Source organism: Macaca thibetana, chromosome 14 (genome assembly GCF_024542745.1).
Source record: "Macaca thibetana thibetana isolate TM-01 chromosome 14, ASM2454274v1, whole genome shotgun sequence".
NCBI lineage: Eukaryota > Metazoa > Chordata > Mammalia > Primates > Cercopithecidae > Macaca > Macaca thibetana.
In genome coordinates this window covers 78,224,739-78,282,874 of record NC_065591.1, presented here as the reverse complement: position 1 = coordinate 78,282,874, position 58,136 = coordinate 78,224,739, and the positions used below count along the sequence as shown (strand labels likewise).

At 39.2% G+C, this 58,136-nt stretch overlaps 1 protein-coding gene across 2 annotated transcripts; it reads right to left on the bottom strand.

Moving 5' to 3' along the window:
- Positions 1-6,920: 6,920 nt before the first annotated feature.
- Positions 6,921-55,498, bottom strand: CCDC81 (coiled-coil domain containing 81). Of its 2 annotated transcripts, XM_050755842.1 has the most exons (15): positions 54,662-55,498; positions 44,088-44,149; positions 42,519-42,675; positions 37,317-37,573; positions 34,703-34,782; positions 32,404-32,525; positions 29,324-29,447; positions 22,247-22,334; positions 21,689-21,832; positions 20,611-20,715; positions 17,416-17,588; positions 14,932-15,010; positions 14,474-14,694; positions 9,705-9,830; positions 6,921-7,450 (listed from the first exon to the last, which is right to left on the bottom strand). In XM_050755842.1, exons 1-15 carry the CDS (start codon positions 54,738-54,740, stop codon positions 7,309-7,311), a joined length of 1,959 nt encoding a protein of 652 aa, XP_050611799.1. In that variant the 5' UTR covers positions 54,741-55,498; the 3' UTR covers positions 6,921-7,308. The 2 variants fall into 2 exon arrangements, with proteins under 2 accessions (XP_050611799.1, XP_050611800.1); XM_050755843.1 differs by lacking the exons at positions 42,519-42,675; positions 44,088-44,149; positions 54,662-55,498 and adding an exon at positions 38,940-38,976.
- Between the last annotated feature and the right edge of the window lie 2,638 nt (positions 55,499-58,136).

The window sequence follows — 58,136 nt, the reverse complement described above, 5'->3', positions numbered from 1 at the left end:
TTTAGACCTTATGTGTATATAATTCATATAATTCATATAACCATGCCTCTATCTCAGTCTTGATAGACTGGAGCACACAGCCTTGACATCTGTTGTCATGACCCCTTCTTCTCTTCACCTGGCTTTTTCCTGTTTATCCTTAAAATTCAGTTTGGGCTTCATCTCCTCAAAAAGCTTTCCGCTCTGTGCCATGGTAAACTTACCAGAAGGAATCTACCTTGTTCTTCTAACAACCAATGCACAATGCTATTAGGTTTTTACCTTGTTATACAGGGGTTTTCTAGTTTTTACCTTGTTATACCAGAGGTTTCACAATGGTATGAAACTAGAAATCATTAACAGGAGGAATTTTGGAAAATTCACAAATACATGGAAATTAAACATGCTCATGAACAATCAGTGTGCCAGTGAAGAAAATAAAAGGGAAATCTAAAAATATCTTGAGACAAAAAGGAAAACACAATATACCAAACTTTATGGAATGCAGCAAAAGCAGTTCTAAGAGGGAAGTTTATAGCAATAAATGCCTACACCAAGAAAGAAAATTACAAATAACTAAAAGTTACACCTCAAGGAATTTTTTTAAAAACCCTAAGCCCAGGTTAGTGGAAGGAAAGAAATAATAAAGATCAGACCAGAAATCTAATCTCTATTTTATTTCTGCTCTGGAGATTAGAAAAACAATACAAAAGAAACTAAAAGGTCATTTTTTGAAAAGATAAAATCAACCAGCCTTTAGCTAGAAAAGAAAAAGAGAAAAGATTCAAATAAAATCAGAAATAAAGAGATGTTACAGTTGACAACACAGAAGTACAATGGATCATGAGAGACTATTATGAATAATTATTTGCCAAAAACTTGTGTAACCTAGAAGAAATGGATGTATTCCTACACACACAAACTGCCAAGACTGAATCATGAAGAAATAGAAAAATCTGAGCAAACCAATAATGAGTAAGGAAATTGAATCAGTAGTAAAAAGTATCTCACCAAAGAAAAGCCCAAGAACAGATGGCTTCGCTGCTGAATTCTACCAAACATTTAAAGAAGAACTAATACCAATTCTCTACAAACTGTCTCAGGAAAAAACAAAAACAAAAACGAAAACAAACAAACAAAAAGAATGGGAGATAATACTTTCAATACTGGTCTTTTTAGGACCAGTATTACCCTAATACCAAAGCCACACAGGCACATCACAAGAAATGAAAACTACAGGCCAATATCCTTGATGAGCATAGATGCAAAAATCCTCAACAAAATAGCAAACCAAATCCGACAACACATTAATAGGATTATTCACCATGATCAAGTGGGATTTATCCCTGGGTTGCAAGAATGGTTCAATATTCTCAAATCAATAAATGTGATATATCACATGAACAGAATGAAGGACAAAAATCATATGACCATCTCATTAAATGCAGAAAAAGCATTTGACAAACTCAGCATCCTTTCATGACAAAAACACTCAACAAATTAATTGCAGAATGAATATACTTCAGCACAACAAAGGCCATATATAATAAGCCTACAGCTAACATTATACTCAACAGTAAAAACTTGGAACTCTTTCTTCTAAGATCTGGACCAAGGATGTACACTCTTGCCACTTCTGTTCAATGTTATATTGAAAGTCCTTAGAGCAATAAAGCAGAAGAAAGAAAAGACATCCAAATAGGAAATGAAGAAATAAAACTATTATTATTTGCTGACAACATAATTTTGCATACAGAAAACCTTAGGCCAAGTGTGGTGGCTCAAGCCTGTAATCCCAACCCTTTGGGAAGCCAAGGCAGGAGGATCACTTAAGGCCAGGAGTTAGAAACCAGCCTGGTCAACATAATGAGACCCCCATTTCTACAAAAAAAAGAAAAACCCTTAAGATTCTAACAAAAAGCCATTAGAATTGATCAACAAATTCAGGAAACTTGCAGGACACAAATCAACACACAAAAGTCAGTAACATTTCTTTACATTAACAAGGAACTTTCCAAAAAAGAAATCAAGAGAACTATCATTTATAGTTGCTACTAGAAATAAATTACTGAGGAATATGTTTAACCAATTAGGCAAAAGATTTATATAAAGAAAACTATAAAACATTAACAAAAGAAATTGAAGAAGACAAATAAATTGAAATAGATCCCATGTTCATGGACTGGAAGAATTGATATTGTTAAAATGTCCATACTACATGAATGATCTGCAGATTTCAGTTCGATATCTATCAAAATTCCAATGTTATTTTTCATAGATATAGAAAAAACAATCCTAAAATTCATATGGAACTACAAAACAAACAAACAAATAGCCAAGGCAATTGTGACCAAAAAGAACAAAGCTTGAGGTATCACACTACCTACTTTCAAACTATACTATAAACTGATGGTAACTGAACAGCATGGTACTGGCATTAAAATAGACATACAAACCAATGGACAGAATAAAGAACCCAGAAATGAACCCATGTATCTACAGTCAATTGATACTCACCAAAAGTGCCAAGAATATACAATGGGAAAAGGACAGGCTATTCTATATATGGTGCTGGGAAAACTGGATATCCATACACAAGAGAATGAAATTGGACCCTTATCTCACACCATATACAAAAATCAACTCAAAATGAATTAAAGACATAAACATAAAACTGGAAACTGTAAACTACTAGAAGAAGACACAGGGAAAACTACATGACATTGGTCTGGGCAATGATTTTTTAGGTTTGACCCAAAACTACAGGCAACATATGCAGTAAACAAATGGGATTACATCAAAATAAAAAATTCCTACACAACAAAGAGAGCATTTAATAGAGTGAAGAGACAGCCTACAGATTGGGAGAAAAATATTTGCAACCCATACATATGATAAGGGATTAATATCCAAAATATATAAGGAACTCAACTCTATTAAAAAAAAAAAAAAAAAAAAGAGAGACATGGGCAAGGAACCTGAATAAACATTTCTCAAAGGAAGATATATGAATGGCTAACAAATACATGAAAAAATGCTCAACATCACTAGTCATTGGAGAGATGAAAATTAAAACTGCAATAAGCTATGACTTCACACCTATTAGAAAGGCTATTATCAAAAAGAAAAGATAACAAGTGTTGGCTAAGATATGGGAAAAACCTTGTACACTGTTGGTGGGAAATATAAATTAGTATAGCCATTATGAAACACTGTATGAAGATTCCTCAAAAAACTAAAAATACAGTTACCATATGACCCCAGTTACCATATGACTCAGCACTCTCGCTTCTGGTTATTTGTCCCAAAGATTTGAAGTCAAATATGAATATGTCAAAAGAGATGTTCTTTGCAGCACTATTCACAATAGCCAGGATGTGGAATCAACCCAAGTGTCCAACAATAGATGAATGAATAAAGAAAATGTGTTATATATACATAATGGAATAATATTTAGCCATGAAAAAGAATGAAATGCCGTCATTTATGGCAACATGGATGGAACTGGAATTTAGTGAAGTAAGCCAAGAACAGAAAGTTAAACGCTGAATGTTCTCACTCATATGTGGAAGCTAAAAAATAGCTGATCTTGGCTGGGCATGGTGGCTCATGCCTGTAATCCCAGCATTTTGGGAGGCTGAGGCAGGCAGATCACGAGGTCAGGAGATCGAGACCATCCTGGCTAACACAGTGAAACCCTGTCTCTACTAAAAATACAAAAAATGAGCCGGGCGTGGTGGTGGGCGCCTGTAGTCCCAGCTACTCGGGAGGCTGAGGCAGGAAAATGGCATGAACCCAGGAGGTAGAGCTTGCAGTGAGCCAAGATTGCACCACTGCACTCCAGCCTGGACAACAGAGCGAGACTCTGTCTCAAAAAAAAAAAAAAAAAAAAAAAAAAAGTTGATCTCATAGAAATAAAAAGTAAAGGTATTGTGGATAGCATTGGAGAACATTATGCTAAGTGAAGTACACCAAACACAAACAAATGCCAGATCTTCTCATATGTGGAATCTAAAACTCATATAAGCAGAGAGTAGAATGATAGTTCCCAGAGGGTGGGGGATGGGAGGAATGGGGAGATGATTGTTGAAGTGTACAAAGCCTCAGATAGGAAAAATAAGTTTGATTGTGTGTGTGTGTGTGTGTGTGTGTGTGTGTGTGTGTGTGTGTGACAGTCTTGCTCTGTCACTCAGGTTGGAGTGTGGTGGCACGATCTCAGCTCACTGCAACCTCCGCCTCCTGGATTCAAGCGATTTTCCTGCCTCAGCTTCTTGAGTAGCTGGGACTACAGGTGTGTGCCACAATGCCCAGCTAATTTTTTGTATTTTTAGTAGAGACAGAGTTTCACCATGTTGTCTAGGCTGGTCTTGAACTCCTGACCTCAGGTGATCTGCCTGCCTTGGCCTCCCAAAGTGCCGAGTTTACAGGTGTGAGCCACCACGCCCAGCCAAGTTTGATAACGTTTTGAGATCTGTTGCACAGTGTGGTGAATATAATGAGCACTTTACGTGTCAATGTCTCTAAAAGAATAAATTTCAAATATTCTTATCACAAAAAGTTAAATATTTAAGGTGATGGACATTTTAATTCACTTGATTTAATCATTCCACATTGTATCCAAAAATCACAATATCACTTTATACCCCGTAAATATATACAACTATAATTTGTCAATATATAATTTTTAAAAACAATTTTTAAGGGTCTGACTGTAGTACTGACTGCTACCCATGACAGTAAATTATAAATTCAATTCCTCCAGTAAAAAGGTCTATGAAGTTAAATCTGCTCACCTGAACATACCAAAATTAACTTATTTTTCTTTAACAAGGAATTCTACTTTTTTTCTTTTTGAGACGGAGTCTCGCTTTGTCACCAGGCTGCAATGTGGTAGTGTGATCTCAGCTCACTGCAACCACCACCCCTGGGTTCAAGTGATTCTCCTGCCTCAGCCTCCCGAGTAGCTGGGACTACAGGCACGTGCCACCACACCCAGCTAATGTTTGTATTTTTAGTAGAGACGGGGTTTCACCATGTTGGCCAGGACGGTCTCAATCTTTTGACCTCACGATCCACCCACCTCGGCCTCCCAAAGTGCTGGGATTACAGGCGTGTGCCACTGCCCCCAGCCAGCATTCTATATTTTTAAAAAATATATTAGTATAACACTATTATAGTAATTTATTACATATTAGAGACAAATTACTTCAAGGGTGCAGCAGATGTAGATTCAGGCAGGTCAGGCAGTGTTGGGGAAAGCCTGTTGTTTTAAATATTGGTTAACGATGATTGGTATTGCGGGATCTGGCCAGCAGTCTGCAATGCAAAGGGGCTCTTTGTTCCCAGGCGGATTGGCAGGTCGAGAAATAATAGACACACGCAAGGTAGTGAAAGCTGGGTCCAGAGGGGTCACTGCCTTCTGGTCCCGCGATGCCGCCAATGCAGTGGATATGCCAGCATTTATTATTAAGTTTAGTGAGGGCGGGGGTAGGTTAGTGAGGGATTTAGGGTCATTGGATTATGAGGTGAGATGGTCACATGGGGATAAAGTAATTCTTTAACATAACATCTGTATGCAGAAGTACAGTATACAGAGATAAGAATTTACAATATAGTGTGTGCATCAGTAATTTCTAACACAGCCTTAAAACAGAAACACAGTCTTTCCATAACCTATGATTAGCAAGATATTAATCAGCAGTAACAGTTGCAGCAAAAGCTGGTTACAAACAATCCATAGAAACAGGATGTGAAGCTAGACAACTGGTTAGAACAGAAATTCTCAGAAGGGAGTATGCCTTGACCCTAAAGAGACCCAGAAGAGCCATGGCAAGATGAGGGCGTTTATAACCCTATCTTATCCATATGAACAGGTGCCCCTCATGAATCTGTTTATAGGCTCTCCACAAGGGTCGCATTCCATTCCCAGAGGTGTGAACATCTGCTTTTCTGGGATAGGAATCTTGGTGATGTGAAACCTCCCTGACTGCACGTTTGTTCGTAGGCTCTCTGCAGGGGGAAGCACTGTTGGCTTATTCTGGCAGTCCAACCTGGCATTGTCTTTACACAATCCTACATGCAACTTTGTATTTACAATAATCAGGAGCATTTCATCTTTTATTCCATAGCAATAGTTTCATGGGGTCTCCCTACAGATTGGCCCTCCATAGAATGATTTTTTGAGGAAATGAAAGGCAGAAATGGAGAAAGATTAGAGAAGAGGTTCCAAAAAATTGTGATCATCAGCAGGTATGCTTGTTTTCATAGAAAAAGATAACATTAGCAACAAAATTTGTCCAGTATCAGCTTGAGTGAATATTTTCTCCTTAACTTTTCAGGGCTCAACACATTCCTATTTTGTATTTGTAGTAGGGCAAAATGAAAGTTTAAATGTTCACAAACATCTTCCCACATAAACTTTCCCTCATTTCCCAAGGGAGAGATGTGGCAGGCAGAAAACAAATAGTCTAAGAGACTTCCTTCTTAGCTTTTGTATTTCAGAAATCTAGACTTCACTCTATCTTACCTCAATTAGTCGGACAGGGCAGGGAGAGAAGAAAGTATGCAGATAAATGAAGAAAGTTTTTAGTTGAGAACAGCCATACCTTAACTGAAAGTCAGTCTTCTGACAGGGAGATGAGTCCTCTTGAACAGCACCTACAGCTCAAGAATGAAGTGAAGTAGTGGGAGACTCACCTCACAGTGCACAGTTATTCCAAGGGCATGGAAATAGCTGGACAAGGGAATGATATCTTGGGAGGCCCCACTAAAGTCCCAGGTATGTCATCAATGAGAAAACTCAGGGAGCATTTTTCTGGCCTCCTAGGTAAATAGTCAAACCCATCTCTGTGATGTTCACACATATACCCCTCTGGAAAAGTCTAGGGTTGGGGGAGGGGAGAGGGGTAAAATGTACCATTATGAATTGTCGTGCACAGTCGGGCACTTAGAAAATATTTATTATTGCCACTATTCATTACAGACGAAAAAAGTTTTGTACACAAATTCACGAAGCAGCAGCAGGGCTGGGTCAGCAGTACCCCAGCAGCCATAATGAATCTGGGTCCCCTTCCCAGCCCCTGTGCAGGTTGTAGCCCTCAGGACCATTTAGACACCTTCACTGCCATCAGAGACGAGTATAGGAAATAAGTGGGGGTGGGAGAAAGGCAGGAGTGAATTCAATAAGGGCTTAACAAGCAATCTAATGAAAGCACCAAACCTAAACAATGATTTTTTTCTCTGAGGTAAAAATATGCAGTTTCACAATCACCCCCAGACATGTAAAAGATAAAAACTTTCCCCAGGAAACACAGATCCAAACTTTGAGTTTTACACAAGCAACCGGGAGCCTGGCAGGAACTTGTTCAGGGGCCACAGGTTGCTCTCGCCCACATTGGAGGTGCGCCTCTGGCACTGCTTGCAGCGCCGATACTTCTCACACTGGTCTAGGAGAAACAGCTTGTCTGAAGCCCTGAGGAGAGGAGAGCAAATGCAGATTAGCAGGTTTCTGGAGCCTCTAGAGGCCCAACTTGGAAGCTGGTATGGCAGGAGGTACACAAAAGTAACACCTTGTGTTCCCTGCTTGCCATGTGGCAGTTCGCCCCCTCCTGACATCCCCTGCTTCCAAACCTCTGCTGGCTTGTCATTCTCCACTTAATAAAAAGCCCCAACTTGTGCCTTCACAGCAGTCTGACTCTACCCTTCCCAGCCTCAGCCACCCAAGCCCACAGAGAACTTGCTGAAGGTCACACAGCCAGCCGACAGTGGCTCCAAAGCCTCTGTATTGACTGTTTTGCCATGTGGATTATACCTCTACCTGCTGAGCTCCCAGGAGACAGTGTTTGAGAGGAAGATCAACCATTAAGTTGCTGGTTATCAGCTAACAACAGCAGAGAGTTAAGTGGACTTAAAATGAAATATCCCAGGAGGCCAGAAGCCTCTGGAGAATTAAGGGCAGGAGAGGGAGTGGAGACAAAGAGGAAGACGAAAGCAACTAAAAGCAGAGATAAACAGGCAGTAGTAACTGATTTTCCCCTTTGATAGTTTTTCTTCATTATGAAAGAGTCCCTCATGTGCTCTTCCACCCCATCAAAATTTCTCCATAGGTGGATTTTCCTTTTCTTTTCTTTTCTTTTTTATTTTTATTTATTTATTTTTTTTGATACTGGGTCTCCCTCTGTCACCAGGCTGGAATGCAGTGGGTCGATCACAGCTCACTGCAGCCTCGACTTCCTGGGCTCCAGCGATCCACCCACCTCAGCCTCCTGAGTAGCTGGAATGCCAGGTGTGTACTACCACACCAAGCTAATTTTTGTATTTTTGGTAGAGACAGGGTTTCACCATATTTGCTCAGGCTAGTCTCAAACTTCTGAACTCTAGCAGTCCATCCGCCTCAGCCTTCCAAAGTGCTGGGATTACAGGCATGAGTCATGGCATCCAGCCAGAATTCTGTTTAAGAAGGATTATCAAGGGCAGTCTTAAAAGAAAAAAGAATAAACTACCTTGGAAGTGAGCAGGGGAAGACCTAACTGGCTGGAACAGAGTATCATGTGCTAACTGCATGCATATGGACTTTGGTTTTACTTTTGCTTTATTTTCTTTTTATACCAACCAATTCCTTCTTCCTACTGCTGCCTGCTCAAGTATCTGTCCACACTTGGCCTAGGTCCTCAGACAAGTCTGCTTCACGATATACCTGGAGTAGATTTGTTAGCCTGCCACTCAACATTATTTTCTGGGTCTCCTCAATCCTTTATCACCATGTTGGCCAAGCACTCTTCCCAAACACAACTGAAATCTTCCTAGCATTAATCTCACTGACTTTTACCTGCCTTCCCAGATCATTGAGAAAATAGCTTGAAATCCCCAACTGCCCTTTCCTCTCCTTTTTTCTAAGCCAAATGACTCCACTTCTCCTTTGGATCCTATTTTCCACATCATCACTCATACTTTCATTGTCACAAAATATGGGTTCTACTCATTAGAAAGATAGGTGAGAAATGCTTTACAAGAAAACCTAAAAGGAAAAGGAGAGTTACAGATCAAGATCCATTCTACAGATTTTATCCATGATTAAAAATTAATTGATAATTGGCAATTTAAACTATTATTTTGGTATATTTGGCTTTTAATAATTTGGTTGTATAGACTTGATCTGTTTCATCACATTTTTAACATGCTATAAAATCATACCTTACATTCGTATTTTAATTTTGTTTTCAAGGTGTAATACAACAGCAGTGATGTGAATAGTTAAGCTGAGGAGAGGTCAGGCATATAATAATTTCAGAAAGATGCTCTTGGTTGGCTCCATAATAGGCATCTTACTTTTCCAATTGCCAATCTTACGACCCCTGGCCCTGCTCTTAAATAACCATTCCCTAAGCCTTGAAAATGTTCAGATTGGAAACTCATTCCCCCTACTTCCAAATAGTTATTTCCAAAGAGAATCTTCACTCTCCACAAAAAGCAAATAAAGCCACCCTAAGCAGAGGCAAATATTAGAGCAGGGTTAGTAAATACCTAGCATACAACGCAGCATTCTTCAATCCCATGTCTATAACAGACATTTCTAATCAATCATGGCAGTATTTCCCATGGAATACAGACTTGCTTTCTTCACAGAGTTCTCTAGGCAGCCACTACTAATCAAGTGGAGTTCCACTTGAAACCCATTGCCGTCCCACAAGAAGCGGGAGAATTTTGGGGTTCCAATCAGGCATTACCGTTCAAAAGCCTTCTCCTCCAGGTCTCGCTGCTTCTTCATCACAGCACTCCTTTCCCAGTCCTCCTGTAAGCATTGGTTGATTCTATTTACTCGCTCCAGCTCAGCGGTTCTGTCTGCCACATGCCTGGAGAGAAAAGAACAGCCTGACTCCATAATACTTGGTAAGAGCATGCACCAACTTTGGGAGCCCCATTCCTTTTATGTTAAACAGAAAAACCTTCTGGTTTTGTTCACTACTCTGAAATATACTAAAAAGTGTGAACACTGTAAAAGCATACTGAAATTCCTAGCTCTCAAATAATTTATGGGTCAGAGGTCTTTCATCTTCAATCCTGGTTTGATTTAATAGGATTGAAACCTTTTTTCAATTAACAACTTCAGCCTGTAAAACTATTAATTTCCTTTGAGGCTAATGTAGCTTATCTGAAGAATCATCCCAAATGGATTTCCTATACTCTGTTTCTTTCCTTTTAGTCCAGCCTCTAAGCTGCCAGTACTCAGCCTACCAGTCACTGCAGACATTTTACAAGGGAAAATAGATAGGTATACAAATGAAAGTCTACAAAAAGAGAAAATAAACACAAGTGACTAAGCAATGGAAAAGCAAATAGAGAAAACATTAACATTGTGAAGAAGGCAAGAAAAAAAAAACAACAGGAATGTTTGGTGAAGGCCATGTCATCGAAGAAGTGACTGCAGTATAATCTCTCTCTTCATAGGGAGATATTCCCAGTGTTGTGTTTCTATCACTGGTCTCCAAACACTCCATCACTACTGTTGTGAATCACCTTAAGCCTGGTTCAGATTATGTGTCTATTTCTTGCCAAACTGAAACGTTTACTGTCAGTTCTCATTGAAATCTAGAAGGAGCTTCACAAAATGTAACTGTTGATGTAGCCTGCTCTGAAGGGCTTTGTGTTACAGGTAGCAGCAGCCACTGGGTGTCAGCATCCTCCAATAAAAATCAGTTAATGTCCTCTCTACTGTCTCACTTTTTCCTAAAACGGCACACCTTTTCATCTAACAAGCATTGATTGAGCAGCTATTGTGTGGTTATTATAAAGACCAAATGATACACAGGAAGTGCCAGTGCCTATCACATAGTTGGAGCTCAGTGACTGAAGAGTACCTATTACTTTTTTCATAAGTTATTTTTCTTTTCGTAGATTTTTTATTGTGGTTTTAAAAAAAATGCATAACAAAATTTACTATCTTAACCATTTTCAAGTGTACAGTTACTTAGTGTTAAGTACATTCATGTGATGCAACCAATCTCCAGAACGCTTCCATATTACAAAACCGAAACTATACCATTAAACAGCTCCCCATTTCTGCCTCCTCTAGTGCTTGGCAACCACCATTCTGCTTTCTGTTTCTGTGATTTTTACTTCTCTGGATAACTCATATAAGTGGAGTCATACAGTTTTTTGTCTTATTGTGACTGGTTTATTTCACTTAACGTAATGACCTTGAGGTTCATCCACAGTGTAGCATGTGTTAGAACTTTCTTCCTTTTTAAGAGTGAATAACAATTCCATTGTACAGTGTGTATATATACACACACTACATTTTGTTTATCCATTCATCTGTCAATGGACACTTGGAATGCTTCTACTTCTTGGCTGTTATAAAAAGTACTGCTATGAACATGGCTGTACAGATAACTTTTGAGATCAGCTTTCAATTTTTTTGAATACATAGCCAGAAGGGGAATTACTGGATGACGTAGTAGTTCTATTTTTAATTTTTTGAGGAACCACCATACTGTTTTCCATAGCAACTGTACCATTTTATGTTCATACCAACAGTACACAAAGGTTTCTACTTCTCACCAACGCTTGTTATTTTTTTTTCATAGTAGCTATCCTGATGGATGTGACATGGTATCTCACTGTGATTTTGGTTTGCACTTTCATAATAAATCATGTTGTTAATCATTTTTCATTTGCTTGTTGGCCATTATTATGTTATTTTTTAAACGATAGGTTAAAAGCATTTTAAATGCCTAGAAAGTAAGAAAATGAGGCAGAGATTATGTGGGGGACAACTGGCATTCTCACAACACTGCTGAGAAACAAGTTGCTATGCCTTCTTAGCAATTTAACTGTCAGTTTCTGGTAATATTTCAAATGTATCATATATTAGCCAGGAGTGGTGGCGTGTGCCTCTAGTCCCAGCTACTGTGAGACTGAGGCATGAGAATTACCCGAACCTAGGAGGCAGAGGTTTCAGTGAGCCAAGATTGCACCACTGTACTCCAGCCTGGGCAACAGATTGAGCCTCTGTCTCAAAAAAAAAAAAAAAAGGAAAATTAAATGTACCATACACTTGACCCAGCAGCCCCACTTTTGGGAATTTATCTGATAGAAACAAGAACCACTATATTAAAAATGTTTAATTCAGAATTGTTGTAATAGCAAAATATCTGGAAACAAAGTGAATGTTCATCAATAATGCAAAAGTTAAATTGTTATACATCTGTATTATAGATAATATGCTGCTATTAAAGAAGATGATTCTTATATATATGTACTGACTTGTATATGATATTGTTAGGTTAAAGAAAGATTAGTTTGCAGAGTAATAGATAAGATCTCATAGACTATTTCATTTACAAAAGTGGAAGGAAAAATATGTGTGCATATTGCTTAAACAGGAAAAATTGTTTAAATTTTTTTTGTAAAAAATAAGGTTAATATGTATCCTATTTTTTAATTTTTTTTTACAAAAAAATTTTTAAACATTTCCTATTTAAGCAATATGCACATATATATTGGCTACTTAGTAGGGGAGATTATTAGCCTTTTTTTTTTTTTTTTTTTTTTTTTTTTTTTTTTGAGGCAATCTCTCTCGCCCAGGCTGAAGTGCCGTGGCGCAATCTCAGCTCACTGCAACCTCTGCCTCCCAGGTTCAAGCATTCTTGTGCCTCAGCCACCCGAATAGCTGGGATTACAGGCACGCACCATCACGCCCAGCTAATTTTTGTATTTTTAGTAATGACGGAGTTTCACCATGTTGCCTAGGCTGTTCTCAAACTCCTGGGCTCAAGTGATCTGCCTGCCTTGGTCTCCCAAAGTGGTAGGATTACAGGCGTGAGCCATCGTGCCCAGCTAGCCTTCAGTTGATTTCTTTTAATGAGAATGAATTGTTATTTTTGAAAATAAGAGCAAAAAGAAAAAAAACAAGTATAAATAGCTTAGAGTCCTGTCTGGATCACTCTGACTAAATTATCCCCTTTGAAGGAAAGTGGCCGCCTATTTGTCACAAGAGAATCTAAGATCACATGTTGAGATGAACCAGAGAGGGACCAGGGAAGGGAGTTGGAAAAGATAAGGGAAGTGAGAGAATCTGCAATAACCAGTAAAGAATATGTAAACAGAAAACAAGATCTGACCAATACAGAAATAGGGATTTGTACAGTTTCCGCAAATGCTCTCACATACATAATCTCATCTAATTCTCCCAGTAAGGATAGGAGGGGCAGATGTGATTATTCTTCTTTCTCATATGAGGACAATAAGGCTCAGAGACCTTACATGTGATATGGCCCAAGTCATACAACTTAAAAGTGACAGAGTTTAACCCTCCTGATTCCAAGCTTAGGAAATAACTAGAGAAGCTAACAGAAGCAGGAAGTAGCAATAGTCTTAGCAACAAATACAGAGGTCCCATATCTGGCTATGGAAAGCACACTTTGCTTCCCACTATGGGACAAGTGATGGTGGTTCTGCTGTTATAAAACAGAAGCTAAAGAGGAGCTGAATGCTTACCTAAGGGATTACATTTTTTTAAAAAAATCAGTGGGAAAGACATCTTCCTTTCAGGCATGTTTAGGCTTTACAAATATATCAGATAAAGGACTTGTACACAAAATATATGAAGAACTTTCAAAACTCAACAATGAGAAAAGAGTTTATAAAATAAGCAAAAGATTTGGATTGATACTTTATACCCTTAACCAAAGAAGATACACGGATGGCAAATAGGCATATGAAATGATGTTCAACATCACTAGTCATTAAAGAAATGCAAATTAAAGCATGAGACACCACTATACACCTGTTAGAACAGCTAAAATTAAAAAGACTGATCGGGCTGGGTGCTGTGGCTCACACCTATAATCCCAACACTTTGGGAAGCTGAGGCAGGAGGATTGCTTGAACTCAGAAGTTCAAGACCAGCCTGGGCAACATAGTGAGACCCTGTCTCCCCAAAAAGGTTAAAAATTAGCTGGGCATGGTGGCACTCGCCTGTAGTTCCAGATACTCCAGAGGCTGAGGTGGGAGAACTGCTTGAGTCCAGGATGTTGAGGCTGCAGTGAGCCATGATCATGCCACTGCACTCCAGTCTGGGTGACAGAGCAAAACCCTGTCTCAATCAATAAAATAAAATAAAATAAAGACTGATTACCCCAAGTGCTGGGAATGATGGGGAGGACTGGAATTCTCATACACTATTGGTTGGGAATGTAAAGTAGTACAACCACTTTGGAAAACACTAAAGTGTCAAGAGAGGTTTTTAAAATTTTACTTAGTAACTTTTTGTTCAGATAAGGAATTAGGATAAAACAAGATGAAGCATGTAATAAGTTTAAAACAATGTCTCACACAAATAACTCCTCAATGTGTTAGCTATTATTCTTCCTATTCTTACTTCTCTACTATTGTATGAGAAAGATGAGGGGCAGGGACAGGGTGGAGAAAGAGAGAGAAAGCAGGCGGAATAAGTGAGGAAAGGTGGAGGGAGAAAGATCAGGGGTCTCCTTACTCTCTTTGTGTCCTCTGAAGCATTTGCAAATCCCGCCTCTGGTCCACTAGTTGATGCAGGATGGCTTTCCTCTTGTGGTTAGCAGCTGCCTCCAGCTGGTGTTTCATGTAATTTTGTTCTCGCTTTTGCTTTTCCACCATCAGTTCACCTTCATTCTTACCAAAGATGGGCTCAGAGGAGTCTGGCTCAAAGGGCGGCAGCCGAGAGGGTTTGTTCTTTATCTTAAACAAAGATACACATAATGCAGAGATACACATAATGCACATAAGCATTCTATCAGGGAATAAACTTTATGCACAACCCTGTAACGTGGTAAAATACCAGTGTCTTACAGGAAGGAATGTGGGGCACAAAAACTACCAAATGCACAACACATAAAAATATAACAACTTATACATATTTTAGGATGTTATTGAAGCATTGCATAATTTTAAAAACAGTAATATTTGTCCCCTTACCTGTGCATCCAAAGCTCTCTTGTAACACTGTGTTTCTTCCATCTTATCTTTTAAAAATTTCGCTCTTTGCACAGCAAGTCTGGCAGTTAAGAACAGGAGAAGATGGACCACAGTTTTGCAGTCTTTAGTAATACGGATTAACATCATCAAAACAGGTTTAATAAATATTAAATAGGAATAAGAGTCTGGTAAATAAAAATGGATGTTTTATTCTGGTAGCTTTCATTTTAAGAAAGAAAAGAGTAACTCAAATCCATAGGCGACCGGGCACAGTGGCTCATGTGTGTAATCCCAGCACTTTGGGAGGCTGCAGTGGGCAGATCACTTGAGGTCAGGAGTCCGAGACCAACCTGGCCAACATGGTGAAACCCTGTCTCTACTAAAAATACAAAAATTAGCCGGGGTTGGTGGTGGGTGCCTGTAATCCCAGCTACTCAGGAGGCTAAGGCAGGAGAATTGCATGAACCTGGGAGGTGGAGGTTGCAGTAAGCCAAAATCACACCACTGCACTCCAGCCTGGGCAACAGAGCGAGACTCCAGCAAAAACAAAACAAAACAAAACAAAACAAAACAAAAACTCCATAGGCTAGTGAACAGTGTGTTGAACACAGGACAGGACAGGTATAGACAGGTGACTGACCATATTGTCCAAATGGCTTACTACTAATACAGCAGACACATCACCACCACTCCACCTCTTCCTACACCCACCAGTTATTTTAAAAATCTAGATAAGAAAGCAGGAAGTGACTATTCATTCTATAAACTGATTCTATTTTGAAATCTCTTAAGTTACCTATCCTATTAAAAATTATGGTTCTATTATATGTAACTTCTAAAGAACCCATATACGATCTTTCAAGTGAGTATAATGGAACATATACATTTTATAGAAATACATTTTTTCATCACGGAAGCTTGCTTCTTATTTGTTTTAGGAGTTTCTGTTCACACTATAACAGCCTCCATAGTTGTTCTCCCAATCTCAGCAGCAAAAATGTGGGCCCCCTTAGGCATATATAAACTCCATGTCCCTGACCCTATCCCAGGCCTCAGATAGCCCAATCTGGACCAATCAGATGCTCTTTCCTGAAAATGTGGAATTGAGAGTACCACTCTCCAAGTTTGAGCTGGAACACAGACAATGTTAACTAAGGGGCTGTGTATGTAAGCAGAGGGAAAGCCGCTTTACGTGGCTTTTTAGTCACTGGTTCCAGTCCTTCCTATGTTCCCTGTACATTCCTGCCCTCAGGTTCCATGGGACACCCCTACATAATTATAATAAAACCTCAGCTTTGCCATGAGGTCATTTGAACATCTAATAGCTAGGAACAGCTGCTCAAGACAAGTCCCTTTCTTCATCTACTGGTATTGGCGATTGCAAAAACAATACAAGATTATGCTCTGTATTATAGTAATTACAGATTGACTATCACTACTATAATTATAACTATGACAGCTTTTTCATTTTTGTAATAAAAAATTATGGTACTGATACAGAAGGGAAGTGCTGGGAAGGGAAGAGCGTGGTCCCTTTAAATGATATGGAAGTGGGGGAAGGGCATGGTTCCTGGCTAGGACTCCACCCTAGGACATGGTCCCTGGCTAGGGTTCCACCTGTGCCCATGGACCTAGATAAGGACAGGCATTTTTGTTTTCCTGCCTAAATGTTGCATTTCTCAAGACCACCCTGGTCTGCCACACCCCCATCCTGTGCCTCTAAAAACCCCTGAGACCCTAGCAGGCAGGCACACAAGCGGCTGGACGTCAAGAGAAACACATCAGCAGAGGAACACACAAGGGGCTGGACGTTGAGAGGATGTCCAGAGCACACCAACAGGCACTGGCACGCCAGCAGGCCGTCAACCTGCAGAATAACGTGGAGTTTGGCTGAGGTGGTTGGAGGGGAACCCGGGCTGCACAGCAGCCCGACCCCAGGGGAAAACCATCTCCTTTCTGGCTCATCCATCTGTTGAAAGCTACTTCCACTCAGTAAAACCTTGCACTCATTCTCCAAGCCCACGTGTGATCCGATTCTTCTGGTATACCAAGGCAAGAACCCTTGGATACAGAAAGCCCTCTCCTTGCGATAAGGCAGGGGTCTAATTGCCCTAACATAAGCCCCCTACAGACGGCTAAACTAAAAGAGCTGTCTGTAACACATGCCCGCTGGGGCTTCAGGAGCTGTAAACATTCACCCCTAGATGCCGCTGTGTGGCCAGAGCCCCACAGCCTGCCCGTCTGTATGCTCTCCTAGAGGTTTGAGCAGCAGGGCACTGAAGAAGCAAGCCACACCCCCATTGCGTGCCCTGCGAGGGGGACAAGAGAACTTTTCCCATTTCAGTACTGGCTGCTAACTGGGTTAGTCTGCTCAGTTGGTTACAGCGTGCTAATGAAACTACCAATGCTGATTCAATCCTACATGGAAAGTAACCACATGAAAATTCCAAATCCATCTTTCAGAGCGTGTGTAGCTGGACTTACTCCTCTGTGAGTTGCACTTGTTCCAGGCGATCCATCAACTCTCTGTATTGTCTTTGCTTTATTTCGTTTTCCTGTCTGTTATCCATTTGTTTCAGGAGACTCCGGGAATATTCCTCTTGCTTAAGAGCATTAAACACAGGACTGAGTGGCCGTTTGTCAAATAGGAAGGATTTCTAGAATGAAAGAGAAGCAATTCGTTTATGCTAGAATACCAAAAAACAAAGTTAATAATTCAGAAGACTAAAGTCAAACAGAAAATATTTCTTAATTTATAATATTTGCCCAGCCCTCAACACACTGACCAGCTAGTGTTGAGGTAACCCACAGAATCATATGAGTGTGTTCAAGGATAAAGCTGAGCTGAGCTGACTATGTTACGAAAACACCAGGGGTTTGGTCTAGGTCCTTACCGCTCAGGAAGCCAATCACTGAGACAATGATTATTGCCCAGGAAGAAGGCTTTAATTGGGTGCTGTAGCCAAGGAGATGAGAGATCAGTCTCAAATCCATCTCCTTGACCAACTAAAAGTAGGGGTTTATATAGCAGGGAAGAATTGAAACTATGTATGGGAAAACCAGAATTCGGGAGGGATAAGGAAGCAATCATGGTCAGTGGAGGGGCCTGGCTCATTGTCTGAATGCAATAATCTGATGAGTTTCAATTCTTTGATACTTTTTGGAAGGCCTAGTGGTTTTTTCCTGAGGAAGAAACTCAGATAAAACAAATGTTAAGTTTCAAGCTTTAAGACCAAAAGGGTCAATTTCTATGTTTATTTAAAATAAAAACAAAAATAAACAAAAAAACCTGTCTGTGGGACAATTGGGTCAATTTCAACTGGAATCCCATTGCTGAGACAGAGGAAAAAGGACTCCATGGAGTAGGTTGTGAGTTAGCATTTACAACATCCAGATGGAAGGAAGAAGGAATTCTGAGTGCGTGCAAAATCATGCAAGGACAGAGAGGAGGTGGAAAGAGGGCAAACTGAATACCTACTGTGGGCCTGGCCATTCCAGACCCTGGTGATCCAACAGTGAGCAACAACAGAGATCCTCACACTCATCAAGCCTGCATGCTGGTGCAGGAGACAGACAAGGAACAAGAAACGGTACATCGGGTCATTTAAGATAGTGCTAAGTGCTAGGAAGCCCTTATGATAGCAAGTGGCTGGGTGGGAAAAGAGCTAAACTGGTTGGTTATTAAGGGAAGGCTTTTCCATGGAGAAGATGAATCACCCTCACTGTAAATATCAGGGAGACCTGTGTTCCATACAGAAGGAACATTAAGTGCAAAGATACTAGATGGAAACAAGCTACGCATGTTCAGTGAGCAGGAAAAAAGTCTCTGTGGCTGAGGCATAGTGACCAAGGGAAAGGAGAAGGCATAGTGACCAAGAGGAAGGCAGGAGTCAAAGTGTGTAGAATTTGACAGTTGAAGGTGAGGAGTCTAAATTTCATTTTAACTCAATGGGAGGCCAGTGGAGGTTTTCAATGGGAGAATAGTATGTTTTGGTTAACAATATTATAGTATCACTTTGGCTGCTGTGTGGAGAATAAATTATAGGAGAGCAAGAATGCAAGCAGTGAATCTAAGGGAAGTATTGCAGAAGTTGAGCATAACAGTGTGGCTTAGCAGCACTTTCAGTGTGGCAACATTAAAGACGAAGACATTTGGATAGATATTGGATACATTTTGGAGGTAAAGGCAACTGGACTTGCAAATGATCAGATGTCAGGAACAGAGAAAGGAATACTGAGATCGTGACTAGATAACACGTTTGTGCAAAATGGCTGGTGTGTGATACCACTTACATGAGAAGACAGAAAGGAACAAGTTAAGGAGGGAATCAAAAGTTCTGTTTGGGTCTTTTTAAATTTAAGATGTGTATAGATAAATCAAAGAAGAGATACACAGCAGTGATAAATATAATCTGGAGCTTATATGTAAGAAGAGAGAACGATCATGCCTAAATTTCAGAAGCCCCATGCTCTCTCTCTCCTTCCTTCCCTGCTTCCCTGCCTGGAATGCTCTTCCTCCCTTGGTTTCTCTACCTAACTCTTGTATACCAGAAAGTCTTCCCAAATCTCTGGTCTAAGTTAATGAATCTCTTCTTTTGCTCATATAGTGCCCTTTTTCAGAGATTTATCATCGCATTGGTTATACCACACAGTTGTCTCTTTAAGTGTCTGTCTCTCCCACTAGAGACCTCTTCAGAAGAGGGAACCTTGAATTCCTAGACACCAGCACAGTGGCCGGCATGGAGGAATTCAATAAATGTTTGATGATGAATAAATGAATTATATTTTATTAGATTTACGTCCAGAGTGTCGACTGCCTAGATGGTGGTATATAAAGAGAAAGATTCAGGCAGAAATAAAGGTAGGCACATGATGATTGAAAACATTAAATCAAGCAGTGAAGCAGTTGGCTCACCACCATCTGAATCTGGGTTTCCCAAACATTAATGCAAATACAAATCACCTGGGGATCTTATTACACCATAGATGCCCATTCAGGGAGTCTGGGGTGGGGCCCTAGATTCAGCATTTCCAGCAAGCTCCCAGGCGATGCTGATAGTGCTGGTTCTCTTGGGTCCTTGGGCTGGACTTTAGTAGTATATTGCTCCCTCCTCTCCACCCATCCCACATCCTGGTTGAGAATTACCATAATTAACAAGAACTGCAGTGACTAGTGGGAACAGTACAGTGAATGTGAGTGGTGTGGCTATAGACACCGGACAAGGCCTGCCCTAGAAGAAAGCTTCAAACTGCACCACCCACTTTTCAACTCCGCTGCTTAAAAAAAATGGCACAACTGGCCGGGCGCAGTGGCTCACACTTGTAATCCCAGCACTTTGGGAAGCCAAGACAGGCAGATCATGAGACCAGGGGTTCAAGACCAGCCTGGCCAACATGGTGAAACCCTGTCGCTACTAAAAATACAAAAGTTAGCAGGGCATGGTGGCAGGCACCTATAATCCCAGGTACTCGGGAGGCTGAGTCAGGAGAATGGCTTGAACCTGGGAGGCAGAGGTTGCAGTGAGCCGAGACCGCACCATTGCACTCCAGCCTGGGTGATGAAGCAAGACTCCGTCTCAAAAAAAAAAAAAAAAAAAGGCACAACCTGCAACACAGGGAGTGGATCCAAAGACTCACAATGGGCCAGGTGTTAGCAATAGAAATTTTAAAAAGACTTACATAAAATTCTGGTTTCTCATTCTTGTGGCTTCTTATAGCTTCAGCAACTCCAAGATTATAGGCAGCATTTTTCTGATTCTGTTCTCTAGTAGCCAGACTTTTCAGCTATTGTATATAAAAAAAGTTTTAAATTAAATTTTTAATTACATATTGAAGTGGAGCCTTGAAAAATTTTAATTCTATTACATTAAAATAATCCAGCCATCGTAGAAACCTGCCTTTTGGAGGCAATGGTACTTTCTGATATCTCTATAGATTTATAAAAGTAGATTGGGAAAGGTATTTTATTTCCTATTCTTGGCCTTTAGGTACCACTAGAGGGATCTAAGGAATGGAAGAACTCATCACAAATGCAGGAAAGGGCAGTCAGTAGGGTCAATTATTAGAAACCACATAAATCTGGATACAGCAAGTGTAAAAGTACCTTTCTGTCTTTGCTTGAAATAAGACATGAATATGAAGGGTAAAAGCCTTCACCAGAGTTGTATTTTATCAGAAATAAAGAAACATAAATCCAATAATTTCACCTTTAAAATTCAGATCTTAGGTTAAAGAAAATCAGTGATATGTGCAAACATTCGACTACATGGATATTCATCTGATTGTTGTTTATTATTAGTGAAAACGTCAACACAAGTTTTAGTCTAACAGTAAATACATGATTAGATATGTCACAGTACAGACATATGATGGAACATTTTTAAATTACATTATAGGCTGGGCTCAGTGGGTCATGCCTGTAATCCCAGCACTTTGGGAGGCAGAGGCAGGAGGAATGCTTGAACCCAGGAGTTGGAGACCACCCTGGGCAACATGGTGAAACTCCATCTCTACAAAAAATACATAAATTAGCCAGGTGTAGTGACATGTGCCTGTAGTCCCAGCTAATCTGGAGGCTGAGGTAGAAGGATCACCTGAGCCCAAGTAGGTCGAGGCTGCAGTGAGCGGAGGTTGTGCCACTGCATTTCAACCTGGGTGACAGAGTGAGACCCTGTGCCAATAAAAAATAATAATAAATTACATTATATAATCATGTTCTACTGCCCCATATTAAAGACTGATCGAGGTGTCGGACTACCTGGTGTCTGAAGAGAGCCTCCTGATCTTTCAACATCTGATACTGCTGTATGAGTCTCTCATCTTCTATCTCTCTCCTCCTTTCCTCACCGTAGTACAACGGGGAATTTCGTTGTGCTCGTTGCAAACATACATAGCACATTTCCTACAATCCCAAATTTCAGGACAAATAAATTTTTACATTTTACCTTTTTGCTTTCACATTCCCTTCACAAGCTCTCCAAAGGCTAGGTATATCAAGAAACCTGTTATTAATGGATATATTAATGACAGCAAAATGAGATTTGCAGAGTGGACCCCAGAAATACTCTAAAGGATCTTCTGAACTCGCACTTCATCAGAAGCAGCTGAAACTTAGAAAGGGATTTCTCAATTTTTTTTTTGTTTACCAGTGCATCTTGACTAGTAGATAGATTTATCACAGTTCAGTTTTGAGCCTGAGTACTTAAGTACTTCAGCCATACTCATATAATTAAGCAAGAGATTCCCAGAACTCTCTTTCAGAAACAAAAATCAGTATAAGATTTTGATGGGGCTTATTTGTTTGGAAACACTGTACCTGTCCTGCCTTATCATGATCCTGACAAGCTGGAGATGTTTGGGGCTTCATGTCACTGTCATGTTTCAGACAACTTGGAGATGATAAGCTGTAAAAACAATGCAACATTAATTAATGTTTAATACAGTCTGACCTCAAGAGCAATAATAATTATAGAGGCCAAGTATAAGATGAAGAAAAATATCTCAGTGGTTTAGTTCAGAACAGCTGTATGTGTAGAGGTTAAGAATATGTACCACAGAATCTGAATTTGTGTCAGATAAAGGTGGGTTTGAATCCCAGCTTTCTTGCTTACAAGATGACTGACATCAGACCAGCTGTGTAATCTTACAAAATCTCAGTTACCAATTGTGTGAAATGGTGATGAAATTTATTCATTCCACAGAAATGTATTGAGTGCTTAGCATGTACACTGTTCTAAGCACAGGAGAAGCAATGAAGAACAAAATACACACATAGAAAAGTCCCTGCCCTCATGGAATTAACATTCTGATGGAGATAGAGAGCCCAGTGACAAGATAAATAAGTGAACTCTATAGTATGTTCCATGATGATAAATGCCTTGCAATGCTGGAGGAATGAAGTGTTAAACTGTAAAGAGAATGGCCAGGGAAGTTCTTACCAAGGAAGTGACATATGAGTAAATACCTGAAGGAAGTAAGGGAACAACGGTGTAGATATCTGATGGAAAAGACATTCCAAGCAAACAAACCAGTGCAGTCCTTCAGTTGGAAGGTGCCTGTGGTCATTGTGGTGGAGGGACATGAATTAGGGGTGAGTATTAATATTAATACTAGTATTCATTAGAAAATAGGACTGATATTATCACCTAAAAAGCAGCTCGAAGAATGAAAATATTTATTTTTTAACTCTATTTATTTTATTTTAATTTTTGAGACAGAGTCTCGCTCTGTCACCCAGGCTGAAGTACAATGGCGCGATCTCAGCTCACTGCAAACTCTGCCTCCCAAGTTCAAGCGATTCTCCTGCCTCAGCCTCTGGAGTAGCTGGGATTACAGGTGCATACCACCACACTCAGCTAATTTTTGTATTTTTAGTAGACACGGGGCTTCACCATGTTTGTCAGACTGGTCTCAGACTCCTGACCTCATAGTCTGCCCACCTTGGCCTCCCAAAGTGCTGGTATTACAGGCATGAGCCACCTCGCCAGGCCAAGAATGAAACCATTTAAAAGTAGAGAAATAGAGAATAGATTCAGACGCTCAAACATGCATTGAATAGGAGTGCTGAATTTTTAGGATAAAGGAAATGGCAAAGAACAATATTCTAGAAAATAACAGATAAGAATTTTCCAGAAAGTCATGACTCCTAAGAACAGTCATGCAGAACATCAAGAAATAAGAAAAATTCTTAAAAGCTACAAGAAAGAATGACAACCAGATTGACTCAGACGTTGCATCAGGACAACTGTCAGGAGAAAATGGAGCAATATCATTAAAATGCTAAAAGAAAATAACTATGAACCAAGAATCAGCATTCAAGAGCGATAACACAATAAGAATCATTTTAAGCAATACAAAGAACAAGTGTACTGAAAAGATAGGGAACCATTACAGGATATACTTTAGCAAGAAGAAAAACGAACCCAGGAGGAAGGACAGGGATATAAGAAACAGGCAAGGCGTGGTGGCCCACGCCTGTAATCCCAGCACTTTGGGAGGCCAAGGCAGGAGGATCACTTGAGGTCAGGAGCTCGAGACCAGCCTGGCCAACATGGTGAAACCCTGTCTCTACTAAAAATACAAAAATAACGAGACATGGTAGTGTGCGCCTGTAATCCAACTACTCGGGAGGCTGAGGCAGGAGAATTGGTTGAGTGCGGGAGGCAGAGGTTGCAGTGAGCCAACATCGTGCCACTGTGCTCCAGCCTGGGAAAAAAAATAAAAAGGAAGAAAAGAAAAAGAAAAAAGAGGAAATGATGGTGACCAAAGAAATTGGTAAACGTGTTGGCAAATCCAAATTAATCATTGACCATAAAATAATACAAATTTTTTAACACTTAAAACCAATTTGGAACAAAAGTTCTAGACAACAAAAATACAGGTTTGGAAGGGGATGCAGTTTGAAGGAAATTGAAAGCATACTGAAGAAATGTGGTCAAAGGAAATTCAAAGCATACTAAAGAAATGTGATCAGTCCAACAGAAAAAGGGTAATAATGAAGTTAAATGCACAGTAAATAGAAAATACAAAATAAGACAGTAAAGATAGGTTCAAATATACCAATAATTACAACTGAAATTAAAGTCTAGATTGAGTTTTAAAACATCCAAATATAAGCTATTTAGTAGAGACACACATGAAATAATAAAAACACACACAAAAATTCTTAAAATGGCATTAAAAGGCTATTCCAGGTAAAATACTAATCAAATGTTGCATTGTTAATTATGTACTACAGAAATGAAGGGAAAAGATTTTAGTAGAGACAAAGGAAAATATTTCATAATGATAAAAGGAACTATCTACCAAAAAATCCCAGACGTGTAGAATTTAATATTGCTTAAGAAGCAAAAATTGACATAATTACTGAAAAATATACCATCATGGTTAAAGATTTTTAATATCTCTCTCAAAAAGTAAGGATTTTAAAGCTTTTAATAACTTATTTTAACAAGGTTTAGCTAATATCTAAATATCTAGAAATTTATGTCTAAGGCATAGTAGTATACAGTGTCTTCAAGTATACATGAAACAATTACCGTAAAAGTACTCAAGCTAGAAAAGAAGGTTCAGCAAATTACAAAGTACCAAATAACTGACACCAAATAACTGACACAGCATAAAATGAGAAAGTGCCCCTACTAAAAACCTCTATTCATTTGGAAAAAGTAATACAACTTGAGTCTTCTGAATAACCAATGAATTAAGTATTGTATAAGTCTATACTCCCTTACTGCAATTCCAAAATGCAAATGCTCGACTCTGACCTCACTGGTCATGTTTTCTAATTTCTTATAACTTGTTCATACTTTCCATTCTTTTAATTCATGTAAAGATTTAAAACATCTTATTCTATATTCTGTATTTTATAATGGTCAGGATCCAAAATCCTTGAGAGCTCAATTCTTCCATCTTTTGTTTCTGATGGCTCTCATTATGTGGCAGCTTATTTCCACGTGGTCTTTGTAATTTTGGATTCTGACCTCATTTTTAGCCCAACTCTATCTGTCAGAAGTCAGGAGCCTGAGATGAAAATAAGATCCTTTAGAGCAGGGGTTGGCAAACTTTTTATGAAAAGGGCCAGAGAGTGAATATTTTAGGCTTTGAGGGCCACACAGTCCCTGACGCAAGTAGCAGGTGCAGATAATATGCAAATGGAGGGGCATAGCAGTGTTTCGGTGAAACTATTTATAAAAACATGTGGTGGACTAGATTTGGCTCTCAGTAGAGGACCTTTTCAGATTATTTAGAACACCATATTGCTAGATGCAGAACCCTTTATTTATTTATTTATTTTTTTTGAGACGGAGTCTCGCTGTGTCTCCCAGGCTGGAGTGCAGTGGCGTGATCTCGGCTCACTGCAAGCTCCGCCTCCCGGGTTCACGCCATTCTCCCGCCTCAGCCTCCCAAGTAGCTGAGACTACAGGCATCCGCCACCACGCCCGGCTAGTTTTTTTTTTGTATTTTTAGTAGAGACGGGGTAGAACCCTTTATTTTTTAATAACTTCTCTTAGGCCTCAAAATCTGGGGTTGAGCGAATGCTGATTCCCTAAAAGTTTGATTTAAATAACCTGTTAGATGCAACTGACATGAGGAAGCAATAAGAAATATGTCTCAATCTGGATTCTTATGATGCAAGACAATTCACTTGTATTTTTTTTAATCCTCTAACTTGGAGTGAAAATTTTACAGAATCACTAACCACTACATGCCCTTCAGCACCAGCCAAATTTGCACTTCCTATAGTAGTCACTATTTTGAATAATGCCATCTTCTCCCAGTTACCTAAGCCAAAATCTGGGGTCATCTTTGACATCTCCTCCTTAACCTCCCTTAACTAATCCCCAACAGTCAAAGCTAAAGCTTTCCGTCTGATCTTTGTTTCATACCCTTATTACCTTTCCCTAGATGAGTTATACTCAACTGTTAAACAATGAAAGTACTATCCTTCTTAGTTTAAACAAATCTTACTCAAACCCCAATATATAAAACAGAAAAGCAGCACACATCCTCCAGTGGAAGTGAGGACATAGAGCCCAGAGTCCCACCCATATGACCTCTCTCTCAGTTTTTGATGTGCTCTTAAGGCCCTCTGAGGCCTTAGGGTCATTTGTTGGAAACAGATTGCCTAGACTACTGCCTTGATCTGCTAAATTGTGCACACTTTTCCATGTTATTACACCCCTTCCCCTCCTGCTAATCTTATCCCTCTAGATCATTCTTTACTCTTCTAAAAGAATATTTTTCTTCAAAATGAAAATGTAATTATGGACTGACATTCCCAAACATGGTGTTTGGGGACTTGGACAGGTTGGTAAATCAGAAAATATATATTTTAAACTTCTGTACACTAAATGGTGCAGAAACAAAATTAAAAAGAAAAAAAGAATTAGGAAAATGTTTAAAACATACACATCAGAAAACTATTCATACCTATGATATATGAAGTTCTCTTTATAAGAAATACCACTTGTTTTTAAGAAAAATTAAAGCTCCCAGCTGAAAAAGGACACAGGATTCAAGCAGGAAATTTGTAAAAGAACTACAAATGGCTAAGAAACAAGGTAAAAATAAATGCAGGCCAGGTGTGTTGGCTCACGCCTGTAATCCCAGCACTTTGAGAGACCTAAGTGGGAGAATTGCTTGAGGCCAGGAGTTCTAGACCAGCCTACACAACATACTAAGACCCCATCTCTTAAAAAAAAAAAATCAAAAAAATTAGCTGGTGTGGTGGTGTACACATATAGTCCCAGCTACTTGGGGGTCTGAGGCAGTAAAATCACTTGAGCCCAGCAGGTTGAGCTGCAGTGAGCCATGATCATGCCACTGTTCTTTAGCGTTGGTGACAGAGTGAGATGCTGTCTCAAAAACAAAACAAGAAAAAACCCACTAGAAGTCAAACAAACACAGGTTAAAAACAATAATGAATACCATCATTTCACTTTGCTAAAGTATTAGCAAAACTGTAGAAAAGATAGCACTCTGTCATATTACTGTTGCTGACAGGATAATTTGCTACAATCATGAAGAAGATAATTGGCAATGTGTATCAAAAGCATGAAAATGGACTCACCTTTTATCTCTGAAATTTAAAGTTTTATCCTATGGAATATCCAGATGTATGCAAGGAATTATGTTTAATTATATTTTCACAACATTATTTATAGTACTTAAAAACTGGAAGCCATCTAAATATCCAATAGCAGATTGGTTAAACAAAAGGTTTAATCTTTCATTAAGATGATGTGCAATTATTTGTTAAGGTTTTGGAATATTTAATATCATGGGGAAATCACCACTTATTAAATGTAACAAAAATTCATATAATATGATCTAATTTTATTTAAAAAGTATGTATATTCCAAGTGTAAGTACTGTATATATTGTATATGCATTGAAATAAATGACATGTACCATAAGGTTAATACAAAGTTTCCTCTATGTAGAGGGATTATGGGTGATTTTTTGTAACTCTTGCTTTTTTGGTTTCCTCAAAATTTCTATGATAAACATGTATTGTTTTAGTAATCGCACAAAAAATATTTTTTGGTTAACTTTTTTTTTTTTTTTTTTTTGAGACAGAGTCTTGCTCTGTCGCCCAGGCTGGAGTGCAGTGGCGCAGTCTCGGCTCACTGCAAGCTCTGCCTCCCAGGTTCACGCCATTCTCCTGCCTCAGCCTCCCAAGTAGCTGGGAATACAGGTGCCTGCCACCACACCCGACTAATTTTTTGTATTTTTAGTAGAGATGGGGTTTCACCGTATTAGCCAGGATGGTCTCAATCTCCTGACCTCGTGATCCGCCCTCCTCGGCCTCCCATAGTGCTGGGATTACAGGCATGAGCCACTGCACCTGGCCTATTTTTTGGTTAACTTCTACAGGAAACAACATTTTTGGGTCAACTTCTATAGGAAACCTTTACCAACAACTTCCAACAATTACTCTCTCCTTTTGCAGCCTCTATACTTTTGTTATCTTCATCGCATGCACTGTTTTTTTAATTTCAGTCTTCCTACAAGACTGTAAGTTTTATAAAAGCAGGTTAATATGTCTGTAACTCTGAATCTTCAGTGCCTAGAACAGTACCTGGCACATGGTAATACTCAATGTTTGTTGTATTGAATTAAAGGACTATACATCTAATTCTCAATTATCTTTCATAACAGTGATATTACCCAAAACAAGCATTTCTAGAGTTTTAAACATGACTTTAGTAATCCACAAAGTACATAAATTGCACATATGATAGCTGATAAATTTTGACACATTAATAAATTAAAGGTTGGTGGCACAATGCAAAGTACATAGGTGCTCAGTAAACACTTAATGAATGAGCATGGTTAAATATGGTTGACTGATTTGAGGTCTTAAAAAGTATCCTACTCAAAGACACAAGGATAAAATATTATAGAAATCTTTTGACATACCATCACAAGAAGAAAACGACCATGATAAATTGTAATACACTCATTCATTCAAGTAATGTTTATTGAGAACTAATGGAGTGCTGGCTATGTTTGGCAAAATTACTTTCCAATTTGATGTAAATATAACACTGTGTCACATCATAATATCCAAGCACTCAGAAAACAGGAAAGTTTTGTAGATTTGGGAAGCCCGAATCTACAAAATACTCTGTGCTATTTTGTTTCCGCCTGCGTCATAACATATATTCTGCTGAATCATAATTTATCCCTCTGCATATGTCTGACTTCCCCACTAGATGGTGAACCTTGGTCACCTTTATTATTCCCATCATGTTGCATGTAGAAAGCTGTCAAGAACACTGGATAAATAAATTAATGAACAATTACAGTTCCCTGCATTAAGCAATGACTCAAAAATATATTTAGTAAAGTACAACAGAAAAAAAAAAAATAAAAGTCAGTGCATTACCTTTCAGAGGTCATAATCTTCTCACCACTCTCACTTCGGTCAGTCTTTTCCAGCAAGCTGACATTTGTCACTTTGGCAGGGAACAAAGCTTGTCTATCTCGAAGTCTCTTGGGTGATGAGATATCTGTAGAATAAAGAATGAATGAAAACGAGTTTCCTTTCAACTCTCAAACCACTAACCGTGTAGTTTTTACCAAGGGAAATTTTCATATAAGATACACTCTCTTATCTTTAAATAATCACCCCTTGTTCTATTGTGATGTAAAAAAATGTTTTTGCTGTATATTTGCAAAGAAAGCACTGTGCTAAGTATTTAGAGGACAAAAAGGGGCAACTAACATAAATGCAAGAAGTGGGCTGGATATAACACGACCAGGAGACATGTTAGTTTAGTTAACATTTCTTATGAAAAATGAACAGTGCAGTTTTACAACTTTGATATCTGTAGATTTAGACATTTTGCCTGTAAAGATCTTTCAGTAGATATAGTTGAAGAGAAAAATAAGATATAAACAAAAAAGTGAGAGCTTCCATTTGGAGGTCATCTTATGTGCTAACAGTGCTAAGTGCTTTGTAATACACATTTACTAAATAACAACTTAGGACAACGATGCAAAATGTGTAAGTCAAAAATAAATGTTACAATCTTTTTTTTTTTTTTTTTGAGATGGAGTCTTACTCTGTCACCAGGCTGGAGTGCAGTAACCCAATCTCAGGTCATTGCAACTTCTGCCTCCCAGGTTCAAGCAATTCTCCCATCTCAGCCTCCTGAGTAGCTGGGATAACAGGTGCATGCCACTACTCCCAACTAACTTTTTTTTTAACTCTTTTTTTTTTTTTTTTTTTTTTGTAGTAGAGACGGGGTTTTGCCATGTTGGCCAGGCTGGCTTCAAACTCCTGATCTCAGGTGATCCACCCACCTCAGCCTGCCAAAGTGCTAGGATTACAGGCGTGAGCCACTGTGCCCAGCCAAATGTTGTAGTCTTTAAGGATCTGACATGTTCAGAGGAGAGAAGCCACTCCAGAATTCAGTGGTAAGTTTTCCTGGAGGAAGCGAGATGTGAAAAGGGTACTAAAAGGTGAGTAGGATGGAGATAGATTGAAATAAAAGGAAGGACAGTTCAGGCTGCAGGAAAGAAAAAAGAACAAAGGATGAAACTGGGGAAGGGCAGGCATGTTAGAAGAGCATGAATAGGCCAAGCATAGTGGCTCACGCCTGTAATCCCAGCACTTTGGGAGGCCAAGGTGGGCAGATCATTTGAGCTCAGGAGTTCAAAACCAGCCTAGGCAACATGGCAAAACCCTGTCTCTACAAAAAGTACAAAAATTAGCTAGGCATGGTGATGCACACCTGTGGTCCTAGCTACTCAGGAGGCTGAAGTGGGAGGATCACCTGAGCCCAGGAGGTTGAGGCTGCAGTGAGCCAAGACTGTGTCAATGCACTCCTCCCTGGGTGACAGAGCAAGACCCCACCTCAAAGAAAAAAAAAGAACATGAATAGATAATTTTGCCCAAAGAAGGGGGTCTGTGTAGGGCACAGTGGGGGATGAGTCTATAGAAATGAGAAAGCATGTGAATATTAGGCTAGAAGTTGATACGCAATCCTGTAGGCCACACATAGAAAACAGACATCCACAAGCCAGTGTTCACCCATTGGTATGTTTTGTTAGGCCTAATTAGCATTTTTTGTTTCAACAAGTCAACATTTAACAACCAATAGATTTCACATTAAAGTCAGGATCTCTGCTTCTTTTGAAAAATCAGAAGATTGTGCTCACTTTGGTAGCACATATACTAAAATTAGAAAAATTAGAAGATTTGATACCACTTGGGCCACATTTCCACAAAGCAACAATCTCCTAGAGGAACAGTCCTCAAAGTGTGGCCCGGCAAGCCATACTTTTTGGGGTCCCTAGGACCCTTTGAAAATGTCTGTGGCTGTGTTTGGTGGCTCCCACCTGTAATTGTAGCACTCTGGGAGGCCAAGGCAGGCAGATCACCTGAGGTCAAGAGTTTGAGACCAGCCTGGCGAATATGGTGAAACCCCATCTATACTAAAAATACAAAAATTAGCTGGGCATGGTGGCGCACATCTTTAGTCCCAGCTACTTAGGGGGAGGATGATGCAGGAGAATCGCTTGAACCCAGGAGGCGGAGGTTGCAGTGAGCCCAGATTGTGCCACTGAACTCCAGCCTGGGTGACAGAGCGAGACTCCATCTCAAAAAGAAAATAAAAAGTCTTTGGTTAAAAAAAACAAAAAATCTTTGGAGTCCTAGGATGTTCTTCATTTGCTTCCACCAAAACAACTATCACAACAGATTAGTGCAGACATAGGTATGAGAATCCAGCTTTTTTCTACAAACATCAGAGTGATAAAACTGCCACTCTTCGTTTTTCATAAGAAATGTTAAGTAAGCTAACATGTCTCCAACCCACTTATATCCAGATCACTTCCTGCATTTGCGTTACCTGCCTGGACCCTATAGTCATCTGAGTTTTGGCCCCTTTGAGCAATGGGGAGCCAGCAAAGAGATGATGATCTAAGAGCCTGAGAGTCATAGGACCTGAGGTCCATAAAGTAAGTAAGCTCATAGTTAAGGTCAGATGCAGGATTCTAGGACTAGAATGTATTTGTTAGAAATAATATAGTGATTATTTGTGGCTGGGTGCAGTGGTTCACGCCTGTAATCCCAGCACTTTGGATGGCCTAGATGGGCGGATCACTTCAGGTCAGGAGTTCGAGACCAGCCTGGCCAATATGGTGAAACCCCATCTATACAAAAACTAAAAAAATTAGCCAGGCATGGTGGCACATGACATTAATCCCAGCTACTCGGGAGGCTGAGGCAGGAGAGTCGCTTGAACCTGGGAGGTGGAAGTTGCAGTGAGCTGAGATTATGCCACTGCACTCCAGCCTGGGCAACAGTGAGACTCCATCTCAAAAAAAAAAAAAAAAGTAATAATAATAATAATATAGTGATTATTTGTAAATTTAACTTTATTTACCCTTGGCTAAGCAATATGACTGGGCTCATAGCAGTAAAGAGTGACAGATTGTATTCAGAAATCATTGGCCTACCTCTGATGCCTTCTTCTTTGTCTGACTGGTCTTTTAACTTGCACTTCCTTTCTCTATTCTCTCCACATTCTTCTACAAGGGTCTCCATAGGCAGTTTGTTTTCCGTCTGCTTGAGCTCAATCCTAGGAATGAGCCAATATGTTTTTCTGCTGCACTGAACCTGAACAGGTGACTGTGTGAACTTTCAAGTCTTGGAAGCAACCCAGCCAGCTGGCTGAGTCTGAAATAAGCCCACTTTCTTCAAGGAGTGAGTGCTCTGATGTGCTGAGTACGTATCATAGATTAATTTTTTCCAAGGTTTTCTGGGAGCTGACCAAGACCTTCCCCTCTATGCCGTAGTCTCAAAAGCAGCTTGCATATAAAGAAATTGCCTTAAAGTCCTTTATTTAGGTTATTGGGTTTTGTTTCCATTTGAATTTTTATATCCTAGTTCTATAACTAGATGATCTGGGGTGATACAGTGAGAAAAGGTTGTTGGATAGCTTGAAGGCAAAAGATTCATAGTCTGGTAGAGTATGCCCCAAAATAACCATTTGTCTCCTCCCTCCTTTGCCACTTTTCCCCAGGCAAAAGTGAAGGACTTGCACAGCTACAATTTGCAGCAGGGAGGAAGGGGGTTGTTCAGTTGGTGTGTGTAGTTGTAGGATTTCTTCAGTCTCAGGTATGGTGTACTAGGTTGGAGTAGGGAGTGGGGTTGGGAGTACCTTCAGTCAATTCGGGGCCAAATGTCACATAAATAAAACATGAACAGTTGTTTTGAGTATTTATGTCCCCTTGTCCATTTCTAGGCCCTTGACTTGATGGAGCCTCCATCTCTGTTCTTTGACCCACTACAATTATTTCCCTCCTAGAGTGCCTAAGCCAAAATATGTCAAAGGAACAGCCACATTTGCCTTCCAAAACAATCAAAATTATTTTCAAACTGCTGATTTATTTTTAGTGTAAGGTAATATGGTGCAATGGAAAGAACACTGGACCAGGAGCCACAGTCTTATTTCTATAAGCTTGGCTGCTTATTAGTTGCATGGCCATTTCATGTGCAAGATGAGATGGCTGGAAAACAACCTCTAAGGCTTACTCTTGACTTCACACTGAATCTTCTGAGGTATTTGTCAAACAGCTCTTCCAGGAGGGGGTTGTTCCAAAGCAACAAGCACAAGAGAATGTCACACTCAAAACATCTGAGAAATTCTCATACTTTTATACTGTACTCATACTTCCTAAAGTAAGAATGCTTTAGGAAGCTAGTTGTTATTCCCCAAACTTCCTCCACCTGAAATGCACAGTGGTTAATGGCACAGCAATTAAGATTATTAACATAATTAAGGGCACACAATGAATAAGTGATGGCCAAACTGGAAATAAAACTGAAGTCTCCTGACTCCTACTCCAGTGTTCTCAATAGTGCACCATGTTGCTTCATTCATGTAAAAGAAAAAAATTAAAATTAATTTTGTATCGTGATAAAATGGAGAATTATAATACATATGTCACATGAATGTCATGAAGATTAAATGAAGTAATATGCAACCACCAGTAACAACCACTGTGCTCATGGAGTAAAGCTGTTTCCTTATTCTAACTTACCTGTTTAACTCGTTTAGTGGTAAAAATCCAAGCCCTGACAGGAAATGGGCTGAACTGAAGGAAGAAGCAGCAGCTAGGGCAGAAGAAGTGCTACGAAGTAGGGGAAAGCTCAGCAGGTGAGAAGAGTTTTACTAATACTGCAGGGACTAAGGTTGATGGAAGGTAGTATCAGAATTTCCAGGAGCCAAGGGTAGTTTTATAAATGGGCTGGGCAAGGTGGCTCATGCCTGTAATCCCAGCACTTTGGGAGGTCGAGGCAGATGGATCACTTGAGATCAGGAGTTTGAGACCAGCCTGGCCAATATGGTGAAACCCCATCTCTACTAAAAGTACAAAAATTAGCCAGGCATGGTGTCGTGCGCCTGTAATCTCAGCTACTCGAAAGGCTGAGGCAGGAGAGAATTGCTTGAACCCAGGAGACAGAGGCTTCAGTGAGCAGAGATCATGCCACTGCACTCCAGCCTGGGTGACACAGCAATACTCCGTCTCAGTGAGGGAGGATAAAAAAGAATAAATATCCATTGTTATTTAACTTAACTACAGAAAGTGTATGCAATAAACTCTTCTTTGTTGGTGCATTTAGAGAGGGAGAGACAGAGAATACATTAAAAGGAGCATGAGCTACAAAACATTGAGAAATACCGCCCAATGAGATCAGCAGATCAGCAAGGAGTGCTAGTGCCTGGAGGAACCCATGAAGCAAAGCACTTACCTTGGAAACGCAAGCACACTGCTGGGCCACTTCCTCAAGGCCTCTCTGCTGGACAACACCGAGTCCACAGTGCCAGGCCTCTAGAGGACAGCGACAGAGCAAGGTTACATATAGGCTGCCGGCCAGGACTCAGACAAATTAAAAACTGCAGGCTGTCTCACAGGCAAGGCTACAACAATACTTTTCTTGTTGTTTATGTTTAGCGCTTAAAAGTCCAGAGCTTAAAAATCCAATGAGGAATGATCTCATTCATCAAAGTAATCACCCTGGGTAACTGCACAGCAATTATTTTGGGGTTGCCTTTTCTCAAACCATTTCCTTTTTGGGAATTGCCTTCAGGGTTGACAGATTCTTTTAGATATCTTTAAGAAGATAGCAGACTTTGTAAAAATACATGGAAAGTGAGCAAGCTGTCTAATTCCACTCTTGACCCAAATAACTAAAATTAGGCAATTAAGAGAAAAGCTTTCGAGTCAGGTGGGCTCATGTTCAAATCCCCACACTGCTAACAGGTATGTGGCCTTAGGCACTAGGTTTCTGGGGATAATAAAAGGATCTAATAGCATTTCCATGAGGTCCTCTGTGTAAGTAGCTAGCCCATAGTAAATACTGAACAAATGGCTATTTTAATTCTCATATAACTATAAACATAATAGTCACATTGTCACATTTTTACTGTAGAATAATATATAAAATGATTATTTTTGCATGAGTACTACCCCTTACAAAAGCCTTTGAAGGGAATTCTCACAAAGAAGTATAGAAAATATTTCTAATAAAAGCAGCATCATTGAAATAAGCACACAGCTTTCCAAGGGGACTACTCTACAAGATGTTTTAAGTTACGGGTCATTTGGGAATAAACTTTCACTGACACCACTTTACAGCAGTTTTCCAAAATGTGTCTTACAGAGCTAATGAGATATTGGATTAACCTAGAATTCCATGATTAAATACATCCAGGCAGTTAAACTGACTGCTTTCCAACCGGACTTCTCAGCTCCTTTAACATGCTGATGTGCTCTGTCCCTCTGTCCGTGAGGGCTATTGATTCAATCAGCAGTTTTCAGTCAGCTTTGACCTCCACACCCTTTTTTCAGAGTATCTCTCAGGACTAGTTCTTTTGGAAAATTTCCATTCTTTAAAAGATGTGCTTTAGAGTTCAGCAGGTCAAGGAAAATGCTATCTTCTCTTTTAAACACATAGTGAAGCTACAAAGTTCTGCAGAATCCCTGAGGGTTAGAGATGAGCTAGCCACTTTGGCCTTGCTTATAGACTTGTAAACCTTGCCTTGCATTTTCATGGAAAAGCAAGGGTTTTTCCTGCATTTATTTCCCACTTTCCACACACAGGGTTGGCAATCCTTTTAGCAATCCTGTATGAAACCAGATTGTGTAAAAAAACCCCAGGAGTTTCATTATGCACAACTCCATTTCATAAATCCCTATCCCAAAGCTTCATAAAAGGAGAAATGGGTAGACCGAGATGATACAATAGCCTTTTCATTAAAAAAAGAAGGGTTTGGCTTTATGGGATATAGGATTATATCACATTCCATAATAATTCAATTCATTCATGTCTACTTTGTTAGTTCCCAGAGGAGTACCTGAGGCACACTAAGTATTCAATAAATCCTGTAGATTGACTATGTCATTTGTTTAAACTGCTGTATCCAGCTTAGCATGAAGGTCACACCAGCTACTTAATGGTTGACAATAATGATGCCAATTAGGAAATTTCTTCTACAACATGCCATATTAAAAGCTAAAGATTCAAAAACTCCATGACTCAAATTAAATTTTGTTACAGACTTTCATTAAAATAAAATAGTCGAACCAACATTAAAAAAGTAAAATAGTAGAACTAGCAAAAACTGAGTGGTTAGGAAGTCTGGGCTTGAATTCCAGTTCTAGTTCACCTTGGGATTCCCACATAGCCTCTCTGAGCCACTACTTTTCTCACTTGTAAAATTAGGATGATAATAATGCTGCTTGTATATTTCGAGACTCAAATGAAATAATACATGTGGAAGACGTTTTTAAATTATAGGCTGGGCACGGAGGCTCATGCCTGTAATCTCAGCACTTTGTGAGGTCAGGGCGGGCAGATCACTTGAGACCAGGAGTTCAAGACCATCCTGGCCAACATGGTGAAACTCCATCTCTACTGAAAATACAAAAATTAGCTGGGCATGGTGGCGCGCACCTGTAATTCCAGGTACTGAGAGGCTGAGGGAGGAGAATCACTCAAACCCAGGAGATGGAGGTTGCAGTGAGCCAACATCATGCCACTGCACTCCAACCTGGGTGATGGAGTGAGACTCTGTCTCAAAAAACGAACAAACAAAAAACCTATAAGATACCATAAAATGTTCAGAATTTGAAGAGTTTCCATTACTATTTATATCCCTCAGTTGACTTTGACTCTTAATGTTCGTTTGCCTTCCTAATCTTTTTGTCAAAGAGTTAATCAAGTATAAACAAGCACTTCCATGTACTTCAGGTAACTGTCACCCAAATATGTCAATCTTCATTTTTCTTAATTACAACACACCTATAGATAAATCAGAACTACAATTAGGAGAAGACTTAGGAGAAGGAAAATATTAATTTACGTTTGCTAGGGCCTTTGCCAAAGCCCCACTTCCATCCATGGTACAAAGGAAGTCTTTATAAAACCTCATCTTCACTTTGTTGTCTCTGATCATGAGGACCCCAATTCCTTTGAATGTAAACTCCACATTTTGTTTCATGGAAATGGATCGCGATAAAAAAAGCAACGTCTCCTTCACACATCCTTCCACTACATCTCTGTTAAATGGACCCTCCAGGGATATCATGACAAAATTAAGTGGAACAATTGGGATATCACCTAGAGGAGAAAAGACAGTTGGGGTGGGAGAAAGTGGTGATTACGATAAGGATATATACACACTCACAAATAATTATCTGATTCTCAGTACCCTAAAATAGAACCTTCTGGATGAAGCCTTTAGTTGTACCCAATGTAATAATATTACTGCAGACAATTAAGTAGTTACTAACATATTAATCAGTACAATTTTCTGAAAGTATTTCTCTCAAAGTGTTCTCTAAAAGTGTAAGTTCAATGCTCAAAATAAGAACAGTTAGCTTTCTAAATAACACTGTGGACAAGCTTTTGATTTTGTGCAGGACACATATAATAACTAATTCTCTTCCTCAGAGGGTTTCCTAAAGTTTTCATCCCCCTTATATTTTAGGACATACTGGAGCAATATTTGCTGATATGGTTTGGATCTGTGTCCCCACCCAAATCTCATGTTGAATTGTATTCCCCAATGTTGGAGGTGGGGCCTATTGGGAGGTGATTGGATCATGGGGGTGGATCCTTAATGTATGGTTTAACACCATTCCCCTGGGTGCTGTCCTCATGATAGTGAGTGAGCTATCATGAAATCTGGTTGTTTGAAAGTGTGTAGCACCTCCCTCCATTCTCCCTTTTACTCCTGCTCCAGCCTTGTAAGACATGACTGCTTCCCCTTTGCCTTCCACCATGATTGTAAGTTTCCTGAGGCCTCCCCAGCCATACTTCTGTACAGCCTGTAGAACCATGGGCCAATTAAACCTCTTTTCTTTATAAATTACCCAGTCTCAGGTATTTCTTTATAGCAGTACAAGAATTAACTGATATATTTGCCTATCTCCTCCAGTTATGCCATTTTTACATGATTACAAATACCTACAAGTGTTAAATATTTTGAAAAGAGAACCATCTTCACTAGAAGTTATCATTTAAATGAAATAGGGTCTTATACAAGGGCATCAGACTGAATGACTCACAGAAAGCTTTTCCTCTCTAATGAGCCCATATATGACATTTCAGAGGAATATGATTGTATCTAGCTTGAAGGAAGCACAGGATCTATTCAACTAGAACAGATGTAGGAGCAATATAAGGTTCACAAGTCAGAAAAAGGATAAATAGCATAGAGAATAAAGATGACAAAGCCAAAGAGAGACAACAACAAGCTTCACTGATAAATAGGACATAGATAAGATAAGAATATTCTAAAGATTCACTCAGTAAGCATGAGTTATATGCTTTCAAATGTCCACCACTGCTGAACGATGAAAATTAACAAGACATGAGCTTCACTGCATCAGCCTGCTGTCTCCTGCACAATTTAACAGTAATTCCAACCACCTCCCTCCATTTTTTAAAAAATATACATTTCTTAAAAAGAAGGCTGTCTTACCTGCCTCCGGATTTTCCCCTCCCATTTGTCTGCTGCCTCTCTGCAATCTGTCTTTCAGACCACTCGTCTGAGTCAGGACACTGTCATCTCATGATTGCCAAGTCAATGGATACTTTGCAAATATTATTTCTCATGACCTCCCTATAACTTCTGCCAGCCATGCCCTTTCTTTTCCTTGTATACATGATACCACTCTTGGTTCTCCAATTTCGTCCTCCTTGGCCCCCTTTGCTGGCTTTCCTCCTCTTCTTCTTCTTATAAGATACTGAGATTTACTTGTTTTATAGGATTTTGTCCTTGTTTATCTCTTCTGCTGAGTGTGTATCCTCTCCAAGGTAAACATCCAAATCTTGATCTCTAGTCTCCACCCCTCTCCTAAGCTCTGGAATCACCTCTACCTAAATATCCCCACATGTATCTCAAATTCAGCACGTGCAAAAGCAAATTCACTATTTTATCCACCACCAAAATCCACCTTTCCCCTTCATTCTGTACAAAGGTAGTTGATAGCATGAGCATCCATCTGTTCTCCAAGCAAAAAATCTGAGTCATACTAAACGCCTTCCTTCCTCTTCCTACCCGCCACTCTCAACTTAAGCCATACCAGGTCTACATCTGAAATGTCTCATGAGTAATGTCTCATGAGTAGATACCCTCACTTCCCCTCCTGATGATCACTGTCTTCATTCAGGCTTTTACTGCATTTTACCAAACTACTGTAACTGAAAAGAGTATCTTTCTAAACTAATCCTATCTGTACAGATAATTCCCTGCTCAAAAACTTTCAATGGCTCCTCAGTGCCTACAGGATGAATTATAAAGTCCTGTCACACCATATAAGGCCCCTCATAATTGGCCCCTACCTACCATTTTCATCTTATCTTCCTCTGCCTGCCTTCACAATCATATGCCTCAGCTGTACAGAAGTACCTGTTACTTCCTTAACAGGCTTCATTCTTTCCTATATTCTTGACTTGTTAATATTGTTCATGAAATACCTTCCAACAGCTTCTCTGCTCACAGAGTCCTATCATCCTTTAAGACGTCTTTACATGTCATCTTCCTAAAGCAGAGTTAGGCATGCTTTCCTCTGAGCGTCATAGCATTTGATCCAGTTCTGATCAATTCGGCTTTTATAGCACTTAATCATGTTTCATCATTTCTTTTTTTTTTCTTTTTTTTAAGACTCTGTCACCAGGCTGGAGTGCAGTGGTATGATCTCAGCTCATTGCAATCTCCGCCTCCCGGTTCAAGGAATTCTCCTGCCTCAGCTTCCTGAGTAGCTGCGACTACAGGCACATGCCACCACACCCAGCTTGTTTTTTGTATTTTTAGTAGTGATGGAGTTTCACCATGTTGGCCAGGATGGTCTTGATCTCTTGACCTTGTGATGTGCCTGACTCGGCCTTCCAAATTGCTGGGATTACAGGCATGAGCCACTGCACCCAGCCCATTTCTTGTATATTAATTATCTATACTAGATTCAAAAGAACTATGTCTTACTCATATTTAAAAACCCCTATAAAATGTTTGCTTAGTTACTGATATGGTCTGAATTTGTGTCCCTGCCCAAATCTCATGTCTAATTGGAGGAGGGGCCTGGTGGGAGGTGATTGGGTCATGGGGGTGAATTTCCCCCTTGCTGTTCTCATGATAGTGAGTGAGTTCTCATGAGATCTGATGGTTTAAAAGTGTGTGGCACCTCCCCATTTCGCGCTTGCTCTCTCCTGCTCCGCCATAGTAAGATGTGCTTGCTTCCCCTTTGCCTTCTGCCGTGATTGTAACTTTCCTGAGGCCTCTTGGCCATGCTTCCTGTTAAGCCTGCAGAACTGTGAGTCAATTAAGCCTCTTTTCTTCATAAATTACCCAGTCTTAGGTAGTTATTTATAACAGTGTGAGAACAAATACAGTTACCTAGTTAATTAATAATGAAGAATCATAACCCCAAAGCTAAACGTAGACAGAAATTTTTCTTTGGGGGTTTTAAATTTTTATTTATTTCCCTATTTATCTTATTATTATTATTATTATTTTGCAGCCTCCAACTCCTGGGCTAAAGTGATCCTCTTGCCTCAGCCTCCCAAGTAGTTGAGACTGCTGGTGTCAACCATCACGCCTAAGTTCTTTGAAATAATTTTTTGTAGAGACAGGATCTTGCTATGTTGCCAAGGCTGGTCTTGAACTTCTGGCCTCAAGTGATCCTCCCGCCTTAGCCTCCAAAATTCTGGGATTACAGGCATGTGCCACCATTGCATGTGCCATCATGCCCGGCCTAGAATTATTCTTTTGAACTAATTCAGTCATATATGTCTAATTCTGAAATTGCCTCACCCAGTAAAAAATACAATTTTAGATCTAAACTACTTTTTTGGACTACAGTACAAGATCCAAGATGGAAAATGAGCTTTAATTCTAAGGCACAGATGTTTTTGCAAAAATGTTAGCTTTATTTTCATTTTCTTAGATAGGTTTTTGATGAAATAGGATATATTTCTTCTGACATAAAACTCTAGGTATTTCTTTTTGTTCCCATGAAAGGGGGAAAAAAAGAAAAGAAAAAAAAAAACTCTAGGTAAAAATAGCTGAAAAGTTCATCAAGCCCACCATACTGAATATATACCTAAGAAATTCTAAGTATGGTTTGTTGGCATTTGTTCTTCTAATATATCATTCTTTTGAAAGTAGAAAGTTAACTCAAGTGACTCTGAAAATTAACTTTTAGGAACATTAACTTAGAGGACAGTTACAGCCTTTTCGCCTGTTGCCATCGGAGATAGACTGTCTCCATTCATCCAGGTGTGAGTCTGATGCAGGGGGCGGGGACAATCAGGAAGGTCAAAAGGAACACAGCCAGGAATCAGAAAGTATGCACCCAAAGGCTGCTAAGTAACCAAGGGAGGTGTTAGGAAGCCCACACACTAAAGCTGGATGGAAGCAGTCTGTGGCAGGGATTATGCCTATTTTGTTTACCACTATGTCTCAAGCACCTGGAACAAGGTCTGACACATAGTTGGCTCTCAATCAATATTTAAGGAAGGGAGGGAGGGAGGGAGGGAGGGAGGCAGGGAGGTTGGCTTTAGGGTGTGAGAAAGGTATGTAAGGTATGCATTAAGTCTTTATGGAATTACTCAACTTCTAACTTTCAAATTTTAATGATTTGGATTATACGTATGATAGAAAGGTATCTTTTTGACAGCTGATACTGATTGTAGTTCTCCCAACCAGAAATCCTAATTAACTTTCTCTTCTTTATAACCACTTTTAATTTCTTACGATCTGAAATAAAGGGCTTACAGCTCTGTGGTGTGGCTTTTACATAAATTTTCTGTTACGTTACATCAGGTTTTTTCACTCCTACCTCTTAGGTTACTGGGGTTTAAAATAGCCTTCAGGAAGACTCTATTATTTTTCCACTTTGGCCCCTCCCTGTGCCAAAAGCACCTTATGAAAAGTGAGTTCCTCAAATCAGAAGGTAAGACAGCAGCACTGGCTATGCTTTGCCCTTTCATTTTTTTTTTTTTTTTTTAATCCCCAGGACAGTAACCTTCTGGGAAAATCCTACATATCAGAATTATTTACCAGGAGTATATATTTTGTTTTGTTTGAGTCCATGGATCTGCACTAGCTTCTCCGCCATAATAAACACAGGCCTCTGGATTAAGATAAATTTGTTGTTTCCCACCTCAAGTTTTTGTCTCATGAAAGTGAAAGTTCCAAATCCTGGAATCTGAACCCCCTGAAAAGGAAAAAAAAAAAAAATCATTGAAGGAGTGAAGAAAAAATAATCTTTAATATTATTATCCAAAAAACATGAAGAGAAGTAAGCTTAGGGCTTAAAAATTCAGTGATCTCTAGGACTCTTCAGAGTGATAGCATTTTATAATTCTAAGTTTTCAAAGAAGCTGAGTATAAAATGTAATATATTGGTCCATGATGATTTACAGACATCAGATCGCTCATCTCTGTATCATCAAAAGGCTAAGAAAATTTGTGTGAATGTCATAGCATCTTTTAATCTTTAACCAAGATTACTCCTGTCCTAAATTGTGTGACATTTTAAATTTTAATCATCTGCCATTAGAGGAATTTAAGAGGGCATGAGAATCTCTGCTTTCTCATTCCTACTTTTAGATTTTATGTCTGCCACTTAGACAACCCAGCATCCAAATCATATGCTGCAATGTAGTGATCCTGGCTGATGGGTAGAAGCAAATGTTTTTAGCTCTCATACTGGGTTTCTGTTTCCCTGGAGATATCATATATCAAGGACTACAAACTCAAATGCCTATAGGAGCCAAAAAAGAAAGCAAGAGAGTGAAAGTAGCCAGCCAGGGAATGTGATGGCTATGGACTGCACACCCCATCTAAAGGGAAGAACACATCTTGAGCTCCAAATGTGTCACCACGTAGTAATGGAAGACTAGTATCGTTAGATCTGCTGATTTTTCAATGAAAGGGAGGGGAAAAATCCAAAACATTATATAATTTCTCCCAAGTTTAAGTGCTGATAACAAATGCAAATTCTCAAGCCAAACAAAATAAATTTGAAGTATGAATTCTGCCCAAGGGCTCTCACAGTAGGACCTCTGAATGGGGTATAAAAGTTTCACAACTTCCCAGCTTCCCCCAAGCTCATCCCCAAATCTCCATGTAGTTTTATGGCATCTAAAGTCAAGACTTAACAGGAGGGAACGGTCCAGCCCTGGGCAAAGTTTCTCATTTTGGTAAGTCTTCTATTTCAATTAAAATCCATTCCCTGCAAGGAGGCAAGACAAGAAGCGTTATATCTTTGAAGCGTTATATCTTTCTACTGCTATGCCAGGAACTATCAGATCACAGACAAACAGAACTCATCTAGTTTCCTTACACACACCCAGGCTGATCAGCACTACACTCTGTAACACTAGAAGAGCAGAACTTACAAATTCATTACCTAAAAATAAAATTCATGTTTGTTACATCTATTACCCACAAGTCCGAAGCATGAGCATCATAAAATCACAGGACTGGAAGTTAAATGGGATGGCTCTAAAGTCTACTGCCCTGCTCCCAGCAACATTATATAAGACTATGGAGGAAAGATCCTTTAGATGCCTACATTAAAATTAATAAATAAATTTAATTTATTAATAAATTAATAAATATTACCTTGTGCAGGGTTAACTGCCGTCCCACAAATTCTGATACATTCCCCCAGATAATAGAGACTTCTGAAATTCAAAAGTAATGAGAAATTATTTAATTTATATGACCACCCATGTGGTAGTATCTTAGTGCTAATAAATAAAAATGTAAATATGAAATGTGGAAACAAATGACACTAATTCCTGATTAATTTAGAATTAAGAAAAAACAAGGCTATTCCCAAAAGTTAATTTTCTTGGTAGCTAAGGTTTACTCCCTTAAGTTTGGAAGATGTGATTTAAAATAATAATAATAATAAATTTTTAAAGAAAATCTTTCTACAGCAAAGGGAACTCTGTCACACCCTTTTCTTTATTCTATAAAGAGAGTTAATCAAGTATAACCCAGCCTTTTCTTAAAGACCCATTCAGCAACCGTTTATCGGGTGTCTACTCTGTGCCATCTGATTAATAAGAACGTTCATTCTCACGCCATTCCATAACACAGGAATAAGGCAAAAGGCCACTAAGGCATGAAAGGCTGTTTTGTGTACATTAACTTTTCCTACACTTCCATTTTTGCTAAATCCTCAAATCTGCTTTTTATTTTCATTTTTCACTGCTAAGCTACCAGCTGTCACTTGTGCTACTAGTACTCTGTGGGCTCCTGGACCAGTCATAATTCATTGCTTCATATCTACTGTGTTCTGGAAATAACAAATACTAATAATATGTCTAAAAAAAATTTTTTTTTTTGAGACAGGGTGTTACTGATGCCCAGGGTGGAGTGCAGTGGTGCGATCTCGGCTCACTGTAACCTCCGCCTCCCAAGTTCAAACGAGTCTCCTGCCTCAGCCTCCTGAGTAGCTGGGATTACAGGCGCCAGCCACCATGCCTTGCTAATTGTATTTTTAGTAGAGATGGGGTTTCGCCACATCGGCCAGGCTGGTCTGCAACTCCTGACCTCAGGTGATCCACCTGCCTTGGCCTCCCGAAGTGCTGGGATTACAGGCATGAGCCACCATGCCCGGCCTAAAATAATAATTTTTAAAAACACACTTTGAGTAGGACAAGGAGCTTTACTTTGAATTAATGCATACATTTTGCACTATCAATTTTGACTGATTGGAGGGGAGCCTTCCAAGTTTATCTTCTTGTTCTGTGTCTCAAAAAACTGTGGTAGAAAAACAGGTAGTTGCCAATAACTAAAGTGTTAATGTATGATATGAACCTATACTGTAGGTATGACTAATATTTCAAAGCCTAGAAAATTATATCTGTATTAACATCACCCTTCCAAACCTAATCATGTGTTTATCAAAGATACTATTCAATTAAGAACTCTTTGCAACTCAAGAGTGTTAAGTTTTAATTCTCAAAATAAAAAATCAAGAACAGTGACATTAACCAGCTTGTCATTTGGGGACATAGATGCAGGTGGTGACAAAAGCCCAATCCTTTTTCTACTTTGGAAACTGCTTGTTTTATTGGTTTATTTAGTTTATCTTTTTTTCTAACAATTTAAACCACTAACTAAAGCACGGAGAGTGCAATCTTTTAATTCTGGTATATCAGAGTTATAAATATTTTTATTAATAGGCCAGGGAAGGGGCAGGTTTAATGGCTGAAAGTAGCAGTGACTTTTATGAATATCTGGGATCAAGTTTGGTGATGGAAATTCACCCATTAATAAAATTAGGGCTGCAGGCTCCAATGAGCACGAGGGCCAAGATTCTGCCCCTCATTAATCACTTTCTGTAATCAGGCATTTCCCCTATTCTGCCCACCCTACTTTGTTCTCCACTCCTCCCCACCCCCACAGCACATAGAATTCTACTACAGGCTGCTGAGAACTAATAACCAGTTCTAACTGTATACTGAATCAAAATTTTCATCATGACCAAACATTTCATTAATTCACGAATGCAAAATCTCAGTATCCAGATGTACATGGAGAACTTTCAAAGTTATTAAGTCAAAATTGTTAAATGTATGACTCTAAAAGTCTTTCACCTCTGAAAGCTCGTATGTTAGGAAAACAACTACTCTGAAGATGAAATGATTTCATTAGAGCCAGAAGAAAGTGTATAGTTTGCAACGAAACCCCAGTGAAAAGACTCAGCTGAGTTTAATTGAAAATTTGAGGATTTTGTCTTTCTTCATTTGGATAATATATTCAAGCCCACTGTATTGTTTTATTCCATACAGCCTAATAGACAACATTATATAAGAGCAGAACTAATTAGTCTAAACTAAAATTTGCTATTTCTCACTGAAGAGAAAGGAAACTATGCATATCATTTGCCTTAGGAAGCTTTAGGCCCCTGCAATCCAATCGGAATAGACTTGGAAAGCTTACAGACTGTAATTTCTAAATTTGACTTTTTCTGACATCCCAAAGAGTCAGAGAGGATATCATTAAATCTCAAAATGAAAAATATCAAGTCTAAAAAGCAAATTGAAGGATATACTACTTTCATATTTTAAGGGAGGCCAGGGTTCTTACTTATTTCAATCAAACACTGAAGTGCCAAGAATCACTCTTATAAAGAACTAATCCCTAGACATATACTCTATATTCAGTTCAACCTTCATTTGGCTTCAAATTCTTACCATTCCATGCACTCAAAACCATATGCTTAAACAGAGTGCCAAGTAACAGGAATACTGTATCTTGTATATGATCACTATAAAAAAAAAAACAAACTACATGCCTGTTCTGTAAATTATACAATACTATATGCTTGAATAAGACATTAATGTCAAAAAAACAGATATGTTTCCTGATGTTATAAAACTTATCTTCTAAAATTAAAATACTGATATATGGAATAATATAGCAGAATAGTAAAGGATGATTTGAACAAAGAAACATATTCCCAGAGCATAATGCAATGGAAAGAACAGTGTGCTGCGTGGAAGGCCCACAGCCTTCCTGCCTCCATGGACTCAAGTTTTACCCAGTTCACATCTGTAAAATGATGACAGGGCCTTCTAAGCACTATAATTACATAATATTAAACTTTGCTAAAAGATACAGAAGCAGCAGGAATATGCAATGATGAATATATACACTAATGAAAGTTAATTTCTGTGTTTTGCTGAGTTTTATCTTCATCCTTGTTGCAATAGATCATTTGTGAAAGTTAATAAATAGTAGTTTGACTTTGACTTCTGTTATTCTACCAGTAAAGCCCTTGCTGAAGTCACCAATGGTCTCTTTGTCAATACATTCAATAAACGTATTTAATTCTGAGCCCTCAGCCATGTCTGACACTATTGATCACTCCCTCCCCCTTTAAGCACCTCTCCTTTTAGCTTTTATACTACTACTCTTATTTGGGTTTTCTCCTAACTGGCCATTTCTTCAGTCTCCCTTGCAGGCTTATCCTCCTCAACCCAACCATTAAATGGTAGGGTTTTTCAAGGTACATTCCTAGGCTGCTTCTCTTTTCACTCTGTACTCTCTACTTCAGCAGTCACACCCACACAGAAGATGATTCCCAAATGTTTATTTACAGACCCAGACTCCTTGCCACCCCCTATTTGAGATTGTGGACCTTTATCCAACCGCCTACTTAGATAACACACAAAGGCCCTTCAACTTGCCCAAAACCACAATCTTTCTTCCCTTAAATCTTGTCTTTTATCTGGCATATCAGTCTCAGTGAATGGCACCACTATCTATTAATTTATATGAGCCAGGAACTCAGAAGTCATCCTTTAGACTTCTCTTATCCCTCACCCCTAACATCCAGTCCATCACCATAATCTGTAGATTTTACTTCCAAGTTGCCCTTCGTTCATTGCACTCCTCTCTATTTCTACTGTTACCAGTTTTAGACCAAGCTACCATTTGTTCTCACCAAGACTATTGCTATAGGTATTCTTGACCCTCCTATTCCTTTCCCACCTGGCAACCGGAGTGATCTTTTCCAAATATAAACTGATCGCATCATTCAACTTCTTCTTGACCTCCAGCTCAGAACACTTAATGGCTTCCCATCAGGCTTAACATAAAGGTCAACATCCTTAATATGACTTACAAGGCCCTGCATTACTTGACCCCTTCCTTTCTCTCTAGCCTGCTTTAGAATACACTCCCTCCCCAAATCTACAGAGCAGCCAGTCCACTGTCTTTCAGTTGCTCCTTTACATCATACCCTCACTGTAAGTTTTTGCCCTTGTCATTCCCTTTGCCAAAATCATTTTCACCTCACTTCCACTCTCTACCTCTCTGATCCATTTCATCTACTTAATTCCAACTCGTTCTTCACAACTCAGCTCAAATTATCCCTTCTTTAGTCATTCTTGGCACACACCTCCATCCTTACTCTCTATTAAAAGTTCTCATTTGACTTCCATTTCTTGGTGCTGTATGTAAGGAAGTCACCACTCCATCCTAAAAACTAAAAAGTTGACCGGACTGAAAAATCAACAACTCTTCTTGGATCCATAAGATGAGGGAGGACACAGGGCAGACTGCTGCCCCTAAAAATTAGAGAGACAGAAATGCAAATACCAGGAGGAATGGCTTCCTGAAACAGACGCACATGCAGAAACAGCATCAAGAACCAATGCTGGGTAAGAAAACCCGAAGTGTAATTGACAAATTTCTGGAGGCTTAGTGTGGACAACACCAAGAGTTAAAACCTCCAGGGGAACCCAGTCATGGAGGGAGGGTTCCCACATAGGGGAAGGTTTACTTCCCAGAGCTCAACCAGATTCCCACAGCTAAATATCCAGTAAATAGGAGAGAAAAATCTCCTTGTGCTTCTGGTGGGGGGAAGAAAAAAATTACCATTTTTAAATATGCCAGAGCACTCTGTTGTTCTTAATGACCTGCCCTCAGAAGAAACTAGTTCACCAGAGCCTAACCTGCTGGGATATTATCCGAGCCTAACTGACCTGGGAGAAGGGAAATGACCAACTCCAGTCCACTTTAGTCATTCTGTCCCACCTAAGGAGAAAGGAAAAATCTGAGAAACATTTGTAAAGTTCACAGTCCAGAGGCACAGGCTCACTAAAAGACTGAGACCTGATCATAGGACTATAGACTGCTTTCCCACCCCCGCACACTCTACCCCTACAGTACTAAAGGTGTATTTATAGAAGTTACCTTTACCCAGTACATCACATCCAGCTATCAAGAAAAAATTATAAGGCATACTAAAAGGCAAAACACACAATATGAAGAGACAGAGCAACCATCAGAGCCAGACATGGTGGGGATGTTGGAACGATCACACTGGCAATTTAAAACAACTATGGTTAATATGCTAAGGGCTCTAATGGATATAGTAGATGGCATGCAAGAACAGATGGGCAACATAAGCAGAGAGATTGAAATCCTAAGAAAGAACCAAAAATAAATGCTAGCAACTAAAAACACTGTAACAGCAGTGAAGAATGCCTTTGAAAGGCTTGCTAGTGGACTGGATATGACTTAGTAAAGAATCTCTGAGCTTGAAAATGTGACAAGGAAACTTCAAAAGGAAAGCGAACAAAGACTGGGAAAAAAAAAACCCAGAGTATCCAAGGATTGTGAGGCAGCCACAGAAGGGGTGTACTCAGAATGGGAATACCAGAAGAGGGAGAAATAATAGAAGAAATACTTGAAACAATTACTGAGAATTTCCCTCTAATGTCAGACGTGAAACCACAGATCCAGGAAGCTCAAATAACACCAAGCTGGGTAAATGCCCAAAAAAGACACCTAGGAATATCATTTTCAAAGTACAGAAAATCAGAGCTAAAAACAAATCCTGAAAGAAGCTGGGGCAGAGGGAGGGGAAGGAACACCTCATCTATAGAGAAACAAAGATAATAATTATATTGAACTACTTCTCAGAAACCAAGCAAAAAGAGAGTACAGTAAGACATTTCAAGTGTTGATAAAAAGAAAACAGCAACCTAAAATTCTGCATCCTGTAAAATTATTTTTCAAAAGCAAAGGAGAAATTGTTTTTCAGACAAACAAAAATTAATGGAATTAATTGCTAGTAGACCTGCTTTTCAAGAAATGTTGAAAGATGTTCCTTAGAAAAAAGGAAAATTATGTAGGTCAGAAACATGGATCTACATTTAAAAAGAAAAAAAAGGAAAGAAAAGGAGGACCATCAAAGAAGGAATAAGTAAAGGTAAAATAAAAACTTATTTTTTCTTTGAGACAGGGTCTCACTCTGTCGCCCAGCCTGGAGTGCAGTGGTGCAGTCTTGGCTCACTTTAACCTCCACCTGCTAGGCTCTCAAGCGATCCTCCTACCTCAGCCTCCTGAGTAGCTGGGACTACAGTCGTGTGCCACCATGTCCATCTTTTTTTGTTTTAATTTTTTGTAGACAAGGTCTCACTATATTGCCCAGGCTGATCCTGGACTCCTGGACTCCTGGACTCAAGTGATTCTCACACCTTGGCCTCCTAAAGTGCTGGGATTACAAGCATAAGCCACTGCACCTGTTTTTATTATTCTTAGCTGACCTAATAGATAGCAGTTTGTCCAATAATAGCAATAATTATTCAATTATGTATGCTTATTCATATATGTATTTATGTTTATATATAAGTGAAATGAAATGAATGACAGCAATGATACAAGGGATGGGAGGAAGGAATTAAGGTTTTGTTATTATAAAACAATCACACTACCTGTGAAGTGGTACAGTGTTATTTGGAAGTGGACTTGAATTGATTGTAAATATATATTGTAGTCTAAGGCAATTTTTTTAAAAAGTATAACTGATATGCTAAAAAAGGAGAAAATGGAATCATAAAATGCTCAGTTGAAAATAAAGATAGATACAAAAAACCAGGGCAAAAAGTAGAAAACAAAAACAAATATGGTAGATATTAATCTAGCTATATCAGTAATCACTTTGAACATAGGCTAAATGTACCAATTAAAAGACAGAGATTTTTGGAGTGGACCAAAAAACAAAACCCAACTATATGTTGTCTAAAAGAAACCCAATCTAAATCTGAAAACATATAGGTTAAAAGTAGATGGATGGAGGAAATATAGCGTGGTAATACTAATCAAAAGAAAGCAAGAGTGGCTATATTAATTTTAGACAGAACAGACTTCAAATCAAGGAGAGTTGTCAGAAACAAGGAGCATTACATAATAATAGGGGGGTCAATTCTTCAAGAAGACATAAGAATTTTTTATATGTATACACCTAAAAATAGTTGTCAAATTCATGAGGCAAAAACTAATAGAATTGCAAGAAGAGATAAATGAATCCATTATCATACTTGAAGACTTCAGTACTGACCTATCAGAAATGAACAGATCCAGCAGGCAGAAAATCAGTAAAGGCATAGTTGAACTCAACAGCACCATCTGTCAAATGGATATAGTTGATATCTACAGACTAATTCATCCAACAGCAGTAGAATGCACATTCTTCTCAAGCTCACATGGAACATTGACCAAGACAGACCATGTTCTGGGCCATAAAACACACCTTAACAAATAGGATAGAAATCATACAATGCCTGCTCCAGATTACAACGGGATTAAAGTAGAAATGAATAAGAGAAAGATAAGTGGAAAATCCCAAAATACATGGGGACTAAATAATATGCACCTAGATAACACATGGGACAAGTCAGAGGACTGTCACTACCCAACTTCAAGATTTACAATAAAGCCGAGTCATCAAGACAGTGTGTTATTGACAAAAGAATAGACAAATAGATTAATAGGACACAAAAGAGAGCCCAGGAATAGACCCATATAAATACAGTCAACTTATCTATGACAAAGAAGCAAAAGCAATACAATGGAGCAGAATGTCTTTTAAACAAACATTGCTAGAACAACTGGACATCCACATGCAAAAAAATAAAAAAAAAATGAACCTAGACACAGACCTTACATCTTTCACAAAAATTAACTTAAAATGAATCATAGACCTAAATATGAAGTGCAAAACCATAGAACTCCTAGAAGATAACATAGGACAAAACTTAGATGATCTTGGGTATAGAAAAGACTTTAGATGAAACACCAAAGGCATAATCCAAGCAAGAAATAATAAGATGGACTTCATTAAAATTTAAAACTTCTGCTCTGTGAAAAACAATGTCAAGAGAATGAGAAGACAAGCCACAGACTGGAAAAAAATATTTGCAAAAGACACTGTCATGCAAAATATACAAATAACTCTTAAAACTTAACACTAAGAAAAGAAAAACTCAATTTAAAAATGAGCCAAAGCCCTTTATATATATATCATCAAAACACGACAAGCATATTAAAAGGTGCTCTCCATTATATATCATCAGGAAAATGCAAATTAAAACAATGAGATAACAATGCACACATCTATTAGAATGACCAAAATCTAAAATACAACAACAAATGCTGACAATAACATGGAGCAACAAGAATTCTCACTCATTGCTCTTGGGAATGCAACATGGTACAGCCCCTTTGAAAGACAGTCTGGCAGTTTCTCACAAAACTAAACATCCACTTACCATACAATCTAGCAGTTATGTCCCTGTGTATTTACCCAAGTGAATTGAAAACTTACATCCAATTTTTTAAAACCTGCACACAGATATTTAAAGCAGCTTTATTCATCATTGCCAAAACTTGGAAGCAACCAAGACATTTTTCAGTGGGTGAATAGATTTAAAAAAAAAAAAAAAAAAAAAACCTGTGGTACATCTAGATAATGGAATATTATTCAGAACTAAAAAGAAATGAGCTATCAAGCCACAAAAAGACATGGAGGAACATTAAATGCATATTGCTAAGTGAAGGAAGCCAATCTGAAAAGGCTTACACTGTATGATTCCGACTATATTACATTCTGGAACTGGCAAAACTATGAAGACAGTGGAAAGATCAGTGGTTTCCAGAGTTTGGGACTGGGGGTAGGGGTGAATAGGCAGAATAAAGGGGAGTGAAAATACTCTATATGACTGCAATGATAAATACATGTCATTTTACATTTGTCCAAACTCATAGAATGTACAACACCAAGAAAGAACTCTAATGTAAACTATGAACCTTGGGTGATTTTGATGTGTCAATGAAAGTTCAATTGTAACTCAAGTACCACTCTGGTGGGGGATGTTGACAATAGGAGAGCCTATCCAAGTGTGAAGTTAGAGAGTATGTGGGACATCTCTATCTGATACGGTTAGGCTTTGTGTCCCCACCCAAATCTCATCTTGAATTGTAATCCCTAGGTGTTGAGGGAGAGGCCTGGTGGGAGGTGATTGGATCCTGAGAGCAGTTTTCCTCATGCTGTTTTCATGATGGTGAGGGATTTCTCACAAGATCTGAGAGTATTATAAATGGCGGTTTCCCCTAGTCCCCTGGGCTTCTCTCTCTCTCTCTCCTGCCGTCATGTAAGACATGCCTGCTTCCCCTTCTGCCATGATTTTAAGTTTCCCGAGGGCTCCCAGCCATGCAGAGCTGTGAGTCAATTAAACCTCTTTCCTTTATAATGACCCAGTCTGGGATAGTATCTTCATAGCAGTGTAAGAATAAACTAATACATTGTCCCTCCTTCTTAATTTACTGTGAACCTGCAACTGCTCTAAAAAATCATTTTTTAAAAAAATTCTTACTGTACCATTTACCTCCTCCCTGGTAGCATTTACCCAAATGGTAAATTTACATTGATTTGTGTAATTATTTGATTAATGTGTATCTTCCCCACTAAACAGTAAATTCCAAGATTTTTGTTCACCATAAATTAACTAGTGCTCAGCATATAGCAAGGTTTCAAAATTACTTGAATGACTATATATAAATTTACAAATATAGCATATGTTTTTAAATTCATTAAACCATTATCTTCAATGCTTCTTTCATGATGATTTTCAGAGGAAAAGATAGGAGTGATGCAGGGGAAGAGAAAGAAGTATCTGTTCGTATTTGTTTCCTGTGGTCATTTGGTTAAAGCCTAAGCAACATCTCTGTTATAGTGGTTTGATAATAATAAGAGTTTGCATTCCTGCAGCACTTTTCTTCCAAAGTGCTCCTATGGTTTGCAGACAGATCTCAGCCTCACTTTGGGGTGACTCTTCTACAAACGATGCTAAAAACAGATCTTGTCTTGCTACTAACCAAGCGTAATGAATTTTCTCTGAGAAGGTGCCAGGTCCCCTTCCAAAGTACTTACCCTGTATCTTTTTATGATCATCTCATTTTCTTAATACAACCACATGACGTCAAAGGCAATAAAAGCAACCATCTTTGCAGGAACTCTGAAAAGGAGCCATTTAGGGTCTCTGCACCTCTTTTCTCTAGGTAGGCAAAAGGGTTGTGATCCATCCCAGTGGGTGGGGTGGGAATGCTTGTTTTTACCTAACCTTTATTGAGCACTTACTTTGTGCTAGTCCCTTTATTGATCACTTACTTTGCGCTGTCTATGCATCACCTGGCTTAATCAAAACCAGAAAAGGGTCTCTGGGCGTCCAGGGTGGGTCTGATGTGATTACCAGCTGGTTGTCAAGGCAACTTAGCCACTTGCAGGCCAGGCCTGAGCCAGGGAATAGGGAAGTGGGTCTCCCCGCTTCCCCTGCAAGCAGGTGAAGGTTCAGTCTCCAGGGCCACCCCCCACTACCCAACACGCTTACCCTCCTGGCTCAGCGAGGGCAGAGTGGGCAGCACCTGCCTGCCCAGGTCCTGCAGGGCACGGGCGATCGTATCCAACATCTCCAATTTCCAGGTGACTCCGTACTGAATCTTCGATGGGTCTCTTCTCTCTTATATGGAGTGTATACAAAAATGATTCTCCCACCCTCCAGCCCCTTCTCCACGGAGCTTTGGATGTGCCTTAAAAATCAGAATGACGAAAATCCTGAATCTGTTGACTCTTTTTTCCTCTTTCTTAAATAAACTTAAACATTCTTTCTCGCCGTCCCTCGCCACTGCCTTGGCTCTCGGGCAGCTCCCACCACAGGAGCCGCAGGAACTGCTCTCCGGCACTGAGTGAGAGTGTGCAGACCCGCGCCCTCCGGACCAGGGAGAGACCCAGTGAGGGGTGAGCTGCAGCCTCGAGGAAGGGAGGGGCACCAGGGAGAATGGGCCCGACAGGAAAGGGCCGGGCGCGTTGCTGGGACGCGAGAAAGACTCGCTCGGTTGCTAAGGCGTCAAGGCTGGGATTCGACCTCACCCCCTTAGATGGGCAGCTTCCAGGTTGCCTAGGTGATTCGGAAGCTCGAGGAAGCAAGGTTGGAAGTAACTTAAAGATAAATAAATAATTGGTTTTTACTTATCTGACCCCGGGCAGCGAAGAAACGTGGTTAGAGTGGTAGTTTTTGTACCTTGGACAAATCTAGGAATGCCTTTTGCCCAGAGCGATGGATATTTGAGTCTCCAGATCTGTTTGAGAGTTTGAGCTCGAATTTATTTCTTTGTTTACTTTTCCCGGGGCTCTCTTCCTAGGAAATGGAGAGCTGGAGAAGTGGGGAGGAGGGAATTGACTTTTTTTAAACTACAGTCATTTCTCCCTTTTCTCTACATGTCACCAGTCTCATCTTGAAGAATTGTGTGCATACTCTCCCCTCTGCTGATAATTATCACAAGCTGAAGATACCTATGCAAAACCCATCCAAGTCAAAAAATAGAATGCTAGCACATTGCACAGATCAGCACCTCATTACCCCTCCAGTCATTAGCCAACACATACTGCAGATTCATTTTTCCTGTTGATTCTTTGGAATCATATATTATGTATTCCTTTGTGTCTGGCTCTATTCAAATTCACATTATGTTCATGAGGTTCATCCGTAGTTTCTATGGTAATAATTTCTTCATTTACACTGTTATGTATTATTCCTTTTTATGAGTATGGCACAATTTATGCATTCCACTGTTGAAGGGCATTTGTGTTGTTTCCCTTTGAGGCTACTGGGAATAATGCTGCTGCAAACATTCTCATAGAACACTTTTGACAGATACATGTACTCATTTCTGATGTGTATATAGGGGTAGATTCATGGGTCATGAGAAATGCATGTGATCAATTTTAATAGATAATGCCAGCTAATTTTTAGTGGCAATATCAGCATTATTGTTCCATATTAAGATAATGGAATTATAAAAATAATTGTTTTACAATGCATTCGATTTTGAATTAAATATAGTGATACTTTTAATCTGTAGAAAAGCTGTCTTCAGTTCCAGGAGATGGTGGTGGATGCTAATTGTCAGTGAATTGCAGATGGCTAAAGGAAGCTCTAAAAGAATAAGGACAAATTTGTCGACTTTTCTTCCAAGGTCTTATTTTCCTTTTGTCAAAGGTCTCTTGACAAATGAGGAGGTGTAGATATGTGTAACCCTGTGTTGACTAGAAACTTTTAATGAGCTATAAATATTATATATCCTGAAAATACATACTTTTCAGTTGCTAACAAAACCCAGGCAAACCATGTACTTCCACCGCTACAAATTTACTCCTTGGCTATATTGGCATGATACATGCAAAGATATATGTATATGCAACATTGTTTATAATGTTAATTCTTAGAATCAGCCTAAGATGACCATCATAGGGAACTGGTTAAATTGTGACTACATACATTGGAATACATTTCAAGAGTTTACTTAAAAGAAAACTGCACATTTATGTGCTGATGTTGAAAAAGTTTCAAAATATCATAAGTAAAAACCAGTAGCAGCATAGTATTTTTATGTAATGTAATCCTGTTTCCTTCAAATATAAGCATATAAGTATGCATACATATTCGTATATATTTTTGTAAATATATGGAATATTTGAGGAAAGATACATTCAAAAAATATCAACAGTGAAATTTTGAATCACACAAAATTGTGTATGGCAGAGGAGGCATTTCAAGAACTTTTATATTCACTTTTCTCCTTTATTTACTGTTTAATAAGAGCATGAATTACTTTATAATATTTAAGATAATTTATCAAAGAGAGGAAGAGAGAGAGGTACAGGTAGAGTGTAGGAATTTATGCAAACACTGAAGGAAACAAACAGGGCCAAAATTTTCCCAAGTATTTCAATGTACATTTACTTTTCTGCAAGCTCCAACTTGCCTTGCAAAACCCACACTGAATGGGCGGTCATTTTTACCGAAGCCCCAAGGCACACACAATATTAAGTGGTTTATATTAAAGGCAACTTGGAAAACTACTGAAAAAGAAAGCATAATACTCATTTTACAACACCAGAATAGAAATTTGCAATAAATAATTTAACCCACATCTATATGGAGTACTTAATTTGTGCCAAGCACTTTGCTAGTTGCTAAAAGGAATACAGACACTTACCAGAAAATCCCTACAGATAAGAAATTCACAATTCATTTTTCACCATTTTAACAAATATTTATTGCAGGAGGTTCTAAAATCAGGATTGGGTTTCAAAGTCAAAGTGTAAATTGAAAATTGGATGTGGGAAAACTACTCTAGAAATCCCTTCTTAGGAGGGGACCATATCAGAGACCCACATATGCCATCTCTCAGTTTATAGACCCAATGCAAACAGTCTTTCTCCCCTCACACTGGTGCAGATCACTTTCTTCAGGAGAGGTGTAATGAAACAGTTGGCTAGAGTTTAGGAAAGCAGTCTTATTCTAAAAATTCAACCAAATAGAATTAATTGTATGTACTCAACATTGTGCCATGCTAACACTATGATACGCACTCATGAACTGAGACAGTTTGAAAATATAGCAGATGTATATCTTCTGTCCCTTGCTTACTCAAGGATTTATGCAGAAACAGACTTGCAGTAGCTTCATAGAGTGTCGACTTAGCTAAGATAGAACTACATTTTCCAGAATTCCCTTTCCTGTATGATTCTAGGTTAGGGTTAGTCAAAAGAGAATGTGCGTGAGATTTGGAAGGCAGAAGTAAAGCAGCAGCCATTTGATCTGAAGCCCTAAAGGTCATCATGGGGCTAGGCACTGATCTGCTGGCTCACCATGTAGGCATGGGCCAGCAGCCTGGCCTGCAGCTCTGCAACTCCTGCCAGATCTCCTCTTTCTGCTTCTCTCAATCTTAGACCAGGTACATGTGCAGCAGTGTTGCCAAAGGCACTGCCTAATCCTGTAAGTCCCTCACATCACTGAGGTT

Coding starts and splice junctions, on each gene's coding strand:
- CCDC81 (XM_050755842.1), bottom strand. CDS start 54,740: ATGTTGGATACGATCGCCCGTGCCCTGCAGGACCTGGGCAGGCAGGTG. Junction 22,335..29,323: donor AAGATTATGACCTCTGAAAG/GTAATGCACTGA, acceptor TTGTTTTTACAG/CTTATCATCTCCAAGTTGTC. Junction 20,716..21,688: donor AGGCTCTCTTCAGACACCAG/GTAGTCCGACAC, acceptor TATATACAATAG/CTGAAAAGTCTGGCTACTAG.